The 72,089-nt window shown below is 44.7% G+C and overlaps 1 protein-coding gene across 1 annotated transcript; it reads right to left on the minus strand.

Annotated features, from left to right (window-relative positions):
* Positions 1-48,861: 48,861 nt before the first annotated feature.
* Positions 48,862-58,669, minus strand: LOC109760179 (uncharacterized). The gene is made up of 2 exons (XM_020319009.4): positions 58,145-58,669; positions 48,862-49,816 (listed from the first exon to the last, which is right to left on the minus strand). The coding sequence occupies exons 1-2, from the start codon at positions 58,576-58,578 to the stop codon at positions 49,204-49,206; spliced, it is 1,047 nt and encodes a 348-aa protein (XP_020174598.1). The 5' UTR covers positions 58,579-58,669; the 3' UTR covers positions 48,862-49,203.
* Between the last annotated feature and the right edge of the window lie 13,420 nt (positions 58,670-72,089).

Below are 72,089 nucleotides of genomic sequence, written 5' to 3' on the forward strand. Positions count from 1 at the left end.
TGTGTTACGGAACGAGTAAAGAGACTTGCCGGTAACGAGATTGAACTAGGTATCGAGATACCGACGATCAAATCTCGGGCAAGTAACATACCGGTGACAAAGGGAACAACGTATGTTGTTATGCGGTCTGACCGATAAAGATCTTCATAGAATATGTGGGAGCCAATATGGGCATCCAGGTCCCGCTATTAGTTATTGACCGGAGACGTGTCTCGGTCATGTCTACATAGTTCTCGAACCCGTAGGGTCCGCACGCTTAACGTTACGATGACAGTTTTATTGAGTTTTGATGTACCGAAGGAGTTCGGAGTCCCGGATGAGATCGGGGATGTGACGAGGAGTCTCTAAATGGTCGAGACGTAAACATCGATATATTGGATGACTATATTCGGACTTCGGAAAGGTTCCGAGTGATTCGGGTATTTTTCGGAGTACCGGAGAGTTACGGGAATTCGTATTGGGCCTTAATGGGCCATACGGGAAAGGAGAGAAAGGCCTCAAAAGGTGGCCGCACCCCTCCCCATGGTCTGGTCCGAATTGGACTAGGGAAGGGGGGCGCACCCTTCCTTCTTTCTCCTTCCCCCTTCCCTTCTCCTACTCCCACAAGGAAAGGAGGAGTCCTACTCCCGGTGGGAGTAGGACTCCCCCCTATGGCGCGCCTCTCCCCTTGGCCGGCTGCCTCCCCCTTGCTCCTTTATATACGGGGGCAGGGGGGCACCCCAGAGACACAACAATTGATCCTTGAGATCTCTTAGCCGTGTGCGGTGCCCCCCTCCACCATATTACACCTCTATAATACCGTTGCGGAGCTTAGGCGAAGCCCTGCGTCGGTGGAACATCATCATCGTCACCACGCCGTCGTGCTGACAAAACTCTCCCTCAACACTCGGCTGGATCGGAGTTCGAGGGACGTCATCGAGCTGAACGTGTGTAGAACTTCGGAGGTGCCGTGCGTTCGGTACTTGATCGGTCGGATCGTGAAGACGTACGACTACATCAACCGCGTTGTGATAACGCTTCCGCTGTCGGTCTACGAGGGTACGTGGACAACACTCTCCCCTCTCGTTGCTATGCATCACCATGATCTTGCGTGTGCGTAGGAAAATTTTGAAATTACTACGTTCCCCAACAGTGGTATCAAAGCCTGGTTTTATGCGTTGATGCTATGCACGAGTAGAACACAAGTGAGTTGTGGGCGATATAAGTCATGCTGCTTACCAGCATGTCATACTTTGGTTCAGCGGTATTGTGAGATGAAGCGGCCCGGACCGACATTACGCGTACGCTTACGCGAGACTGGTTTCACCGTTGCGAGCACTCGTTGCTTAAAGGTGACCGGCGGGTGTCTGTCTCTCTCACTTTAGTTGAACCGAGTGTGGCTACGCCCGGTCCTTGCGAAGGTTAAAACAGCACCAACTTGAAAAACTATCGTTGTGGTTTTGATGCGTAGGTAAGAACGGTTCTTGCTAAGCCCGTAGCAGCCACGTAAAATATGCAACAACAAAGTAGAGGACGTCTAACTTGTTTTTGCAGGGCATGTTGTGATGTGATATGGTCAAGACATGATGTGATATAATGTGTTGTATGAGATGGTCATGTTTTGTAACCGAGTTATCGGCAACTGGCAGGAGCCATATGGTTGTCGCTTTATTGTATGAGATGCAATCGCCATGTAATAGTTTTACTTTATCACTAAGCGGTAGCGATAGTCGTAAAAGCAATAAGTTGGCGAGACGACAACGATGCTACGATGGAGATCAAGGTGTCGCGCCGGTGACGATGGTGATCATGATGGTGCTTCGGAGATGGAGATCACAAGCACAGTGCTTCGGAGATGGAGATCACAAGCACAAGATGATGATGGCCATATCATATCACTTATATTGATTGCATGTGATGTTAATCCTTTATGCATCTTATCTTGCTTTGTTTGACGGTAGCATTATAAGATGATCCTTCACTAAATTATCAAAATATAAGTGTTCTCCCTGAGTATGCACCGTTGCGAAAGTTCTTCGTGCTGAGACACCACGTGATGATCGGGTGTGATAGGCTCTACGTTCAAATACAACGGGTGCAAAACAGTTGCACACGCGGAATACTCAGGTTAAACTTGACGAGCCTAGCATATAACAGATATGGCCTCGGAACACGGAGACCGAAAGGTCGAGCGTGAATCATATAGTAGATATGATCAACATAGTGATGTTCACCATTGAAACTACTCCATCTCACGTGATGATCGGACATGGTTTAGTTGATATGGATCACGTGATCACTTAGAGGATTAGAGGGATGTCTATCTAAGTGGGAGTTCTTAAGTAATATGATTAATTGAACTTAAATTTATCATGAACTTAGTCCTGATAGTATTTTGCAAATTATGTTATAGATCAATAGCTCGTGTTGTTGCTTCCCTGTGTTTATTTTTGATATGTTCCTAGAGAAAAATTATGTTGAAAGATGTTATTAGCAAAGATGCGGATTGGATCCGTAATTTGAGGATTATCCTCATTGCTGCACAGAAAAATTATGTCCTTGATGCACCGCTAGGTGACAGACCTATTGCAAGCAGATGCAGACGTTATGAACGTTTGGCTAGCTCAATATGATGACTACTTGATAGTTTAGTGCACCATGCTTAACGGCTTAGAATCGAGACTTCAGAGACGTTTTGAACGTCATGGACCATATGAGATGTTCCAGGAGTTGAAGTTAATATTTCAAGCAAATACCCAAGTTGAGGGATATGAAGTCTCCAACAAGTTCTATAGCTAAAAGATGGAGGAGAATAGCTCAAGCAGTGAGCATGTGCTCAGATTGTCTGGGTACTACAATCGCTTGAATCGAGTGGGAGTTAATCTTCCAGATAAAATAGTGATTGACAAAATTCTCTAGTCACCATCGCCAAGTTAGTAGAACTTCGTGTTGAACAATAGTATGCAAGGGATGACAAAAGTAATTCCCGAGCTCTTCGTGATGCTGAAATCTACGAAGGTAGAAATCAAGAAAAACATCAAGTGTTGATGGTTGACGAGACCACTAGTTTCAAGAAAAGGGCAAAGGGATAGAAGGGGAACTTCAAGAAGAACGGCAAGCAAGTTGCTGCTCAAGTGGAGAAGCCTAAGTCTGGTCCTAAGCCTGAGACTAAGTGCTTCTACTGCAAAGGAACTGGTCACTGGAAGCGGAACTACCCCAACTATTTGGTGGATAAGAAGGATGGCAAAGTGAACAAAGGTATATTGGATATACATGTTATTGATGTGTACTTTACTAGTGTTTATAGCAACCCCTCGGTATTTGATACTGGTTCAGTTGCTAAGAGTAGTAACTCGAAATGGGAGTTGCAGAATAAACAGAGACTAGTAAAAGGCGAGGTGACGATGTGTGTTGGAAGTGGTTCCAAGATTGATATGATCATCATCGCTCACTCCCTGTACTTTCGGGATTAGTGTTGAAACTAAATAAGTGTTATTTGGTGTTTGCGTTGAGCATGAATATGATTTGATCATGTTTATTGCAATACGGTTATTCATTTAAGTTAGAGAACAATTGTTGTTCTGTTTACATGAATAAAAACCTTCTATGGTCATACACACCAACGAAAATGGTTTGTTGGATCTCGATCGTAGTGATACACATATTTATAATATTGAAGCCAAAAGATGCAAAGTTAATAATGATAGTGCAACTTATTTGTGGCACTGCCGTTTAGGTCATATTGGTGTATAGCGCATGAAGAAACTCCATACTGATGGGATTTTGGAATCACTTGATGCTTGCGAACCGTGCCTCATGGGCAAGATGACTAAAACACCGTTCTTCGGTACTATGGAGAGAGCAACAGATTTGTTGGAAATCATACATACAGATGTATGTGGTCCGATGAATATTGAGGCTCGTGGCGGATATCGTTATTTTCTCACCTTCACAGATGATTTGAGCAGATATGGGTATATCTACTTAATGAAACAGAAGTCTGAAACATTTGAAAAGTTCATATAATTTCAGAGTGAAGCGGAAAATCATCGTAACAAGAAAATAAAGTTTCTACGATATGATCGTGGAGAAGAGTATTTGAGTTACGAGTTTGGCCTTCAGTTAAAACAATGTGAAATAGTTTCACTACTCACGCCACCTGGAACACCACAGTGTAATGGTGTGTCCGGACGTCATAACCGTACTTTATTGGATATAGTGCAATCTATGATGTCTCTTACCAATTTACCACTATCGTTTTGGTGTTATGCATTAGAGACAGCTGCATTCACGTTAAATAGGGCACCATCAAAATCCGTTGAGACGACGCCTTATGAACTGAGGTTTAGCAAGAAACCAAAGTTGTCGTTTCTTAAAATTTGGGGTTGCAATGCTTATGTGAAAAAGTTTCATCCTGATAAGATCAAACCCAAATCGGAGAAATGTGTCTTCATAGGATACCCAAAGGAGACAGTTGGGTACACCTTCTATCACAGATCCGAAGGCAAGACATTTGTTGCTTAGTATGGATCCTTTCTAGAGAAGGAGTTTCTCTCAAAAGAAGTGAGTGGGAGGAAAGTAGAACTTGATGAGGTAACTGTACCTGCTCCCTTATTGGAAAGTAGTTCATCACAGAAATCTGTTCCTGTGACTCCTACACCAATTAGTGAGGAAGTTAATGATGATGATCATGTAACTTCAGATCAAGTTACTACCAAACCTCGTAGGTAAACCAGAGTAAGATCCGCACCAGAGTGGTACGGTAATCCTGTTCTGGAGGTTATGTTACTAGACCATAACGAACCTACAAACTATGAAGAAGCGATGGTGAGCCCAGATTCCGCAAAATGGCTTGAGGCCATGAAATCTAAGATGAGATCCATGTATGAGAACAAAGTGTGGACTTTGGTTGACTTGCCCGATGATCGGCAAGCAATTGAGAATAAATGGAACTTCAAGAGGAAGACGGACGCTGATAGTAGTGTTACTATCTACAAAGCTAGAATTGTCGCAAAAAGGTTTTCGACAAGTTCAAAGTGTTGACTACGATGAGAGTTTCTCACTCGTATCTATGCTTAAGTCTGTCCGAATCATGTTAGCAATTGCCGCATTTTATGAAATATAGCAAATGGATAAACAAAACTGCATTCCTTAATGGATTTATTAAAGAAGAGTTGTATATGATGCAACCACAAGGTTTTGTCAATCCTAAAGGTGCTAACAAAATATGCAAGCTCCAGCGATCCATCTATGGACTGGTGCAAGCATCTCAGAGTTGGAATATACACTTTGATAAGTTGATCAAAGGATATAGTTTTATACAGACTTGCGGTGAAGCCTGTATTTACAAGAAAGTGAGTGGGAGCACTACAGCATTTCTGATAAGTATATGTGAATGACATATTGTTGATCAGAAATAATGTAGAATTATTCTGCAAAGCATAAAGGAGTGTTTGAAAGGAGTTTTTCAAAGAAAGACCTCGGTGAAGCTCCTTACATATTGAGCATCAAGATCTATAGAGATAGATCAAGACGCTTGATAAGTTTTTTCAATGAGTACATACCTTAACAAGATTTTGAAGTAGTTCAAAATAGAACAGTCAAAGAAAAGATTTTCTTGCCTGTGTTACATGGTGTGAAATTGAGTAAGACTCAAAGCCCGACCACGGCAGAAGATAGAAAGAGAATGAAAGTCATTCCCTATGCCTTGGCCATAGGTTCTATAAAGTATGCCATGCTGTGTACCAGATCTATTGTATACCCTACACTGATTTTGGCAAGGGAGTACAATATTGATCTAGGAGTAGATCACTAGACAGCGGTCAAAATTATCCTTAGTGGAATAAGGATATGTTTCTCGATTATGGAAGTGACAAAAGGTTCGTCGTAAAGGGTTACGTCAATGCAAGTTTTGACTAAATCTAGATGACTCTAAGTCTCGGTCTAGATACATATTGAAAGTGGGAGCAATTAGCTAGAGTAGCTCCGTGCAGAGCTTTGTAGACATAGAAATTTGCAAAATACTTACGGATCTGAATGTGACAGACCCGTTGACTAAAATTATCTCACAATCAAAACATGATCACACCTTAGTACTCTTTGGGTATTAATCACATAGCGATGTGAACTAGATTATTGACTCTAGTAAACCCTTTGAGTGTTGGTCACATAGAGATGTGAACTATGGGTGTTAATCACATGGTGATGTGAATTATTGATGTTAAATCACATGGCGATGTGAACTAGATTATTGACTCTAGTGCAAGTGGGAGACTGAAGGAAATATGCCCTAGAGGCAATAATAAAGTTATTATTTATTTCCTTATATCATGATAAATGTTTATTATTCATGCTAGAATTGTATTAACCGGAAACATAATACATGTGTGAATACATAGACAAACAGAGTGTCACTAGTATGCCTCTACTTGACTAGCTCGTTAATCAAAGATGGTTATGTTTCCTAGCCATAGACATAAGTTGTCATTTGATTAACGAGATCACCTCATTAGGAGAATGACGTGATTGACTTGACCCATTCCGTTAGCTTAGCACTCGATCGTTTAGTATGTTGCAATTGCTTTCTTCATGACTTATACATGTTCCTATGACTATGAGATTATGCAACTCCCGTTTACCGGAGGAACACTTTGTGTGCTACCAAACGTCACAACGTAAATGGGTGATTATAAAGGTGCTCTACAGGTGTCTCCAAAGGTACTTGTTGGGTTGGCGTATTTCGAGATTAGGATTTGTCACTCCAATTGTCGGAGAGGTATCTCTGGGCCCGCTCGGTAATGCACATCACTATAAGCCTTGCAAGCATTGTGACTAATGAGTTAGTTGCGGGATGATGTGTTACGGAACGAGTAAAGAGACTTGCCGGTAACGAGATTGAACTAGGTATCGAGATACCGACGATCAAATCTCGGGCAAGTAACATACCGGTGACAAAGGGAACAACGTATGTTGTTATGCGGTCTGACCGATAAAGATCTTCGTAGAATATGTGGGAGCCAATATGGGCATCCAGGTCCCACTATTGGTTATTGACCGGAGACGTGTCTCGGTCATGTCTACATAGTTCTCGAACCCGTAGGGTCCGCACGCTTAACGTTACGATGACAGTTTTATTGAGTTTTGATGTACCGAAGGAGTTCGGAGTCCCGGATGAGATCGGGGATATGACGAGGAGTCTCGAAATGGTCGAGACGTAAAGATCGATATATTGGACGACTATATTCGGACTTCGGAAAGGTTCCGAGTGATTCGGGTATTTTTCGGAGTACCGGAGAGTTACGGGAATTCGTATTGGGCCTTAATGGGCCATACGGGAAAGGAGAGAAAGGCCTCAAAAGGTGGCCGCACCCCTCCCCATGGTCTGGTCCGAATTGGACTAGGGAAGGGGGGCGCACCCTTCCTTCTTTCTCCTTCCCCCTTCCCTTCTCCTACTCCCACAAGGAAAGGAGGAGTCCTACTCCCGGTGGGAGTAGGACTCCTCCCTATGGCGCGCCTCTCCCCTTGGCCGGCTGCCTCCCCCTTGCTCCTCTATATACGGGGGCAGGGGGCACCCCAGAGACACAACAATTGATCCTTGAGATCTCTTAGCCGTGTGCGGTGCCCCCCTCCACCATATTACACCTCGATAATACCGTTGCGGAGCTTAGGCGAAGCCCTGCGTCGGTGGAACATCATCATCGTCACCACGCCGTCGTGCTGACGAAACTCTCCCTCAACACTCAGCTGGATCGGAGTTCGAGGGACGTCATCGAGCTGAACGTGTGTAGAACTTCGGAGGTGCCGTGCGTTCGGTACTTGATCGATCGGATCGTGAAGACGTACGACTACATCAACCGCGTTGTGATAACGCTTCCGCTGTCGGTCTACGAGGGTCGTGGACAACACTCTCCCCTCTTGTTGCTATGCATCACCATGATCTTGCGTGTGCGTAGGAAAATTTTGAAATTACTACATTCCCCAACAGCTAGGCAGGTCAACAAGGCGGCCCGGGGTGCGGCCAGCTCGACGTGTGACGACGGCGGCTGACGGGGCAGGGCTCGCAGGCAAGGAAATAGGTGGCTCGCAGGCGAGGCAGCCCACTCGACGGCGGTGGCTCGAAACCGGCATCCAGGGTCGGACACCGGTGGAGGTGACAACAGCCCGAAACTGAGTTCATGTCTAGATTTGTTTCTGGGTCGTGGGCTGCTTCCGATTGGTTCTGTTCCGTCCTTCACCCGGATGTGCGTTGATGAATCTCCTCGGGATTTGAAACGGATACCCAGCACTTTGCAAAATGGCTGCCATCTCGAAGGATTGATCCTACCGCATAAATAGGTGAACAGTACATAAAAACGGCTTAACGATCACCTCGAAATTCTGTTGATATGTGTGTCTTGATAGATCGCAGAAAAGCGACTACAGACGTGGCCCTTTTCCTCTCAATTGTTCCTTTGCTTTGCTGTTGTGCATGCGGTAGGGCATCTTCTGGGCTTCAGCGGATTTCGTCGCCGGATAAACACTGGTGGCCGGTCGACGTTGAAGCTACTTGTTGACTCTGATCCGGTTTAGTGCTGCCGCTGAAACTTTTTCAATCTAGACTGATGAATCCAGAATCTTCTTCATCCAAAAAGTTGCGAATTTCTCGATCCTTGAGAGAAAATCCCTTCAAGAACTCATCACCATCGTGCACAGGCCCCACGGTGGGCGCCAACTATCGTGGAATTGTCACGGCAGATGTCCTTAGTGTCAGGACTTAGTCGCGAGGCCAGTGCATCTATGCGGTAGCTTGAGAGGGGTTGGGCGGAATCGAGAAACGCAACACAAGACAAAGATTTATACAGCTTCGGGCCCCGGGAGACATCATCCGGTAATAACCCTACATGCTGTTTGTGGCTAGGTCTCATTATGATCATGAGAGAGTCACCGGCTTGGCCGGCTCTTTGTGTCTAGCCCTAGAGATTGTTTCTTGTCGCCTCTCCCCCTTTGGGGTGCCCTGCCCCTCCTTATATAAGTTAGAGGGGCGGGTTACATGCGGAGTCCTAGTAGGACTAGGACTAGTCTATCTTCTCTTACAAGTTGATTACAAGTCCGGGTCTTGCTTCCTCGTAAAGGAAATATTGGTGATCCCTTTCCTCTTAATCCGGCGCATCATAACATGAGCCGGCCTTCTGGGCTTTGGGCCTTTTTGTCCTTCTGACCCGCCCGCCGGGTTACTAATGAGTCGCCAAGATCGGGCAGATTATTTGTGAATCGCCAAGCTCCGGGCGGGTCACCAGTGAGTCGCCAATTCCGGTCGGGTCATACCGCGGGGTATATCCCCGACACGCGGGTATCTTGGAATCGTTCCGATGGTTTTGTGACGAGAACATTGTTCTTGGTGCCTCCTGACATTTAGGGGTTGTGGCAGTGTTCCGGGGAGGTGAGCTCCGAGGTGTTGTCGTCACAATTTTATTGTTGCAGTTCTGGAATAGCTGAGTTTCGCCGACATCGAAAATCTCTTTTATGCAGTTGTTGGTGAGATCACCTCGACGCCACCCAGTACTGGGCCGGGAGTTCGGGAGTATTGCCATAACTCGTATAACGGATGCTTTTCGAAGGTTGAGGTACACGATTTCCGAAGGTTTCTTGGTTATGTGTTGACGGATGGATACAGCTAGATCTAGGGATTGCTAGTTTGGGTGATATATTTTGTGTCCCCTGTATCCCCAACACCCGAATAATTAAGCTACAGTAAACCTCTGCTAATAGATGCCACATCACCACGGTTACTTTCCATAAACTCGCGGTGATTCAAACCCCGTTCAAATTCTAATTTAAAATCAAGTCAAACTCAAAAGTTTTCAAATGTCTAAAATAAAATGTTCATCATGTGGCAAATTTTCATTTGTTAATATTCATGGTGAACCAACATTTTTGCAAAGTGGTTTGATGCCCTAATCTAAATAAAACAGAAATATAAAAACTTAAATAAAAATAGATGAAGAAAAGACCTGACCTCCCCCTCACTGGGCCTCGGCCCAGCTGGACCGCCAAGCCAACCCACTAGCCCAGCCGCCCCCCTCACTCCCTTAACCCCCAGCTAGGAACCCTAGCCCACCGACACCCCACTCCCCCCCCACACGATCCCTTTGATCCCCCACCTCTTCATCTCGCCCCCGATCTGGATCGGGGGCGCCCGAGCCCGCCGCCCCATCACGACCCGCCGACCTCGCCTCTGCCCCGACGGCAGCCGGCGCCCCCGTCGTCGCGTCGCAGCTCGCCGTCGCCTGCGCCCCGCCGACCGTCGCCACCTCGCCGGACCACCGTGTCGCCGCCCGTCGTCGCCTCGTCCTCATCACCGCGTCGTCTTCGACCTCCACCTCAATCGTGGCTCCACCAAGCCTCGCCGGTGTTCCCCTGCAATAGGGGTTAGCTGCCGCCCCTCCTTCGCTTTTCCCCCCTGCCCCGCTCGATCCCACGCGCTCTCCGCGCCCTAGCTGCACGCTACGTGTGCGCGCCCGTCGTCCGGTCACCGCGCCGCTGGACCGCACCCCGACACTGGACCGCACCCTGCCTGGCCCGCTCGCGCTCGCGACCCCGCTGCCGCGCTCGCCTCACCCCGCTTGCGCTCGCACACGCATGCCCGGGCGCGTCCTCTGTCGACTGCACCCAGCGCGCCCTAGCCCGCTCCTGGCCACCGCCTGTGACCGCACGCGCCACCCTGATCGGTCCTCGCCTCGCTTCCCCTCGCGCCGCACCGCTGGCTGCCGCTCCGCCGTGCCCTGCCGATGCTACTGCCGCCGGCACCCGCTGACCGTCGCCGCGCACTGGCCAGGGCCTTGCCCCTCCTCCCCAGTCGAGTGTGCGTTTGTGTGGCCTAGATGGGCCACTGCCATATGGCCCCACGCCCCCTGAACAAAAATAATAGAAATAAAAATGAAAATATGGAAATAAATAAGTAGTTAATTAACTTATTAATTCTGTTTAGATAATTAATCAAGCTTAATTAACCTAACCACCTAGTTAAAATATTTAAATAATTAATTAGGATAATGTGTCACTGACAGGTGGGACTCGGCGTCCCCTTGACCAGTCAACGTTGACCCACATGACAGCCCCTTAGTGCATCTTAGTGTGCACTATGCTGGGTGCACTTAGCATTTTATCCATTTATTATCGAATTAAATTAATTCAGAAATTTCAGGAAATGTTTAGAACTTTGAAAAATCGTATAAAATAATTTGTAGCTCAGATGGAAAAGTTTTATATATGAAAGTTGCTTAGAACGACAAGATGAATCCGAATACACCCTCCGTTCGTCTGTCACACGCCCCTAGAATAGCAAACATGCAACCTTCCCCCTTCGTTTCATCTGTCCAAAAATGCCAAACTTCGGGAAAACTTTCCCGGATGTGATCCCCCTTCGCCGGTACCATGTAGCACCGCGTTAGAACACCCCTAGTGTTGCTTATTGCCTTGTCATTCGAGCTTTGAATTAGTCAGTTGTTTCTATAATCTGATATCCTTGCATTATTTCTTCTTCTGGTTGAGTACCGATGCTCACATCAGATCCCATGTGAACCACCAAATCCTTTGTTGAGTTTTATCCGACAGTGTCCTTCATATTCAAAAAAACTTGTGAGCCCTTCCTCGAATACATAATGCCTTTTGTAAATTGTATCCTTTGCTTCCTCAACCATGCTCTACTTCTGAACTTGAGATTTTCACTCCTGAAGTTTGTGGTATATGCTCCTAAGATGCCCCGATGGGTTGAACCTATGTCTTCCCTAAATCCGTGTGAACTCGAAAGTTATGCGGATTATAGTCTACTGGCATTTTGTTAGATAAAATTTTAACGCTACAACTTCTTCGAATGCGAGAAGTGAATGAAAAGTTGTGCATTAGAGAAGTGGCAGTCGACCTTGGACCTTTGTGTTCGTGCCCATGGACCCGACGTGGAACTTATCATGGAAGCTTCTTGTAATAATAATAATCCCCTTGTGATAAGTTCATCTTGTATCTATGTTTGGACCTTTGCAACCGTGGTTCCGACCATAATTGTTCTCCTTTGATTCCATTTCCCGGACTAGTTAAAGTACTTTAGATCATTTCACCTGTCAAACCTCTACTTTGATCTACCTTCGAGTATTACCCCCTGGTATCTCGAGAATATCATGGAACTACGTAACTTCTTATGAGTTCTTCATCAACTATTATTTCTCATCGATTCCAAATTTCCACGGGTTCTGAGTTGTTAGACACTCGAGAACACTGATAACTGATTCGAGTCTACACTTTCCTTTTCATTGTTTTGTTTAACCTTTCTTGTAACCTAACATATCTGAGTAGTGATAATTCCCTGCTCATGTAAACAGCTCGGTGTACAAACTCTGTTAGTAAGACCTTGTTACTAATGTTGATGACATTCCCGTAGCCACCGATGGACGAGAACTTTGCCTATTGGTCCGCCTCGTTTAACGAGCAGGAAAATGGTTCTATTCGTCCCTCACCCTTGGTACCAACGTTGTTGCCAACATAACTAATAGGCTATCCTCTGACATGCCATGCTATCATGACCGTGCAAAATGTTAGCACCCTTCCTGCTTTTAACCCACATGGTGGGCCCTTAACCCACAGTTGGTGGAAACCTGACTCCTGTACACCCCAGTTTCTAAAGTTATTCCTAACGCTTGGCTTTGTATGAACATCACGAGCCACCTTCCGAGAGACGATCTATTCTGGTATCAGACGCAATACTTATTCACATTGCTAGTTTGGTAGGAGTTGGACCTCCTTATAAGAGAGGTTGTTTCCCCACATGTATGAGCATGAGAACAAGAGGGACATTCAGGCGCGCTCCTCCTCCACCGCCCGCCTCGCCACGCCTCATCACGACGCGTCGTGCTGCGGGAATGAGCCGAGCTGATATCTAAATTTTTCCCACACACGACGGGTATACGAATGGTCACACGAACAACGCACCTCTTCGGCTGCAGGCTATTCGCTTCGTCTCCCTCTTTTGCTTCACCACTCGTCGCAGCCTGTTCGCCTCCTTCTCCTGTGCCTATAAAAGAGAGGTCGCTCCTCTCCAGAGAGACACAGCAGAACATCATCTTCCTCTCGCCACCAAGTTCCAACCTCTCTGAGCTACTACAAGGTTCTTCCCCATCCCAGCTTGCAGCGTGCACCACAGGTCGGGACAGTAGGCCTCTGAAACCCCACCTCTTTGAGTCTTGTACGGGAGAAGGGTGATGAGGTTTTTGGGGAGCGCTCTGCGCGACTACTGATCGATTCATCACGGACGCTCCGGGCACTGACGACCACTTCCCCAAGAACGACTTCTTCCCCGACGTCGACAACCTCTTCTACGATATGGCCGGCGAGGACGTCGACCCCAAGACCAATGCTTCTGCCGTTGTTCCGTACATTCTCAAGTTCTTTCTGCTTGATATCCTGCAACAGTTTCTCCTTCTAGTATTTGTTCTACAAATGTTCTATTCTAGTTCACATGTGTAGATGCTATGTGCCTTCTCTTTTTTAGATTACATGACTTGTTTCATCTCTACTATAGTAGTCATGTTTTATCTACTATTTCTGTTAATAAAATCATATGGTAAATTGCTCATGTTTCCAATAGTTGCGAGTTGAGGGTGGACTTGCAACTAGGAGTTGTGAGTTGAGGGTCGACTTGCAACTAAGATGAAAAATAAACTATGGACCTAGTTGCGTGTCGAGGGTGGATTTGGAACTTGGATAACTACACAAAAATATGATAGTAGTTGCGAGTGAGGCTGGACTTGCAACTGGGATGAAAACAAATGGCCCAAGTCAGAGGTTGAACTTGCAGCTGGAACAACAACAAAAATATGGGCCTAGTTGCGATTTGAGGGTGGATATGCACTTGGCAACTACGCAAAACTACGAGACCAGTTGAGATTCGAGAGCGGGCTTGCAACTGAGACAACTACGAGCCTAGTTGTGAGTCAATGATGGACTTGCAACTAGGATGGAAACAAACTACAGTCCAAGTTTTGAGTCAAGGGTGGATTTACATCTAGGATGAAAAAGTAATTATGGGCCTAGTTGTGAGTCAAGAATGGACTTGCAACTAGGAAAACTACACAAAACTACGATACCAGTTGCGAGTCGAGGGTGGACTTGCAACTAGGACAATAACAAACTACCAGCCCAGTTGTGAGTCGAGCGTGGACTTGCAATTGGGATGAGAAACAAAACATATGTCCAGTTTGCGAGTCAAGAGTGGACTTTCCACTATGACAACTATGAAATTACAAGCCCAGTTGCGAGCCAAGGATCGACTTACAACTAGGATGAAACAAACTACGGTACTAGTTCCGAGTCTAGGACGGACTTGCAACTAGAACACCTTCACAAAACTATGATACCATTTGTGAGTCGAGGGTCGACTTGCAATTGGGATAATAACAAACTACAAGCCCAATTATGAGTCGAGCATGGACATGCAACTGGGATGAAAATCAAAACACATGCCCAGTTGCGAATCGAGGGTGCACTTGCAACTCGGACAACGACGAGTCTATTTGCAAGTCAAGGGTGGACTTGCAACTGGGACAATACGAAACTACGACCAAGTTGCTGTGACACCCAAAAAATTTATTTGGCTTTTTCAGACTTTTATTTGATTTGAGGGAGGTTATTTAAAAAATTTCTTCTAAAGAACTCTCCCTCTCAAAAACTTTCTTTTATGACAAGTGTTTTTTTGGATTCACCCAAGACTTGATTTTTGGTCTTCGAGGTTTTTCCATCTTATGTGGACTCAAAACCAAATGCTTTTCATTTGGAAAAATTTCTTTTGAAAAATCTTTTAAATAGCCCTATGGCATTTGGAGTGATCTTTTCCCCTTTTCAAAAACTCCTCTTGCCATGGCATGAGTGGAACTCCCCTCCCAAAAGCCTTTCCCCACCTTTGTGTCAAGATATACCTCAAATCCAGCAAGTTGAACCTCCCCATGTTCTCCCTTCCATTTATTTCTTATCAAAAATAATTTCTGCCCTCTACTTTGGCTCTTGGAGATTTACCAAGGAACTACCATTTCTACTTTGAGTTTGGCCTCCAAACAAATTTCCCTGGCTAGTCCTTAGAGCCCTCAACCAAGATCCATGATGATCCACTGGTCTCCAGTTCAAATATTTCAAATTGTGCTTGCTGCAAGTGTGGACCATATTTGCCAAATTTGATGAAAAATTCAATTGTTTTCTCCTCCTAAAAATCTGAGAAAATTCAGGCAGCCTTTGGATGCATTGAGAGGTCACCTCACCAAGTCCCAGCTCCAGAAAAAAATTTCTTCATGCCAAATCATTTCGTCGAACACCTGCAGAGCACTGTCACTGTCAAGTTCAGATATTCAGAGTTACAGTTTCAGAAGCTGTTGTCGTTTTCTTCAGAACCTTTCGTCGATCTCGCCAGTAGCCACGGTGGCGCCTTGCTCCCTGTTCCCTCCTTCTTATCCCTGCGCCGCACGATCGCCTCGAGGTTTGCGGGCGTCGGCGACGAGCAGGAGGAGGTGCGCCACCCCGTGAGCGACGGTAGCAGCGCACTTTGCGGCTGCCAGAGAGGCGCAACGGTGGACGGCGCCGTCCAGCGCCGCCCAAGCCACATGAGGCCGCCGCGTGGCCATCCACTCACCCGTGCACGCTACGGTCCGTCGTCGTGAACTGGTAGGCGCGGAGCGCGCTCCCTGCCGCCGCCGTGCCCGTACGGCCATCCCGTCGAGGATCGGCGCATTACGCCTAGCCCGACCGAGGTTTAGCGGGGGAACGGCACCAGCGATCCTCCCTGATGGTGCCTAGCCGCCTAAACCCCCTGCCCAACCTCTGCCTCGTCGTAATCGCTCGCCGGAGCTATCCCGTTCACGGCCACCCCCTCGGATCGCCTATAAAAGGAGGCCCCGAGCTCGAACTCGAACCCACACCACCTCTGCACTCCACCAATACCACGCCAAGCCACTGGAAGAGCCCCGAGGGAGCCTTCTTCCCCAACTCCGGCCGCCTCGACCCGCCACGGGATCCAGCTCGATTCACCCCCGTGCGTGCACCCCTACCCCTCAGCTCTTGCCAGTAGCCTCCTAGTGCATCCACTCTTCTGACCCGCGCTTCAATTTGGAGTTTGCAGCACCCACCGGAGTACTCCACCATCGCCCGATCCACCGTCCACCGGAGAAATTGTCGCCGTCGACGTGGTGCTCTCCGACGACCAAGTCCACCACCCACCGACGCGGAAGAACACCCTGAACCTCTTGGTACCCTCCGATCTCTCTGCCTCGCCGTGGTTCAACGCCGGCGACCACCGCAGCCTTCGGGCGCCGGCGAGCTCCATTGGAGTTTTAAACCTGACGGGTGGAACCCCCCCGTCAGCCTCTCTTCTTCCCCCCCCCCCCCCCGAACCGTTTTCTGAAAGCGCCTTCGGGCAAAATGCTTTTTCTTTTTGGGCTGGCGCATTTCCTACCGAACCGTTTCTGGTTTTTCAAACAAGTCCCTGTTTCTTTTCTTTTTCATCACAGATCAGTCCTTGGACTAAAACCCTTATAACTTTTTAATAAAAGATGATTTTTGATTGATTCTTTTTCTGTCAGTCTTATAATTTTGTCTAGTTTTTTATAGTATTTATTTGGAAAAAATTTGGAACAATTTTTATGCACGCGACGATTTTCACGTTAGTGTACGGTTTCATTATACCGTAGGTTCCGGAGGAGGTGACGGAGGCGCGAACTTCGCCGAGCTAGACTCCGACTTCTCCGAACCAGGCAAGCATGTTTGAACCTTTGATATGATAGGTGTTTTGCATGTTTGCTTGAATGGTTTATGCATGGCATGTGAGCATCGGTGAGCATTACGTTGCATGCAAGGCAACTAACCCTGTGTCTCGAAGTTACTATGATTCTTCGATGAGAGATGACCTGATCATGTGGTGACATGAAAGGTAGTAAGATGGTATTGTTGTAGCATGCCAGTCTTACGTCATCCGATAAACTCCGACGTTAACGTGGACTGAGCCACGTTACCGTTCTTCCCCTTTCGTGCTGCCACATGTTTTCTGCAAAGAATACGGTTTAGGAAGTTGTTAACCTCTTTCCTTGTACACACCAAATAGAGGGGCCGGGATGAGGGTTCCATGGCCCTGGATTAAAGCCAGTCATCCGGTCAGGGGGCATGGGTGTTTCCGGTTGGGACCGAGAGGGGGGCACCCCTTAGAGCGCGCGTATATAAATTTGATCCCATGCTACGCGAGGTTGTAGCCTCCCCGTCTCAAAGTTTTTCTTGAACGATGCCGAGGGTGATTCCTGGCATCGGAATGTTGAATGGGTGTGTACTGGTTATTCCTGTGGAGGGACTAACCTTTTATTTATCTCGTACCTGAATATTCCCTTGCAATGATTTAATTACATGAGCTGCTGTAATATCACGTTATGAAATATAAGCCCTTTATGTGATGTCGCTCAGACGTCCGACTGTGGCACTTTTGTTATTTACTTTCAATATAAGCCCTTTATGTGATGTCGCTCAGACGTCCGACTGTGGCACTTTTGTTATTTACTTTCATTATAAGCCCTTTATGTGATGTCGCTCAGACGTCCGACTGTGGCACTTTTGTCATTTACTTTCAATATAAGCCCTTTATGTGATGTCGCTCAGACGTCCGACTGTGGCACGCTCGTTATTTACTTTTGGTATAAGCCCTTTATGTGATGTCGCTCAGACGTCCGACTGTGGCACGCACTGTCATTTATTTTCCACTATAAGCCCTTTATGTGGTGTCGCCTTGACGCCCGACTACGGCATTGCTATTTTAATTGTATCCTTTCGAGGGGTCATTCAGACACTCGATTGGCCTTCAGTATTACCTTGGGTTTTCGGGAGGACTACCGCCCGACTTCCCTCTTATTTCCCATGCATTGCCATCTCATTGTCTGAGTGCGCTTTGTTAATCTGTTCATATGCATCATGTTTACATTTGTTATATCTTATGTCCGAACTGTCTTGCGAGTACTTTCATAGTACTCACCTGGCTTGTTGATTTGGCCAGATGTTGACGAAGGCGATCTCATGGATGAAGAGTTTGATAGTGAGTCCGACGCCTAGAGGAATCCCAGTCAGTCCCGTGCGATCCTGGATATTGGTCACTTGTATTATATACGCTTCCGCCACCCACAATAAGTATCCTCGAGCCTCACTCCGACGCTCGAAGAGCTGTTAGATTCAGGAGTCATGTCACCCACTTCACTATGATATATCCACCACCGCTTTTATTGTGAGTTAGTAGTTATGCCACCCTATCCACCTTTATGTATTATTGGCGTGCTTGTAATAAATTGTTGAGCAGTCTCTGCTCAACCTTGTATTATATTTAGTACTCCTGGTTTTTCTTCTGTGATCAAGAATTTGTCTACCAGTGAGAAGGATTCTTCTCTACTGGTCCGTAAAAGGGATCGGTTTCTCAATAAATATTTTTATTGGAAAACCGGTCGTGACAAGCTTGGTATCAGAGCCAGGCTGACTGTAGGAAGCCACTAGGTACGATCGCTAATTGGTTATTAGCGTCTTCAGTGCTTTTTCAGCTTTTTGCAAATGTAGCTATTTTCTGTTGGTCATCATAAATTTATGATTTGACTACTCAGAATTTTTGCCTACTTTTGTAGATGGCTGGCAGCGACTGCGAGACTCAGGTGTTCACGAATGTGCCCGAGGGGTTTGTCAAACTCCTCGTCTCCATCACGAAGCTCGCGATCGGGCCCGCGACTCGTCCGGAGTTCACGCTTTACCAGCACAAGCTCAGCGACGACGTGTCTATGCACCAGGCCGTGGTGCAATTCAAGGGAGGATGTTCTGCGTCTCGCCACTTCCGTTTCGTGGGGAGGGTCATGCCTACGGAGAGGCATGCCATGCAGATGGCTGCCCGTGAGGCGATAGCTCGCCTTCGGGACATTCTTCCTTCGATGAAGACTCGTTGCTACCGCTACCTCCCATGCCATGTGCCATATACTTGTCACTATGCATTCGCCTGCCATAGGGGAGAGCGAGATGAAGCTATCAAGATGCTTGTTGAGTATCTCAAAGCTCTGGAGGAAGCTTTCGACAACCTCGTGGACGGTCTTGTGGCTGCCCGCATGGACTTAATTCGGGGCTGTTCTGCCAACAGGAGGGAGCTTCTCCATATGGCACCGCCACTGACGTTCGTCTCGTCCTCAGCGTCCTATTCACCTGCCATTTTGGCCACTGCTCGCCGTCTGCCTACCACTGAGGAGTTCGACCGGGTCATTGCTCCTACTCTAGTCGAAGCTGCACCGCCTGCCGCACCCACACTACCGCCTGTCGCACCCGCGCCATCACCTCAGCGCAGTGCTACGCGCCTGGAGCCTATTAGGGAGGAGGTGGAGGTTGAGTCTCCTGCACCGCTGGGTCTTACCCTTGGCAAGGGGAAGGACATCTTCACCATCTCCGACTGAGTGCGCCTAGTCGCCGCGCGATGTGTCTGCATGTATAATATGTTTTATATGTACGTTAGTTTGTAGTACTTGTGTGCGCATCATGTAGGATCCCGGAGAGTGTGCCAGCCTTAATAACATGTCAGGAATGTGTACGCACATCCTGAGTGATGTATCGTATGTTTGCGTATCGCGTGTAAGATATGTGCTAAGCAATCCTTCTCCGTGCGAAATCAATTATGTTCTTGAAAAAAATCTTGAGATCTTTTAAAGTTTTCGTCTCTGCAAAATTTTCCTTGTGCCACACAGTTCTTCTCATGAGTTTTGCAAAATAATACCCCAGAGTGAAAAATGTCTCGTCCGTGGACTCGTTCCATGCCAAACCCACCAGAGGAAGTTTATGGAACACAAACAAGCAACAACTTCACTCAGGGACAGTCTAGTCGACAGGACAGTGAGGCAGCCTTATCTCAAGTATGCCGCCTTTTCGAACAAAGCCAACAGCAACACCAGGAAATGATGAATCACGTCATCAATATGGGAAATCACCGTGAGCCATACCAACCACACTCCAAGTTGTCTGAACTACAGAAGACACGCCCTCCAACGTTTGCTCACACTGATAGGCCACTTGAAGCCGATGATTGGCTTCGTGACATCGAAAGAAAATTGATTATTGCTCAATGTTCTGATCATGAGAAGGTGCTTTATGCACCTCACTACCTCACTGGAGCAGCTGCAGCATGGTGGGAGAACTTCCTACACATGCATCCCAGTGAACATAACATCACCTGGGAAGAGTTTAAGGAAGGTTTTCGTGGGGCACACATCCCCAGGAGCATCATAAAAATCAAGAAAAGAGAATTTGATGACCTCAAGCAGAGAGGCATGACAGTGACGGAATACAACAGTCAGTTTACCCAGCTATCTTGTTATGCCTACGATGAGCATATGACTGAGAACAAAAGGATGGAAAAGTTTTTGGACGGCCTGGCGCCAGCACTAAGATGCCAACTGGTCGTACACACTTTCCCAGATTTCAAAACTCTGGTTGACAAGGCCATTACTTTGGAGAATGAGCGCCGTAGTCTGGAGGATATTCGTAAGCGAAAGAGGGACAAAACGACTCTTGCTCGCAACAACCGAAGCAAGACTGATGTTCAGAGGAATGAAGCGAGAAAATCCACGACTACTGCTCTAAGGCCAACCAGACAGTTTCATTCAAGGGACAAGGACTTTACATACCATCCAGGGGTCACTTGCTATGCTTGTGGTGAAGAAGGGCACTATGCCAAACAGTGCCCAAAACCAAGGAACTCGGCCCCCAAGCCGAACAATGGTGGGAACAATCCAGCGCCCAAGCGTAAGAATTTCAATCCCAACAACAATCACAGGAAAGGTCACCTGAACCATGTGACCAGGGAAGAAGCACAGAATGCCCCAGACATCGTACTCGGTACGTTCCCTGTCAACACAATACCTGCCATGGTTTTGTTTGATTCTGGAGCTTCTCACTCGTTCATTTCGAAGAGTTTTGTTTTGCAACATGGTTTTCCGATACTTCCTTTGGAAAAATCTATGATTATCAAGTCCCCCGGGAATAAGCAGATCACTCAGAGTTACTGCCAAGGAGTGATTATTGAATTCGAAGGACTAAGGTTTCAGGCTAATCTCATCGTGTTGGAAAATAAAGGACTGGATGTCATCCTAGGGATGGACTGGTTGACCACCAACAAAGGATTTATTAACTGTTTCAATCGGACTGTGATTCTCACTCATCATCAAGGCAAGACAATAAAAGTTACAGCTCAAGAGAGACCACGGTCACGCCAACCAAAGTTTAACAAAATAGACATTTCAGAATTGAGAAAAGTTCCAGTGGTGTGCGAGTTTCCTGACGTATTTCCTGAAGAATTACCAGGCATGCCACCAGACCGAGAGATAGAATTCAGCATCGAACTAGCACCTGGCACCACCCCCATCTACAAGAAACCTTATAGAATGGCACCATCCGAGTTGGTAGAATTGAAGAAGCAAATAAAGGAATTACTGGACAAAGGGTTTATTCGAGCCAGCTCCTCACCATGGGGTTCGCCAGTATTATTCGCCAAGAAAAAGGATGGGACACTGAGATTGTGTATAGACTATCGAGCTCTCAATATGGTCACCATCAAAAACAAATATCCGATGCCATGGATAAATGATTTGTTTGATCAGCTCGCGCAAGCCAAAGTGTTCTCAAAAATTTATTTAAGATCGGGATATCACCAATTAAAAGTACGGACAGAAGATATCCCTAAGACAGCATTCACCTCCAGATACGGATTATACGAGTTCACACTAATGCCGTTTGGATTGACAAACGCCCACGCATATTTCGTCCACCTCATGAACAAAGTGTTTATGAAATTTATGGACAAATTTGTTGTGGTGTTCATTGACGATATTCTGGTATACTCAAGAACACCAGAAGAGCATGCCGAACATCTCAGGATTGTTTTGGGAGAATTAAGGAAACATCAACTGTACGCCAAATTTAGCAAGTGTGAATTTTGGCTAAGACAAGTTGGTTTTCTAGGCCATATATTGACCCAAGAAGGCGTGGCCGTAGACCCAGAAAAAGTCAAAGCCATACTTGACTGGAAACCACCAGCCAACGTGACAGATGTACGGAGTTTCCTAGGAATGGATGGATATTACAGAAGATTTATTGAAGGATTCTCCACTGTGGCAAAACCAATGACACAGTTGCTCAAGAAAGACAAGAAGTTTGTATGGACGGAAGCGTGCGAGAAAAGCTTCCAAGAACTCAAGAAGAAACTAACAACAGCACCAGTTTTGATCGTGCCAGACATACACAAGAGTTTTGAAGTGTATTGCGACGCATCCCGGAAGGGCCTCGGGTGCGTGCTGATGCAGGATGGCAAAGTTGTCGCGTATGCTTCCAGGCAACTACGGAAGCATGAGGAAAATTATCCAACTCATGACTTGGAGCTAGCAGCAGTCATCCATGCACTCAAAGAGTGGAGGCACTTTCTGTTGGGAAATCGTTGTGAAATATATACGGACCATAAGAGCCTTAAATATATTTTCACACAGCCAGAGCTAAATTTACGACAACAACGCTGGTTGGAATTGGTCAAGGACTATGATGTCGGCATTCACTACCATCCAGGGAAAGAAAATGTAGTGGCAGATGCTCTTAGTCGGAACCCCAACCCGGGCAACGACAGTCCACAGAACATGAGGCCTGAGTTTCAGCAGGAGTTCGCTAGACTCAACATGGTTTTAGTCTCTGAGGGCAATGTATCGAACCTGGAGATAAAACCCACCCTAATGGAACAAATTAAGAAGGCTCAGCATGGACATCCCAGCATCGAAGGTATAAAGAGGAAGATGAGCCTTGGCAAGGCTTCGGAGTTCGTCACAGACAATGAAGGGATATTATGGTACGGGGACAGACTTTGCGTACCAGACATTGGGGAACTCAAGCAACAGATCCTAACCGAAAGCCACACCGCTCCATATTCGATCCACCCCGGAGGAACCAAAATGTACAAAGACATTCAGGAAAGATTTTGGTGGCACGGTATGAAAAGGGATATAGCCGCATTCATTGCTTGTTGCAATTCTTGTCAGCGCATAAAAGCCGAGCATCAAAAGCCAGCAGGGCTGCTACAACCAAACAGGATACCTGAGTGGAAATGGGATGAGATTGGAATGGACTTCATCATCGGACTACCTCGATCACAACACGGAAATGATGCCATATGGGTCGTCACAGATAGGCTAACCAAGGTAGCACATTTCATTCCCGTGAAGACGACCTACTCCACTCAAAGGCTAGCCAAGCTATATCTCTCCCGTATAGTTTGTTTGCATGGAGTCCCAAAGACTATAATATCCGACCGAGGCACTCAATGTCTCTAAATTTTGGGATCACTTACAACAAGCTCTGGGCACGCAACTAGCATTCAGTACAGCGTACCACCCTCAGACTGATGGACAAACGGAACGCGTGAACCAAATCCTAGAGGACATGCTGAGAGCCTGTGTGCTCACCTATGGATCCAGTTGGGAAGAAAGTTTGCCATATGCCGAGTTTGCTTACAACAACAGTTACCAGGCCAGCCTACAAATGGCACCTTTTGAAGCATTGTACGGGCGGAGATGTCGTACCCCACTAAATTGGTCAGAAACAGGTGACAGTCGTATCTTCGGCCCAGACATGCTCAAGGAAGCCGAGGAGAAAGTTAAACAGATCAGGGACAGACTCAAGACAGCTCAAAGCCGACAAAAGAGCTATTACGATCGAAAACATCATGAGGTCAGCTTTGAACCTGGTGAATACGTATACCTACGAGTGTCTCCTATGCGAGGCCTACAACGGTTCAAAATTAAAGGGAAGCTAGCCCCGAGATTTATTGGACCCTTCTGTATAGTTGCACGGAGAGGCACAGTAGCCTACCAGCTAGACCTCCCCAAAGAGCTGTCAAACGTCCACGACGTGTTCCACGTCTCACAGTTGAGAAAATGTGTAAGCAACCCGGAGAAGCATGTATCTCATGAGAGCATTGATGTACAACCAGATCTCACCTACAGAGAGCGGCCAGTAAAGATATTGGAAGAGTCTGAAAGGAGGACCCGTCAGAAAACGACAAAATTTTTCAAGGTTCAGTGGAGCAATCACACCGAGGATAAAGCTACATGGGAAAGAGAAGATTTCCTTCAGGCAAAGTACCCACATTTATTTGAGGATCAGCTGAAATCTCGGGGACGAGATTTTTCCTAAGGGGGTAGGTGTTGTGACACCGAAAAAATTTATTTGGCTTTTTCAGACTTTTATTTGATTTGAGGGAGGTTATTTTAAAAAATTCTTCTAAAGAACTCTCCCTCTCAAAAACTTTCTTTTATGACAAGTGTTTTTTTGGATTCACCCAAGACTTGATTTTTGGTCTTCGAGGTTTTTCCATCTTATGTGGACTCAAAACCAAATGCTTTTCATTTGGAAAATTTTCTTTTGAAAAATCTTTTAAATAGCCCTATGGCATTTGGAGTGATCTTTTCCCCTTTTCAAAAACTCCTCTTGCCATGGCATGAGTGGAACTCCCCTCCCAAAAGCCTTTCCCCACCTTTGTGTCAAGATATACCTCAAATCCTGCAAGTTGAACCTCCCCATGTTCTCCCTTCCATTTATTTCCTATCAAAAATAATTTATGCCCTCTACTTTGGCTCTTGGAGATTTACCAAGGAACTACCATTTCTACTTTGAGTTTGGCCTCCAAACAAATTTCCCTGGCTAGTCCTTAGAGCCCTCAACCAAGATCCATGATGATCCATTGGTCTCCAGTTCAAATATTTCAAATTGTGCTTGCTGCAAGTTTGGACCATATTTGCCAAATTTGATGAAATTCAATTGTTTTCTCCTCCTAAAAATCTGAGAAAATTCAGGCAGCCTCTGGATGCATTGAGAGGTCACCTCACCAAGTCCCAGCTCCAGAAAATTCTTTCTTCATGCCAAATCATTTCGTCGAACACCTGCAGAGCACTGTCACTGTCAAGTTCAGATATTCAGAGTTACAGTTTCAGAAGCTGCTGTCGTTTTCTTCAGAACCTTTCGTCGATCTCGCCAGTAGCCACGGTGGCGCCTTGCTCCCTGTTCCCTCCTTCTTATCCCTGCGCCGCACGATCGCCTGGAGGTTTGCGGGCGTCGGCGACGAGCAGGAGGAGGTGCGCCACCCCGTGAGCGACGGCAGCAGCGCACTTTGCGGCTGCCAGAGAGGCGCAGCGGTGGACGGCGCCGTCCAGCACCGCCCAAGCCACCTGAGGCCGCCGCGTGGCCATCCACTCACCCGTGCACGCTACGGTCCGTCGTCGTGAACTGGTAGGCGCGGAGCGCGCTCCCTGCCGCCGCCGTGCCCGTACGGCCATCCCATCAAGGATCGGCGCATTACGCCTAGCCCGACCGAGGTTTAGCGGGGGAACGGCACCAGTGATCCTCCCTGATGGTGCCTAGCCGCCTAAACCCCCTGCCCAACCTCTGCCTCGCCGTAATCGCTCGCCGGAGCTATCCCGTTCACGGCCACCCCCTCGGATCGCCTATAAAAGGAGGCCCCAAGCTCGAACTCGAACCCACACCACCTCTGCACTCCACCAATACCACGCCAAGCCACTGGAAGAGCCCCGAGGGAGCCTTCTTCCCCAACTCCGGCCGCCTCGACCCGCCACGGGATCCAGCTCGATTCACCCCCGTGCGTGCACCCCTACCCCTCAGCTCTTGCCAGTAGCCTCCTAGTGCATCCACTCTTCTGACCCGCGCTTCAATTTGGAGTTTGCAGCACCCACCGGAGTACTCCACCATCGCCCGAACCACCGTCCGCCGGAGAAAGTGTCGCCGTCGACGTGGTGCTCTCCGACGACCAAGTCCACCACCCACCGACGCGGAAGAACACCCTGAACCTCTTGGTACCCTCCGATCTCTCTGCCTCGCCGTGGTTCAACACCGGCGACCACCGCAGCCTTCGGGCGCCGGCGAGCTCCATTGGAGTTTTAAACCTGACGGGTGGGACCCCCCCGTCAGCCTCTCTTCTTCCCCCCCCCCCTCGAACCGTTTTCTGAAAGCGCCTTCGGGCAAAATGCGTTTTCTCTTTGGGCTGGCGCATTTCCTACCGAACCGTTTTTGGTTTTTCAAACAAGTCCCTGTTTCTTTTCTGTTTCATCACAGATTAGTCCTTGGACTAAAACCCTTATAACTTTTTAATAAAAGATGATTTTTGATTGATTCTTTTTCTGTCAGTCTTATAATTTTGTCTAGTTTTTATAGTATTTATTTGGAAAAAAATTGGAACAATTTTTATGCACGCGACGATTTTCACGTTAGTGTACGGTTTCGTTATACCGTAGGTTCCGGAGGAGGTGACGGAGCCGCGAACTTCGCCTAGCTAGACTCCGACTTCTCCGAACCAGGCAAGCATGTTTGAACCTTTGATATGATAGGATTTTTGCATGTTTGCTTGAATGGTTTATGCATGGCATGTGAGCATCAGTGAGCATTACGTTGCATGCAAGGCAACTAACCCTGTGTCTCGAAGTTACTATGATCTTCGATGAGAGATGACCTGATCATGTGGTGACATGAAAGGTAGTAAGATGGTATTGTTGTAGCATGCCAGTCTTACGTCATCCGATAAACTCCAACGTTAACGTGGACTGAGCCACGTTACCGTTCTTCCCCTTTCGTGCTGCCACATGTTTTCTGCAACGAATACGGTTTAGTAAGTTGTTAACCTCTTTCCTTGTACACACCAAATAGAGGGGCCGGGATGAGGGTTCCATGGCCCTGGATTAAAGCCAGTCATCCGGTCAGGGGGCATGGGTGTTTCCGGTTGGGACCGAGAGGGGGGCACCCCTTAGAGCGCGCGTATATAAATTTGATCCCATGCTACGCGAGGTTGTAGCCTCCCTGTCTCAAAGTTTTTATTGAACGTTGCCGAGGGTGATTCCTGGCATCGGAATGTTGAATGGGTGTGTACTGGTTAGATGTGTTTCTCCTAAAACACCGTAAACGGAACTAGTCCCTTGTGACTACTGAAATCCGTTGGCTGTGGTTTAATAGTACAAACTCTGCAGAGTCAAATCCTTCCGAGTCATCGTGTCCATGGTCAAGGACCATGGCCAGTATATCCATACCTATGTCAGTTCTCGTGGTAAATCCCCCGGTGAATAATGCTTGAGTGGTAAACCTGGTTGAATCGTTATTCCTGTGGAGGGACTAACCTTTTATTTATCTCGTACCTGAATATTCCCTTGCAATGATTTAATTACATGAGCTGCTGTAATATCACGTTATGAAATATAAGCCCTTTATGTGATGTCGCTCAGACGTCCGACTGTGGCACTTTTGTTATTTACTTTCAATATAAGCCCTTTATGTGATGTTGCTCAGACGTCCGACTGTGGCACTTTTGTTATTTACTTTCATTATAAGCCGTTTATGTGATGTCGCTCAGACGTCCGACTGTGGCACTTTTGTCATTTACTTTCAATATAAGCCCTTTATGTGATGTCGCTCAGACGTCCGACTGTGGCACGCTCGTTATTTACTTTTGGTATAAGCCATTTATGTGATGTCGCTCAGACGTCCGACTGTGGCACGCACTGTCATTTATTTTCCACTATAAGCTCTTTATGTGGTGTCGCCTTGACGCCCGACTGCGGCATTGCTATTTTAATTGTATCCTTTCGAGGGGTCATTCAGACACTCGATTGGCCTTCAGTATTACCTTGGGTTTTCGGGAGGACTACTGCCCGACTTCCCTCTTATTTCCCATGCATTGCCATCTCATTGTCTGAGTGCGCTTTGTTAATCTGTTCATATGCATCATGTTTACATTTGTTATATCTTATGTCCGAACTGTCTTGCGAGTACTTTCATAGTACTCACCTGGCTTGTTGATTTGGCCAGATGTTGACGAAGGCGATCTCATGGATGAAGAGTTTGATAGTGAGTCCGACGCCTAGAGGAATCCCAGTCAGTCCCGTGCGATCCTGGATATTGGTCACTTGTATTATATACGCTTCCGCCACCCACAATAAGTATCCTCGAGCCTCACTCCAACGCTCGAAGAGTTGTTAGATTCAGGAGTCATGTCACCCACTTCACTATGATATATCCACCACTGCTTTTATTGTTAGTTAGTAGTTATGCCACCCTATCCGCCTTTATGTATTGGCGTGCTTGTAATAAATTGTTGAGCAGTCTCCGCTCAACCTTGTATTATATTTAGTACTCCTGGTTTTTCTTCTGTGATCAAGAATTTGTCTACCAGTGAGAAGGATTCTTCTCTACTGGTCCGTAAAAGGGATCGGTTTCTCAATAAATATTTTTATTGGAAAACCGGTCGTGACAGTTGCGACTCAAGGATCGACTTGAAACTTGGATGGGCTAAATTGCGAGTCAAGGGACTTGCAACTGTGATTAAAAGATACAGGCTCCAGTTGCGAGGCGAGTGTGGGCTTCAAACTCGGATAACTACGAGCCTAATTGTGAATCGAGGGTGAACTTACAACTAGGACAATTACAGAACTACAAGAACAGTTATGGTGGGCTTGGAACTTGGATAACTACGAGCCTAGTTGCGAGTTGGGGGTGAACTTGCAACTAGGACAATTATGAAACTACAAGCCCAATTATGAGTCAGGATTTGACTTGCAACTGGGATGAAACAAATTATGAGCCTAATTGCGTGTTAAGGGTGGACCTGCAACTTGTATGAAAAACAAAACGCAAACCGAGTTATGAGTCAAGGGTGGGCTTGAAACTTGGATAAAACAAACTACAAGTTTGTGAGTCGAGGATGAACTTGCAACACGAACAATAACAAACTACGAGCCCAGTTGCAAGTCAAGCGCGGACTTGCAGCTGAGATGAAAAATAAAACATATGACCAATTGCATGTCGAGCTTGTTTTTGCCTACGAGCCCGAATCAATGGTGGACTCTACAAATTCTCCACCAGACCACAAAAAACGAACAACGAAAATGAAAAAAAAAGGTCGCGTCATCAGAATGACGATATATATGGGCCCAAGTGAAAAGAAACGCGAGAGCAGGCCGACACAAAACAAAACGGGGCAATAGGACGCACGGCAAAAAATAACGAGCTACGGGTGCCCATGCTCAAGTTTGTGTGAATATTAAAGCAAACAAACCAGACAGTTATGGACTTAGATGAGACATCACTATATCTCATATAAATGAGATTAGGCAATCCAAAAGAAAAAATATATCAAATTACTCTCTGCTCTAGCTACATAGTCAAACCAAATCAAACAAAAACAAGAAATAAAAAGACAAGTGGCCCTTCACAAAAAGATGTAGCCCACGAAATAAACCCAATACACAAAATATAAAAATGGCACACTAAAATAGTCATTTCATGCCTCACTACTTCATGGGGACGAATAGAAAACAAGACACAACAACAACAAGCACGACTCAAAAGCCGTATATCTAACGGCATGTGAGGTACATGAGATATTATTAACTCTCCTCTAGACGAGAATTAGCAAAACCAATCTGATACGGGACCCTAGGATCACGCCATGAAAATGGCCCAACAAAAGACGCACGCGTGATAGGCCGACAAGTAGATACCAGACGCACAACGCGACACAAGACGTGCGCGACAAAAAACAACCCGCGATCAAGATTTGCATGAAATTTAAACCAAACAGATGTCCAAGTGAAAAAAAATCAAGTAGTTAAAACAAATAAATAAAAGAAGAAAATGGAAAACAGAAGATAAATGAAAGTGTGTTATATCGACTAGAGGGGGGGTGAATCGGCGATTTTTACAAATTCTTCACTGAGGAATTTCGGGGTGAGGAAATTCCTAAGTCACGAACAACTAGCAGCGGAATAAGTACTCAGAAGTAAGCATAACAAAGTAGTAGCACAATCATCATGATGAAATGAAGACAAGCAATGAGTACAGTAAACGTAAACACACGATAAGCAGGCTGAAGACAAACTGACTGAAGAAATTGAACTGAGGAAATTGAGAAAGTCTTCAGTCAAAGTCTTCAAACAGTAATGATCAGGTACAACAACACAGTAATGAGGAAATGAAGGGGTTGAGGAAATGGAACCAGTTAGCTCGGTGAAGACAGTGATTTGGTAGACCAGTTCCAACTGTTGTGACAGTCGTACATCTGGTTGGAGCGGCTAGGTATTTAAACCTGAGGACACACAGTCCCGGACACATAGTCCTCACCGTATTGTCCTTGAGCTAAGGTCACACAGACCTCACCCAATCACTCGTGGTAAGTCTTCAGGTGACTTCCAAACCTTCACAAACTCAGTCACTCGGCGATCCACAATTTCTTCAGTCTTCAAAGGTAACAAGCGTCGGTTCCACACAGGAACAATCTCTTCAGTGCTGCTCAATCACTTTGGGTTTGTAGGTGTTTGGGTTTGGGTTTTCCTCACTTGATGATTTTCGCTCAAAGTCCTCAGAGGATGGGATGCTCTCAATGACAAGTGTCAGTTTCTCTCGGAGCATCCAACCAGCTAGTGGTTGTAGGGGGCGGCTATTTATAGCCTAGGGAGCAGCCCAACATGATAAGACATAAATGCCCTTCAATGATATGACCGTTAGGTGGGTAGATATTTTGGGACAGCTGGCGCGTAGCACAGCAATGGTCGGAAATTTGGCTATCAAATTCCTCATGGCTATCATGTTCCTCACTTGTAGGCAATCCGCACTAGCGGATTCCTAACTCCTCAGTCAGAACAAATTCCTCAGAGACCAGAAGATCTTCGTCTCTGTCACTGAAGAAATTGACTGAACTATATGAGATTTCCAATGGCTTCACTCGAAGGGATTGGTAGGTGTAGAATTTTGAGATAAGCATCACTTGGAAACTTCTCCTTAGTTTTACCTCGACCCCCTTTAACAGTACGGTGTTTCCTATGACTCAAGAAAGAGAAAATGAAACTACGAAAACAAAGTCTTCATGCTTCATATTCCTCGCATGAATATCAAGTCTTCATGGTCACACAAATTTCTTCGCCTTCAAAGTCTTCAGAAAGCCAAAGTCTTCAGTTGAAGACATTCATTTTTAGGGATCGACTTTCTCTATAAAAATCAAACTCCTCATGGACTTATAGACATGTGTACACTCACAAACACATTAGTCCCTTAACCTACAAGTCTTCAATACACCAAAATCACTATGGGGCACTAGATGCACTTACAATCTCCCCCCTTTTGGTGATTGATGACAATATAGGTTAAGTTTTCAACGGGGATAAACATATGAAGTGTAAATACTGATATTGAGGAATTTGATTGCAAGATATAGAAGAAATCCCCTTGAGGATGTGCACATGTGAGGAATTTGCTTTTGAGTAGCAATGCACATCGTAGAGTAGAATCATGGAGATCTCCCCCTATATCTTGTAATTCATACACGCATTTGACATAGGATATGAAGAATTTGAAATGCATGATGAAATATGGTGACTGATGTAATTCAGCATGCGTGCATTAACATATATGAGGAAATAGCATGTAGAACAACTTATCAAAAGTATCAGACCACCATCAGACTTAAGTTTACAACTCGACGCAACAAATCTTCAGAAGAACGAGAGTTGTAACTTAGCAAAAAAGCGCCCATATATATAGACCCACTTGAAGACTAACTCAAATTTCTCCCCCTTTGTCATCGAATGACCAAAAGGGACAGAAATGAGGACTAACGCCCCTGAAGAATATCATCATGATGTCGATGGAGGAGCACCAGCGTTGTTGGGGTCGTTTGTTGATGTAAGGCCTGCCGAAGTGTCGTCCAAGTCTTCATTTTCATCAGTCTTGCGTGATGAAGAATATGAGTTGGCCACCAAGTGAGGAACTTTGACCTTCTTGAATTTCTTCGAAGGTGGTTGAGACCAGTCAAAGTCCTGCTTGAAGCCCATTTGCTTGAGATCTTCTTCACCGTAGAGATGAGACAGAACAGCCCAGGTGCGATCAAAAACTTCATGGAGGTAGTAATGGTTCTTCTTCACTGAATTCTGCGTGATCGTCATGTTCTGAAGAATTGAACCAAACTGACGCTTGACCCATTTGTGGTTGCGATCGACCTTCTGATGAAGACTAAGGAGAAGCTCATGATCACTCATCACCCTTGGAGTTGTGCCTTGAGGATTTGGCTTTGAAGCATTTGCGGCAGTGTCATGAGTGGCAGAGTCATCATTGGTGGAGTAGGATGCAGCTTTGCGAAACTGGCCATCCAATGGACGAATGCCTTCATCAATGACAGCGGCCTTGCCCTTCTCATCAGATGAGGAAATAGTCCGTTTGAGGACTTCAATTGGGGGCAAGTAGTTGCCATGATTGAGAGTGTCAGCCTTGTAGTTGATTGAAGACCTTGATCTGATGAATCTCATGATCCAGGGAGCGTAAGGCTTCAATTCAAAAGGTGAAAGAGCGACATTTGCCAAAGTCCTCATGAATAAATCATGGTAGTTGATAGACACACCATGTATGATGTTGAAAAGCATATTCTTCATGATGCCAACAACCTCTTCTTCATTAGAGTCGTGGCCCTTGATTGGACTGAGGGCCTTGGTCAATATCCTATAAATTGTCCTTGGCACATAGAGCAATTCCTTGATGAGGAATTTTGTCCGAGGAGCTTTGCCAGGCTTCAAAGGCTTCATCAGTACTTGCATGAAATGATCAGATAGTTCAGCATCATGGTAGATGAGCCTTGCACCTTCAAGGGGAGGACTGACTGGAAGGGCATGAAGTAATTCAGATGCCGGTGCTTTGTAGTGAGTGATCTCAGTCATCCAGTCCAACACCCATGAATTCACATCTTCAGCGTTGCCTGTGATGTGCAACATAGCATAGAACTGAAGAATGAGTTCTTCATTCCAGTCGCAGATGTCAGTGCAGAAGTTGAGCAGCCCAGCGTCATGAAGAACACTAAGGACTAGGGTGAAGCAGGGTAGCGACTCCATATCCACATGAGGAATGTGCTCATGGTCAAATATCTTGTCTTTATCGAATAACAGTGAAGAGTAGAAGTTCATCTGACTTGCTGTCCAAAATCGCTTGCGTCAAAGACGAGCAGAGTCATAGGGATTGTAGTCAGTGAAGAAAATGTGCCCATTGAAGAAATCATCAGCTTTGAACTTCTATTTCTTGGAGAAGGGATTCTTAGGCTTGGGCTGAGGAGTGTCAGTCAATGTCTTCACAGCCTCTGGAATCACAGTCTCTGGAGCTGCAGGCTGAGGAATTTCAGTTGCAATGTCATCAGTAGCAGCCTGGGTCTCCATTTCTGCAGCAGCATTTTCATCAGTGCTAGTGGCTGGAACTTCTTCAGGTATAGTGAGGAGAGATGCTTGATGTTCTTCAGAGCCCGTGTGAATTTCTTCAGTTTGGACCGGGGACTGAGGAATCTGTTGCAGAGGTGTGAACAGTAGTGAATTGGGGTGATGACTTTCCTAGTAGTCATCATTCAAAATAGGAGTGGTGCACCCAATGTCCATGTCTTCATCTTCCTCATCAATTTCTTCAACGTCGGCCTCTTTAGCAGTGAACTGAGGCATGGGCGAGGATACCAGTGGGGTTGAAGGGATGTTATCCACTTCAATTTCTTCATCCAACTGCTCTGACAAAGCAGCAGAAGGATCTTCTTCATCAGATTCATTGGGAATCTCATATTCTTCACCAAAGGGTACAATCTCCTTTGATGGCATGCTTGACACAGAACAGCATCGATAGGATTTTCATATGAGCTTGTCAAAGTCTTCATTTTCTTTGGAGCTGAAGACTTTGAGGAAGCAGATGCTTTCCTTTTCTTCACAGCTGCTCGCTCTGTAGCCTTGGTCTTCTTTGCTTCTAATGCAGAAGGAAGGATAGAATTTTTTGTTGGTGCAGGAGGAGCAGGGGAATTTGGTTCATTTTCCTCAGGCGCAACTGATGCAGTTGCCCTGATAGTGTCAATGTCTTCAGGCACAGCAGCAGAAGTTTCAGCTGGCCCGGATTGATCCTCAGGCGCAACACTAGAGGTTGCCCTGGCAGATTCTTCAGAGGCTGGAATACCTTCATCAGCCCTGGTGCTTTCATTTTCTTCAGCAGCCTGATTTTCATAGCAGTGCTGGCATGTTCTTCAGTTTGCTGAGCAGAAGCTTCAGCCTGAGGAGATTCGTGTTGTGTTGGGGCTGCAACATTTGATGTGAATCTTTCAGCCATCTTGATGAATCTGACCTTGGCTCCTAGCCAATCTGCACGGTAGGCGTCAAATTCATCACTGGGGGTTTTGATCTCAGCTTGCATGGTCACAAGTTCATCAGTTGTCATTTTGACAACGTTCTTCTTCAGGAAACGCTCCTTCTTTTACTAAGCTTTCTTCAGTTGTCTGGCATTTTCAAATCTCCATTTTTCCTCGCCTATGAAGGCTGTCAGCATGTGACTTTGGCCAGGTGTGAGCTTGAAGTCAGGCATAGGAGTGTTGGGGTCCTTGTGCCAAAGATCAATAAAATCTAGGATCAACTTGGGATCCAACAAAAGAGGCACATTAGTGCCTTTGGCTCTAGCGGCCCTTTGCTGTCTATCTCTGATGATTTCAGCAAGTTATTCATCATCAGCTTCGTCTTCACTAGACGGCACATGAAAGGCAACCTGCTTCTTGTGAGGACTTGGTCTAGTGCCTCGTCCAGCAATGGCCTTGGTCTTCTTCAAAGTTGGGCATGTTAAGGACTGCGGAGGAGCTGAAGAACTTGCAGATGCTCCTGAAGCAATTGAGATGCCTATGGTCCTTTGGCAAGAGGCGAGATGCACAGGTGATGAGGACTTTGCAGCAGCAGCTGAAGGTTGTGCAACAGGAGGAACTGGACCAGCTTGAGGAACATGCCGTGAGGGCTTTGAAGAGCTTGGCCGTGAGGGCATTGCTGAGGAATTTGGCTTGCGAGCTGGCTTCTTCGATTTAGCCTTCTTAGGTTTGCTAGCAGAGGCCTCAGCAGCGGCAGCAGCAGAGTCTTCGTTGAATTTCCTCACTGCTTCTCTGGCCATTTTGGCCAGTTTAGCTTGCCGCTTGGCCCATTCATCAGGATAGTCCTCACCGCGCTTGAGGCTAGTGGGATCAGCAATTTGGCCTGGTGCCAGTGGAGGTCTTGGGCAAGGAGGGTGTACTGGGAATTTCTTCATGTACTTAGGAGTGACATATCTATACTCCCTCCATTCCCGTGCCCATCTTCTTTCGATTCTCTGCATGCGCACCTTGCGCTCATTCTTCGTCGCCTTGCCATGAATTGATTCATCAGGTGTGCAATATCCAGCATAGATATCCTCAGGGATCTCAAAAGCAGTATTCACTTCCAGTTTCTTCCCTCCCTTCTGAGGTTTCTTGCCATCAGCCATTTTCTTCACCTGAGGATTCTGAACAATGGAATTCTCTGAAGAGGTATGCAACTTGTCTTCGAGGAACGCTGCAAATGAGTTAATTTGATGAGAACCTAGTGATTCAGCAGCGGACATGTGTATCTGTGAACAGAGTATAGGTGCGAAGAATTTGGAGAGGTCATATGCGTTCTCAGAAGTTTTTGCAAAATGAACAAGTTTGAGGAATTTTGACCAGAGGTGTTTTGAGGAATTTCACTAAGCGTTCTTTGACTTAGGTTCCAGAGTTGTATAGATTGTAAAATCCATACAATTGAGGAATCTTGAAGAAAAACGTTGCTTAGAGAAACAGATCAAGATCAGATGCTTGTGAGGTGTTTAAGAGTGTGAAAGTGAAGAATAAACACCTTTTGAAGATTTTGTGGAAATCAAAAGAATCAACAAGGGCGGTAAAAATAAATTTTATTTACCCTTGACGAAGATCACGCCAAACTGAGATTTGTAGATTGGGAGTTCGTCCGTTCAGATCTTCCACGCCCTAACTTGGCAGAGGAAGATAGCTACGATGGCGGCGGAGTGAAGATTTCCGCGGCCGGCGCGAGTACGACGGCGAAGAGGTCGAGGCAGTGAAGCTCTTCCTCACCGGCGACGATAGAAGTAGCGGCGGCGCTAGGTCAGAGAGCTAGAGCGAGGGTAGTGAGGTCGAGCGGGGTAAATGAAGTCTGAGGAGGGTGAGGGGTATTTATAACCGAGGTGAAAAACCGTTTGTCCGAGGAAAATGGACGAACGTGCCCCTGACCCTTCTCATCCTAGCGACATGTGTCACCCACGTATAGTGAGGTGGAGATCGTGTGAGATCGTGGGTGAATAGATAAGTCTTATCATGGGATGCAGAACGATTTGAGCGGCAAAAGCCAAAAATTTGAGATAAGAAAATTTTAAAGTATCGTTCGCAAATTCTTCAGTTGACAAGGACACAGTGAAGATTTTGAACGGGTTTCAAATAGAACGCACATGAAGAATTTGTGAACAGACTGGGTTGACTTTAGCATAGAGGGGGAAGGGTCCAATAGGATTCACTTAGCAAAAAAGTCAACTTGAAGAATTAGCAATAAGTGAATGTTGTAGAGGATTGAAAACTCAAATATATATATAGTCAATGAAGAAAAACGACGGAAAGAGTGAAGACAATGCAAAGTTGAAGAATATGAACAACTGAGGAATTTCAAAAATGAAGAAAAACTCAAATTGAAGATTTTCAACTTTTGTTGGTGGCGTGACCCACCGTATAAGAATGATCATTTCAGACGCCGCGTACAATTGTCATAGGGCTCTGAGAATCAAATTCTTCGTTAATTTCTTCACACTTAGAGGGTTAGTCTTGATTGATTGAAGAAAAACATTACTTCGTGTGTTGCACATCTAAGTCATCAATTTTGCATAAGTGTTAGGATGTATGTCCTTTTCAAAGAACATTCGAAGATTCTAAGATATTTAGCTCACACCACAACTTGCTAAATCTCTTCTCATCCAAGGGCTTAGTGAAGATATCGGCAAGCTGTTCTTCAGTCTTCACGTGCTCGATGGAGATGTCACCCTTCAACACATGATCGCGAAGAAAATGATGACGAATCTGGATGTGCTTTGTCTTCGAGTGTTGAACTAGGTTATGAGCAATCTTGATGGCACTCTCATTGTCACAGTAAAGAGGCACATTCTTCACATTGATGCCGTAGTCCTTGAGGGTTTGCTTCATCCATAGTAGTTGAGCACAGCACGCACCCGCAGCAATGTACTCAGCTTCAGCAGTAGAGAGTGATACGCAATTCTGTTTCTTCGAGGACCAACATAACAAGGATCGTCCGAGGAGATGGCATGTGCCTGATGTTGACTTGCGGTCCACACGATCACCAGCATAGTCAGAGTAAGAATATCCAATGAGATCAAAAGCCGAGCCCTTGGGGTACCATAATCCAAGTGTTGGAGTGTGAGCTAGATATCGAAGAATATGCTTCACAGCCTTATGGTGTGATTCCGTCGGTGTAGCTTGAAAGCGGGCACACATGCAAACACTAAGCATAATATTTGGCCTAGATGCACATAGATACAATAAAGATCCAATCATGGAGCGCTATATCTTTTGATCAAAGTCAATACCATTTTCATCAGTGCATAGATGGCCATTTGTGGGCATAGGGATTTTGACGCCTTTGCAATCTTGCATGCCGAATTTCCTCAACACATCCTTGAGGTATTTCTCCTGGGATATGAAGATGTCGTTGCGTTGTTGACGTATTTGAAGACCTAAGAAGAATTTCAATTCTCCCATCATAGACATTTGATATTCTTCACTCATCATATAGGCAAATTCATCACTGTAACGTTGGTCAGTACAGCCAAAGATGATATCATCAACATATATTTGGCACACGAATAATTCATTATCATAGGTTTTGGTGAAAAGAGTTGGGTCAAGTGAACCGGGTTTGAAGCCTTTCTTCATGAGGAATTCCTTCAAAGTATCATACCACGTCCGAGGGGCCTGCTTGAGGCCATAGAGGGCCTTATTGAGTCTGAAGACTTTGTCAGGATGCTTTGGGTCTTCAAAACCTGGGGGTTGAGCAACATATACTTCTTCCTCGAGCTTACCATTGAGGAATGCACTTTTCACATCCATTTGATATAAGATGATGTTATGATGGTTAGCATAAGCAAGTAATATGCGAATAGCCTCAAGTCTAGCAACAGGTACAAAGTTTCATCGAAATCAATTCCTTCAACCTGTGTGTAGCCTTGAGCTACAAGTCGTGCCTTATTCCTCACCACAAGGCCATTTTTAGCTTGCTTGTTGCGGTAGATCCATTTTGTGCCGATGATATTGTGCTTGCATGGGTCTGGTCGCTTGACAAGTTCCCAGACATTATTGAGTTCGAACTGATGTAATTCATCTTGCATCGCTTGAATCCACTCAGGCTCCAGAAATGCCTCATCAACTTTGGTGGGCTCTGTGATAGAGACAAAAGCAAAGTGCCCACAAAAGTTAGACAAATGTGAAGCCTTTGAGCATGCGAGAGGACCTGGTGCGTTGATGTCGATGATGATTTCTCGATCCGCACTTTATTTGCAACGCGAGGATAAGCGGGTTGACGACGTTGAGTCGGCTCAGCATTTTCTTCAGAGCCATTTTCCTCAGGTGCACCAGCATGATGTTCTTCACATTCTGGAATGACTTCTTCAGCAGATTCTTCGGTAGGAATGACATCCTCGGTATCCTTGAACTTTATGGATTCCTCAGGTGACTTCTCATCTAGCACAGGAGGTAGGTGCTCTCTTTGCGAGCCATTAGTTTCATCGAACTGCACATCTACAGTTTCAACAACCTTGTGATGAACGGTGTTGAAGACTCTGTAGGTGTGCGAGTCCTTTCCGTAACCAAGCATAAAGCCTTCATGTGCTTTCGGTGCAAATTTAGAATTGTGATGAGGATCTCTAATCCAAAATTTAGCACCGAAGACTTTGAAATAACTCACATTGGGTTTCTTGTCAGTGAGGAGTTCATATGAGGTCTTTTTTAAGAATTTGTGAAGATATACCCTGTTGATGATGTGGCACGCAGTATCAATTGCCTCAGGCCAAAAGTGACGAGGCGTCTTGATATTTGTCAAGCATAGTGTGAGCCATCTCAACAAGAATCCTGTTCTTGCACTCCACGACGCCATTCTGCTGAGGAGTATAAGAAGCAGATAACTCGTGAGTAATACCAAGTTCATCAAGATAGTTATCAAGACCAATATTCTTGAACTTGGTCCCATTGTCACTTCTGATGTGCTTGATCTTCACACCAAAGTTGGTTGAAGCCCTCGAGGAAAATCGTTTGAAGACTTCCTGCACTTCATATTTCTAAGTGACGATATACACCCATGTATAACGAGAATAGTCATCAACAATAACAAAGCCATATAATGATGCAGCATTGGTGAATGAGGCATAATGAGTAGGGCCAAAGAGATCCATGCGAAGTAATTCAAATGGATGAGTGGTAGTCATGATGGTATTTGAGGGATGCTTGGCCTTGGTCATCTTTCCAGCTTCAGAAGCTCCACACAGCTGATCCTTGAGGAATTTGACATCCTCGATGCCAATGACATGCTTCATCTTCACGAGAGTGTGCAAGTTCCTCATGCCAGCATGACCAAGTCATCGATGCCATAGCCAGCCTTCTGAAGCTTTTGCAAGTAGACATGTAGCAGATTGTGGTCTTGTAGAGAAATCAATAATATATAAATCTCCTCTCCTAAAGCCTTCGAAGACTTTGGAATGGTCAGCTTCCATGATCACAACACAACGATACTTGCCAAAGACAACAACCATATCAAGATCACAAAGCATTGAGACAGACATGAGGTTGAATCCTAAGGACTCGACAAGCATGACTTTGTCCACGTGTCGATCCTTTGAGATCGCAACCTTACCTAGACCCAATACCTTGCTTTTGCCTTTGTCAGCGTAGGTGATATGCTTCAGATGCGACGGAGTTAAAGCAGTGTCCATCAATAAGTTCCTGTCACCAGTCATGTGATTTGTACATCCACTGTCAAGGACCCACTCAGTAGCTTTTGGTTGATCATCCTGCGGATGAATTAGTGCATCTTACGAACTCATATACTTCATCGGTGAAGAATATGACATCAAATTCATCAGATCAATTTCATCAAGCAATAGAACAGATATAGCAGTATGAGAACGTGAGAAATGAAAATTCATTTCTTCATGATTAGCTTGCGTCCTTTCAAGCATATTCAGGTCTCCAGCAAATTCTTCAGAAGATTAAGCATATCTGGAGACCTGACCTTGCATAAGACATTAGTTCTTTTTCTTCACCACCCACATCTGGAGGGGTGGCAAAGAGTTCATCATTCTGCGAGCTCCATAAGAGAAAGGTGGCATAGACGCCAATCCACTCCGTTTCACATAAGAGGGGTCAGAGTAAGAATATGAATAAGCAGAGAAATTCTTCGAGGACTTATGAACATAATGGTTTGAAGAATAATGCACATATTCATAGCCCTTATATCTTTCCTGCGAAACAGGAGTGTTAGCACGATGATGTTCATATGAGGACTTTGATCCATATGAGGAATTTGATCCACGTGAGGAATATGGTCCATATGAGGACTTGGATCCATATGAAGACTTTGGTCCATATGAAGAATTTGATCTGGGGTTCCTATTCTTCACATGTGGTGTCATGATGACATTCACTTGAAGACTTTCAAGGTACCTTTTGGGAACCCAGATTTTCTTCATAGGGGGGTCGTTCCTGCAGTTAGTGCCAACATATCTAGCAAATACTTTACCATTCTGATTTTTGAACAGTCTATAGTTGGAGTCAAATGACTCATCAGAAGAATATGAAGATTCACATGTAAAGCCAGATAAAGTAGATGGATCTACATGGGGTCCTTTTCAACAACCCATGAGGTTTTGGGGTACTGCTCAGGTTTCCGGTAGGTCCCATCAGCATTGAGTTTCCTCTCAAAGGCAATACCCTCTTTCCTAGGGTTCTTGTTGAGGATCTGCTTTTTAAGCACATCACAAAGTGCATGATGCCCTTTGAGGCTTTTGTACATGTCTGTCACATACAATTCCTTTAGCCTTGCATTGTCAGTGATACTAGCAGTATCCTCATATGAGGAATTTGTGATAGCAGAGACAGTTGAAGAATTTGTATTTGTAGCAATAGAAGCATTTGAACTTTCAGGTGAAGAATTAGTAGATTCATGTTCAATGCATTTTAAACATGGTGGAATGAATTCTTCCTGAGCGGCACTGATCTGTTGAGCAATCAATGAATCATGCTCCTTCTGAAGATCTTCATAATCACCCTTAACTTCTCAAGATCTTGCTTTCTTTGAAGAAATTCATAAGAAACCTTCTCATGATCAGATAAGAGAGTGTTATGATGACTCTGAAGATTATCAAACTTGGACTGAAGTCTCTGAAGATTATCAGTCAAGTTTTGAGTGCGATCCATTTCTTCACCCAACAGGTCATCGCTTTTGTCTAGCATATTTTGAACTTTTTCAAAAGCCTTTTGTTGTTTCACAGCAATGTTAGCAAGTTTAGAGTAGCTATGCTTGAGGTTCTCATCAGATTCATCCTCACTTGATTCAGAGGAGGGATATTTCAGTACCTTTGAACCCTTTGCCATGAAGCAATAGGTGGGAGCGTAGTCATCATCGCCGTCATCAGCCGTGTTGGGGAAGTCATTTTCCTCAGAGTTGAAGATGGACTTGCTGACGAAAGCAATAGCGAGGGCTAGGCTCGCCACACCAGATTCTGACTCCTCAGATGCCTCCTCTTCCTCATTTTCTTCAGATTCAGCTTCAGAGTCCATTTATTTGCCAATGAATGCCCGATGGATCTGCTCTTCTTGTGAGATGAAGACTTCGAGGATTTTGATGATGAAGACTTTGAAGACTATTTCTTCTTCTTCGATTCCTTTTCCCACATAGGACAATCTTGAATGTAGTGACCAGGTTTCTTGCATTTGTGGCAAGTTCTCTTCTTGTAGTCACGGGATGACGAATTTGATCAAATGTCATCACTTCTTGAGGATTTTCCAAAGCGACCACGTCTTGAGAACTTCTGGAATTTTCTCATGAGCATTGCTAGCTCCTGGCTCAGTTCTTCGGATCACCAAGACTGCTACCAGAATCTTCACCTTCAGATTCAGAGACTGCCTTGGCCTTCAAAGCGCATGTTCTGCCATAGCTTGATCCATAGAGATCTCTCTTCTCAGCAAGTTGGAACTCATGAGTGTTTAGCCTCTCGAGGAAATCAGCGGGATCAAGTGCCTTGTAGTCTCCACATTCTTGTATCATCGGTGCAAGAGTGTCAAATGAGGAATCAAGCGATCTCAGCAATTTTTTCACCACCTCATGGTCGGTGAAGTCAGTGGAACCAAGTGCTTGAAACTCATTTGATATGTCAGTGAGGCGATCGAAGGTTTGCTGAACATTTTCATTGTCGAGTCTTTTGAAGCAGTTGAAGAGATTGCGAAGAACGTCAACTCGAGAGTCACTCTGAGTTGAGACTCACTCGTTGACCTTGGACAGCCTATCCCAGATAAGCTTAGTTGTCTCCAAAGCACTCACTCTGTCATACTGCCCTTTGCTTAGGTGGCCACATACGATGTTCTTCGCTTGAGAGTCGAGTTGCTTGTATCTCTTCACATCAGCAGCGTTGATGGTAGGAGTGACAGAGGGAACACCATTTTCCAAAACGTACCAGAGATCGTTGTCAATTGCCTCAACATGCATTCGCATCTTATTCTTCCAGTGGGGGTAGTCCGTCCCATCGAAGGTAGGACACCCAGCAGAGACCTTGATCATACCTGTGGTCGACATAACTAAAACTCCAGTCGATTAAACCAAAATCACACAGAACAAGGGAGTACCTTGCTCTGATACCAATTGAAAGTGCGTTATATCGACTAAAGGGGGTGAATAGGCGATTTTTACAAATTCGTCACTGAGGAATTTCGGGGTGAGGAAATTCCTTAAGTCATAAACAACTAGCAGCGGAATAAGTACTCAGAAGTAAGCATAACAAAGCAGTAGCACAGTCATCATGATGAAATGAAGACAAGCAATGAGTACAGGAAACGTAAACACGGGATAAGCAGGCTGAAGACAAACTGACTGAAGAAATTGAACTGAGGAAATTGAGAAAGTCTTTAGTCAAAGTCTTCAAACAGTAATGATCTAATGAGGAAATGAAGGGGTTGAGGAAATGGAACCAGTTAGCTCGGTGAAGACAGTGATTTGGTAGACCAGTTCCAACTGTTGTGACAGTCGTACATCTGGTTGGAGCGGCTAGGTATTTAAACCTGAGGACACATAGTCCTCACCGTATTCTCCTTGAGCTAAGGTCACACAGACCTCACCCAATCACTTGTGGTAAGTCTTCAGGTGACTTCCAAACCTTCACAAGCTCGGTCACTCGGCAATCCACAATTTCCTCTTGGATGCTCTAGACCATGACGCCTAACCGTCTGGAAGATGCACAGTCTTCAAAGGTAACAAGCGTCGGTTCCACACAGGAACAATCTCTTCAGTGATGCTCAATCACTTTGGGTTTGTAAGTGTTGGGGTTTGGTTTTCCTCACTTGATGATTTTCGCTCAAAGTCCTCGAAGGATGGGATGCCCTCAATGACAAGTGTCAGCTTCTCTCGGAGCAGCCAACAAGCCAGTGGTTGTAGGGGGCGGCTATTTATAGCTTAGGGAGCAGCCCGACATGATAAGACATAAATGCCCTTCAATGATATGACTGTTAGGTGGGTAGATATTTTAGGACAGCTGGCACGTAGCACAGCAACGGTCGAAAATTTAGCTATCATGTTCCTCACTTGTAGGCAATCCGCACTGGCGGATTCCTAACTCCTCAGTCAGAACAAATTCCTCAAAGACCAGAAGATCTTCGTCTCTGTCACTGAAGAAATTGACTGAACTGTATGAGATTTCTAATGGCTTCATTCGAAGGGATTGGTAGGTGTAGGATTTTGTGGTGAGCACCACTTGAAAACTTTTCCTTAGTTTTACCTCGACCCCCTTTAACAATACGGTGTTTTCTATGACTCGAGAAATAGAAAATGAAACTATGAAAATAAAGTCTTCACGCTTCATACTCCTCACATGAATATCAAGTCTTTACGGTCACACCAATTTCTTCGTTTACAAAGTCTTCAGTTGAAGACATTCATTTTTAAGGGTCGACTTTCTTTGTAAATATCAAACTCCTCATAGACTTATAGACCTGTGTACACTCACAAACACATTAGTCACTTAACCTATAAGTCTTCAATACATCAAAATCACTAAAGAAAAAATATAAAATATAAATAAAAGACCAAGAAAATCATGAATTTAAAACAGTTCATAATTTAAAACAAATTAATTAAATGGAAAAAACAAAAAAACATAGCAACTCATATTGAGACAGGAAAGACTACAATCCATGAGAAAGACAACCACACGGAGTGAGACAAAGACGATGCACGAGCGCACTTTGAAAGAACACGAATCTTATGTTTTTATCAAACGGCTTAGAAGTTGGATGTGAGATAACTAATTCACGTCTAAATGTGAATTAACAAATATGAGCTTACATACCCTAGGCATGGTAACTTTTGACCCAAAAAAGATGATCAAAACACACCAATATATGATCTAATTTCGAAGGTCTCCAACAACTATTCCTTTCCCTTGGCCTGCTTCTTTTTTACTCAGAATCCAAGTCTTACGTGGTGGGCTGGACAACGTACATAGTGAGTGTATTGCTACCAATGTGAAGCTTATTCGAAGGACCCTTGCCTTTTGTTTAGCTTGAGACTATCGTCGTGGCTCTAGTAGGAATCTAGTCGCGACAGATAAAATGGTGAAAACGAATTTTGAATCCGGCGAACAGCTTAAGCTACAAATCATTTTGAATTTTTCAAATAGAGAAGAATTTAGAATGACATAAGCATTTATTTTCTAGTGCATGCAATGCATACATGACCACATGAAAACAAGAGGATGAAGTGTTTGCATCTATGCAATACAGTCGCAAGTAAGTGAAGTCCATATATAAATTTGAATATGGAGTGCTAACAATTTAATTGCATAGCTCATGAGGAGAGGTAGGCAATGTATATATAACTAGATGGTGACTCGTGCGCTACTGCAGGAACCTTTCCAAAAGCAATGCATTAAAGCTGCTACAAAATCTAAAACTAATGGGAAGCAAATGTAAGCTTGAAATAAAAATAAAATAGAAAGAGTATAAAAAGAAAGAAAAATGAATGTGTGAAGGATGAATTGTGTAAGTACACTACAATCACCCAACATATACTGTCAATACAAAATCTTATGCAAAAAATAACTTATGACTAATATGTATGGATCAATGACGCGGATAACTTATAACTAACATGTATGAATTGATGATGTGATACGCTTAATGCATAGAGTAATGCAAAAATAATGTAATTTATGACTATGACCTACTCCCTTCGTTCCTAAATATAAGTCTAAAACATTTCAAATGGACTATAACATACGGATATATATAAACATATTTTAGAGTATAGGTTCACTTATTTTGCTTCGTATGTTGTCACTTGTTAGAATCTCTAAAAAGACTTATATTTGAGAGCGGAGGGAGTACTTATGTGACATGGTTGCATGTCTAAAAAAATAAGTAGTGAATTGTAGCTATTTAAAAATGAAGATGCGGTACAACTCAAATCCTATATACTATATATACCTAAAAAGTCCAGCCCCGTTATTTTATTTATCTTACTGCAACCTATCCACCTCATTACATATGTCCCCGCACATGCCACCTCCCATTTAAATATACATGCAAGGTATCCACATCATCAAGCACCCATGCAACCATTCAAACCACTAGGCATCAGACTACTGCAAAAATGCATCCATCAGACTAGTCCTAGGCTGTTGGATATGAAGCAAGATGGACGTCCGATCTGGTAATTAAGCCCTGCGTGATATTGGCTATTCCGTTCGTTGATTGAGTGCTTCCTTGAATAAATTGATACGCTATTAATTGCTCGCTAATTCTGTTTTCCGATTTTTTAGGAAACTAACTTCTGATTTGAGGAACCTAATAAAAACTCTAGGGAAATGAGATTCCACGCCATGTAGTATGCTTCCTTATATTAAGCATTAAATTGTTTCCAAAATGAGCAGTTTTTCTTTCATATGATGAAAAATTTGTTACTGATTGCTGCGAAATTTCATCTTGTGCAACTTATTTTTGCTTCCTACCAAGAACATCTTGCTTGTGATGGAGACTGCTTCAAAGACGAACAAACATTGCTTCCATCTAGTATTTTGTTTCGAAACAAGTAAAGATCTCCTCCGAACAGAGAATTGTTTTGTAGGAGGATTAAATTGCTTCCAAGTGACAACTACATATTTCTACCACATTGCCTCCAAAATATAATAGGGTTATTAGCTTCCAGCGAACCAATTTTTTGTTTCTATCGCCATTGCTTCCAACAGAGAATATAACTTGCTTCTAAAATAAAATAGTATTTACTTGTAATGATAATCAGAATTTGGTTCCATATACAACACAAACATGTTAGGTTGTGCCTATAATGCCACTGTGGTCCACCACAAATAGCATGGCTCATGCACGGGGGGCACCAGCGAGACTATATGAGCGCGCCCACTGGGCTTGATGCATACTTGAACATGAGCAACCATGATGGCCTCGATGAGGAACAAGAGGGGCTTGTTGATGACCTCGGCACCAATGTCCTGCTTATAGGCAATTAACATGTGGTGCTATAAATCATCTGCTGGAAATCTTAACAAGGAAGCTCACGATTGTGCATCCACTGCTCGATTAGATCAAGATGTGAGTACCATTCTGAAATGTAGCAGCTCCAAGTACAGAGATACTCAGTGCTCTATGCTTCAAAAGCTAGCCAATTTTAATGTACAGGATTTTCAAATCCTTCATGTAAACTGTGCTTGATTAATATATGGCGCCTTTGGTGCTCTTTCTTGTTCAAAAAAAATATCATCTCCTAGAAGTAACAAAATAAGACAACTACCTTTCAAGCTTGTATTTAGGTTGCACTGAGAAAGTAAATGTACTACCATGTGTGCAGAATGTAAATGTATGTTTATGAAAAAGTAATGAAGCATATAAAATTAGGATGGAAGCATATCAGGAGATAAGTTGAAGCGATTATTGAGTGGTAATGAAGCATTAAAATTTAAGCAGTGAAGAAGCTAAGGTACCAGAGGTTGAGTGTTGAAGCATCATGTGAGATTATTTGGATGAACACAGCGGATTATTCACAAGTAAATGTATGCTCATAATGTTGAGGTAGAGCAGCCGCGAAACATTACATATTTGGCATTGAAGCATACAATGAACATAGATACTACTAGTCCATGCTCCGACTGAATCGGATGGGTGCATAAATTTTTTATCTATAAATAAATTCATCGAAGCGCACATATGTACACCGGTAAACAACTCAAATGCATACATAAGCCCACCCTGTGCATAAGACAATCCGTGTTCAAATCACCATTTGGCATTTTGAAACAATAAAAGAATAGATTGGAAGCATGGAATTATAAGGAATAGCTAATGGCTTGGCAATCTTGCATTGGTATCTCACTAATTTGTTAGGAAATCTTGGAAGCGTATTGTTACATAAATTAAGAAGCGTGGTTGTACGGCGGCGCTCTACTTATACTCCCTCCGTCCGGAATTACTTGTCGTAGAAATGGATAAAAATGTATCTAGACATATTTTAGTTATAGATACATTAATTTTCATCCATTTCTACGACAAGTAATTCCGGACGGAGGGAGTACATAAGAAGCACATATAGGAGACCGACGAAGCATGGATTCTAAAGCAAAAATTTGTTGCTATCAAAACATAGATGTGATGCATTGGAAGCATCCAGTTATCAAAATAAAATAAAAATAGGATGTCTGCTTCCAAGATTGGTTGCTGAAATTTTTTATGTACGAATCAATATCATCAACCTAATTGGGGTCATGTTGGCTTACATGAACAAAAGCTCTGCACAGACATACAGCACACGTCCATTTGAATAGAAGCAGCGGCGAAGGTACGTGTTAGTCTGTGGGGTTACTGTTCATACTGAAGAAAAAAATCCAAAAAAATACCATTGACCCCACGGATACTTTAGGCTGGCCTCGCCGCGGAATAGAAGTACACTATAATACGAGCATGCTGATTTCTACTTCAACGTTGCAGAGTTAGGTGATGTATTTGTACTTTGAATCTTTGATGGAGCCGTGCATACCTGGTGCCCCCAAGTTGACCGGGTTGATCTGCACAACCTGGTGAGGAAAATAAGACGGTGGACACGACGGGCGTGGCCGCTAATGCTGGTTCGGCGGACCGGCGAGGCTGCACGGGGCCGCGTAAGGGGAACAGATCTGGGCGCTGGTCTGCTCGGAGGCGAGGTTAGTTCGAAGCACGGGGCGTAGGGGATAGAGTTCTGGCGGCGCTGGCCAGGACACGCATGGTGGATGGCGAGCTCAGAGGTGAGGTCCGGCGGAGGGAAGAGAGAGGAGAGGGGGATCCAGGGATCTCGGAGAGATGGATCTTCGGGCGAGGGATTAGCGGGGCAGTTATGGAAAACCTGGCTTAAATCCGGGTGGTTAGCAGCGGGACGAGGGATTATGCTCAGCAGTCGGATTAAACAAACATCGACGGAGCACGAGTGGTCTGAGGATTGCTTGTGCCAGACGTATGATATTAAGTGTTTCCCTTCGATATAAAAAAAAGTGTTTCCCTTCAACTTCTCACTTTCTATCACATGCAAGCCCTCATTATTTTTATTTTTTTTCAACAATAAATAGTTAATAATTGAACTTGAGTGTCACAAGACAATAACATTCAGCCACCCTTCATTTACCTCTAGGTGGAATGTAGTGTGGTACTATTCTCATATATTCAAGTTTATTTTTGATAAGGTCATTGCTAAAATATTCCGCAACAAAGCACAGGCCACTTAACATTCTAAACACTGTTTAAACACATGAGTAGTGCTCTTATATTAGTTTGCGGAGGGAGTACTAGTTTTCTCAAAAAGAAAAGCTAAATAGTACTAGTTTTGAATTGCGTGTTTACAGCCACAATGACAGGACAAGTTATCTTCAAAACATATATAATCAGATAACTAGAGACAAGTTACCAGGCACCAGCCGATGCATCCTCAAGCCTTTTCTCAAGTCGGGTGCACCTATCTTGCCTAGAGTTCAGATCAGATTGCCACCACCGACGCCGTACCCCTTGCAGTCTTACCTAGAGTTTAGATCAAATTCCCCCGATCGCCGCCACTCCTCTTGCATATCAGAGTTTCCATTCTCTGGTTCATTCTCATCATTGAGGAAATCCTCGGATGGATCATCATCATCCCTTTGAGTGTTTTCCCATCCATCTTCAACCTGTTCTTGTGCCATGTCATGACTAGGACCATCATCGCCTTGGGAAGCAGCAGCATTGGCCCTCAAAGGGCCATGACCAATTACCTCAGGGTGTGCTTGAGCTTCCACTCGAGCATGCTCAGCCATGGCCATACGCATCTTAGCTTCAGCAGCCTCGCGGCCTGCTTTCTCCCTAGATTCTATCTCTGCTCTTAGTTCCATCGAAGCCTGCTTCTCCTCCTGTAACAAAGCTTGCTCTAGCATGAGTCGCTCCTCCGATCGAAACTCACCAATGGCCCTTTTCTTGGTCATTATGTTGTATGCCAACACTTGCTTCTCAAAAGTTGTTGTGAACTCAGCAATTTTTACCAGAATGTTATGATCCCATTGCTGAAGACGAGAGGGAATCTGGCCAGTTGCGTCGCTGTCAAGGATCCTGTCATCTTCTTCAGCCTCGTAGTCAGCAACAACATGGTAAGGCAATAACCTGATTTTTGCAGCAATGGAACAGAGTGTATCAGTACCTTTGGATAGGGAAGTTAAGTGGAAAAAACCTTTCAAAAGTGTTACTGATTGACACTGCTCGCCTAACTCTAAACAATGGTTAACACGATTTAAGAGGCGTTACTGACAGGAATGTGGTATGCCTTTTCTAAGTTGACTGACAAATTAAGCAACATGTTGCAATTTTAATATATCAGGCTAGGCAATGCAACACGCCAAATCATTTATTCACATAACTAACATATATTCACATTTTCCAGAAGTCATGCTTTTGTCGAAAAGCAAAAGGAATCTAGAACCCGAAAATTCGTTTCTGAGCCCGAGCTCAGATGAATCTGATATCTAAATTACCCCTCCTCCTCGGGATCTCTGCACTGTTTGTATTTCTCCCTGTACACGTCAGTTGTATCTTCAGCGCATTTCAACCGGACCCCACGCATTAACTGCCGTCCCCAACGTCTCGAACGTCTAGGTACAGCAGTTCTGTGGACGGCCTATTCCGCGTCTGTGACGGCCCCAGCTAATAACAGCCACCTACCCCGTCACTGGATAAGAAACCCGTGAACCCTTCTGCCACTTTCACTCCCACCCTTTTTCACTCAGTCGAAAACAATCTGGCTGCTGCCACCAAATCGCCAGCCATGTCCGCCTCCAGTGCTTCATCCTACTCCGCCGAGCAGCAGGAGCTTCTCCCCCTCATCCCTTGCCTCTTCTGCAGCAAATGTTTGGTGACATCTATGCCCACAAAGGACAGAATCCTTGATCCAGATTCTACAAGTGTGTGAATGACAATGCAAGTCTTCGCACCCTGTAAATCCACAAGCTGTAGTGCCCATTTGATGGTTGGGAACTCACGCACCCATTGCCTTTTGCTTGGTATTTTTGTTTCTAGGATGGCTTGTGCCCCTTATTTGAATTCCAGGACAAGTATGCCCGTCAGCTCGGACAGCTGCCGGTGGCTGCCCTTGCTCCTGCAGCCCTGGTGCCCACACCTAGTTCCAGTGGCTGTGCGTCAGGACCACGGACCGGCTGCCGTCCAACCCACCCCGCGCAATGCAACGGCGAATGCTCCTATGTCCTAATGCACACCAGCAGCGCACGCATGGTGCATCCAGCAGCCAGCCGGCGACACCCAAGGTTGCTGACGCGCACGGCAACTGCGCACTGGCTTGCTCCTCCCAAGTACTGTCAGCTTGCTCATAGCGTGAGCTTTTCCTTAGGGGTTAATAGCTCGTAGTTGAGTCACTCCATGAAACTTATGTGTGCACTAATGGACCTATAAGGACGTTCTAGCAGATTGGTCAGATTAATTTGCCTGCTCGTGTTCGCCCCTGTAATCACTTACCCTTGTAAAATTTCTTTTTAGAACAACTTTACCCTTGTAATGGCACGGTCAGCTTGTCAGCTATGTATTCGAAAGAAAAAAAGATTGTCAACGATGTAATCGTGAGTATCATTTTCTGAGCCACGGTCCTGTTGCAGCCCAAAGTTACTAACACCCCGACTCCAGGGACAGCTATGCGCCTGCAATGTGAGCCACAGCTCGGATTGCCATCATGACTGGATCTCCTCATCCAGTACCAAAACTCACGGCGCTGGCCCACCGAACGTCTATGTACGAGACTGCTCCACCCCGTATTTCCTCCACCTGCCCCATTATCTCGCACAGACAGCTGTCCCGTCGACTGACTTTCACGAATGCCAAGGATTTCAGATTCAGATAGTCCTGAGCACTGAAACGCCATTCTCTGTAGAACCAAATTTTATGTGAAAGGGCTATTCCAGGCCATCCCCTTGGAGCATCTCTAGCAGACCCCTTAAAACGGGGCGCCCCGTAAAAATCCGGCGACTATACGGGTTTGGCCCATTTTTTGGGCAAGGCCAGAGCTCCTCCGCCACGGGCTGTCCTCCGGCTCTTCTGCCACGGGCAGCTCCTCTGCCGGTGCCTCGAGCTCGCGGACGCCACTCATGCCGGTCAAAAGAGAGCCGTAGGAGCTCCCGCCGCTCCGCGCGGTGAAGAGGGAGCCAGAGGCAGAGCCGGAGCGGCGGGGCGTCATCGGGCCGGAGGATTACCTCCCCCCGGCAGAGGCGAACGTCATGGAGGCCGCCATCGTCGCACGCTCTGCGCGGGAGGAGAAGGCGGAGCGGCTCCGCCGACGGGACGTTGACATCGACAGAATCTTCCTCGAGCAGGGGATGGCGGCAGCGCAGGAGTTTGCGGCCAACATGGAAGAGTGGCGCCTCTTAAAAAAGAAGCAGGGCGAGGTCTACGTCGACCTCGTCTCCAACGACGAGGACTGAGCTCCTCCACCGCCGCAGCGTCGCCGCCGCAATCCCCCCGGCTCCGGTGAGCGCAATTTTGTAATTAGGGTTACGGTGGCGCCTGCTCCTCCAAATATTAGTTGTAAAATTCTACTTTGTATGACTTTTTAAGATGATCAAGTGCTAGTAGTTCTACTGAACTGGTTCATTTTCTGCGCGAATGTGTGATTTCAAATTTTGCTGGTTCATATTCGGTTGCTATTCTGCCGCGGCTGTTTTCGGCCCGTATCCGAAGACAACCGCGAACTGTAAACGCGCTATAAGGGTCCGTGATATAAAGGGTCTGCTAGAGATGCTCTTACATCCTATCCACTTTTACAACTGAAAATGCCCACAGTAGCCCCTGAACTACCCTGAGAGTGAAATGAACAACTAAAAGTTAACCCTTGGCACAATGCCAACCTGGTTTGTTGTTAACTGTGGCCATCTACTTGGGCAGTTAATGCTGAGTCAGAAGATTAATTAGCCCAAACAGGTTATTCATGGCACAGTGACCATGTAGACAAGGAGCACGATGGGATAACTTGGCAAAGGGTCCGAGCAGTGGGGATAGGGCACTCACCCTCAACAACCAGCAAGAGGGCTCATCTCTGTCAGGACTAGTGGCTCCAAAGCTTACAAAACTTAGTCACGTAACAGACTTGGTCACCAAGAAACATATCTCCTTCCTAACAAACCGGGTCTCTATTTATTCAAATTGGACTAGTATCTTTGCCTGATATGATAGTTCTCTCCCTAACACAATTATACTATCAACTAACACTATTTGGTTCCTAGTTGCCCATATCTGTCTAGACGGCGCCTTCTGGATTGGCTGGCTGACACTATCGAGTCATAACACTCCAGCCCGCTTTACCAGATGGCATGTCATTGTGCCATCGACTGGCATCTAAGAATGCATGCCCATTAGAACCAAATACCAATGTTGATGAGCGACTGAGAAGGACTGTCATAGATCTTCAATCGTTCTCTGTCAAAGTCAGCCCATCACAGGTGTCGGAACTTGAACGGGTCCATATAACGATGAACTTGATAGTCGCTAGGTATACATAGATGTCCATTCCAGGATGACTCTCCACATGAAGTGAGTGCTGATGTTGGGGTAGTGAAGGTAGACACTAAACACCCATCAACATGTAGTCCTAGAAAGAATGATGGCTGACCTGCAGGTGGTCATGGTCTGACGAAGAAACGAATGAAGGTAGCAGTGGTGTGTGGAAACTACTTGATCACGCTCTCATTAGTGTTCATTAGTGTATGATGGTAGTCGTCCATGTTCATGACGAGATCATAGGTGGCCTACCATGAGATGTTAAGGTAGTGAAGGTAAACACTAAACACCGATCAACATGTAGTCCAAGAAAGAATGATGGCTGACTTGCAGGCGGTTATGGCCTGACTAAGAAACGAATATGGTAGCAGTGGTGTACAGAACTACTTGATCACGCTGACTTCAGTGTATGATGTTAGTCGTCCATGACGAGATCATAGGTGGCCTACCACACGAGCATGTGGAAGGAGACTGAAAGTGCATCTCCATTATACCCTAGTTGGTTTTGATAATTTATGACAGAATCATTGAGAGGACTAATGTTGTATGAGCTTATTTCAGGTATAACATGTGATCTTATTGTGTATCAGGTTTGGCTACAAGTGGAAGATCATTGGCGACAAACCCCCCCCCCCCCCCCACCCCACCCACCCACACAAAATCCTTTCTAGGGATCCAATTCTTATCAAGTCTGACTCATAATGATCATTTCTCTTTAGCAAAGAATGACCTTGGTCATCAAAGGACAGAACAATTACTTATGATACCTAATTGGCATCCATAGCAAGGATCTAATGAATTATGAGTTTAATGGATTCTCTTTAGCAGTTATTGTCCTCGTCAAGCTCTTAGTATGTATTTTCTAGGCTTTTAGTGAATCCAAGATTCACATTGAGTATAGGACAACCATATTATGAAGAGGGGCACAAGCAAGTCTATGGTTTGAATTCCAGGAGCAGATCCTAAGCCTATCCAAAATCCACTCCCTAGACATTCCTTTGTATGAGTTTCTCTAAGCCCTGGTACTTCTGAAGATTTTCTTCTAGTACTATCAAGCTATTTGGGGTTATTCATACTAAGAGAACAAAGCCAGTTCAAACAGTTCAGAACTGTGGTTTCCTTTGTTCAGGAACTGCCGAGTAAAATTCCCATTTGGCACACCCTCTATTTGCATCGGCATTTCCGAGCATAAAATTTTCATCGGCACTTCCGTCTATTTCTCTATTGGTTCATTTCACTTCGGTCCATCCGTCTACCACCTAGAGAAAGAGAGATGCAAAAAGCCCAGTGCATGTAGCTCCCGCTTGCGCAGGGTCCGGGGAAGGGTCCGACCACTTTGGGTCTATTGATGGGTGATCTGATTCCGTGTTCACTTCTTGATTCTTAGACAGCCAAGAACTTCCCTTTCCTGAATCCCTACACTTCAAGTTCAACTCTTTCACCGCAATCATATTCTTATGAGTGATCCTACGAATTCTCGAGAAAAGCTTTGGTTGAAGATCTTTCATGTCTTATCAAGTGATTTTGCTATGCTTATTACTCTTGGATGATGAGCTCACCCTAGACGGTTAGGGGTCACTTGTGATCCTATCAATCACAAGAGTTTGTACGGGCCTAGAGATCGCCCACTTGGTGAGGATCTACCCCTACTGAGGCTTCTAAGTGCAAGCCATGACAGAATAGGTTGATTGAGCTTTGTGGGCCGTTTGTTAGCGTCACAACCGGAATTCTTAAATCCTAGAACCATTTGGTTTATAAAGCCTAAATCAATGTGGATGTAAGATAGCGCCAACTATCTGAACCACAGGAAACATCCTTGTGTCAACCAATGTTTGCAGTCTCTACCCTACTCCCTTACTTTCATGCAAGTTGTTATATTTCCACTACTCTACTCACTTGCTTGATTGATGCTTGATTGCTTAAGTACTAACTAGTCTCTTTGTGCTCAAAACTATCAAACCCTAAAATTACATACTCCCTCCATCCAAAGTTAAGTGTCGCTGATTTAGTACAAAGTTGTACTAACTTTGTACTCAATCAGCAACACTTATTTTGGGACAGAGGGAGTAGATTTTTTGTGTATGGTCTATTCACACGCCCCGCCCTCTAGACCATAGGCTAGATCCTCCACAGAGATCATATCGAGCAACATATGTCTTGATGTGAACAATTGGTGGGGTTGCGAACAATCCCAGACGAATAGGCTAGAACGGTGGAGGGAAGGCTACAGTGATAGACAGAACTTCCAGTGGTAGAGGCTAGTGCAAAGGAAGGCCCGGAACTTGGTAGCTTAATGACAGGAACGGTGAAGGCCAGTGCAAGGGAGGAGGTCCAACGGCGGGGGCGGCCGTGTGGATCGAGCGGCAAAGAAGGGCCTCCCAGACCCATCGACGGTGGTGAGTGAGAATACCACAAAACTAGGGGATGGTGATAAGGGCGGAGCAGCCGGTGTTGAAGGCCAAAGCAGAGCATTCTCCAATCTCGTCTCCTGTGGTCAGTGAAGGTACGGTGACTGAAGCATAGTGCAGTTTACAGCGGCAAATGACGGACAGGTGCTAGGGAGTTGCACTGGGCAATGGTTGGTGCAGGCTACAGCTACAATGTTACCGTTGAAGGTTTTAGGCCCATTAACCATCAGCTATTTCTACTTGGACCCTGACATATAGAGCTAACTCACATCTTATAGTTACTTCATTATGGCCCAACATGAGTACATGGAAATACAAGATGATGATACCGGTATTTCAATATTGTTATTGTAGCAGAGAATCTAAGACCGGCCTACCAAACGCCAAACAAGATGACCTGTATGCACAAAGATACTCTGAGAAAGAAAAAAACAGCGAAATTATCCTGCACCGCCCAGGTATAAATATCTACCATCCCAAGAAGTTCCATTCTAGTTGAATTTCAATGGGGGTAAAGAACATAGCCTAAGTAGAAACACAAACAATGATAAGGCAAGACCAGATACCAGTTATGCATAATTATTTATCTTCATCCCAACTCAGACATGTTGGTCCAGGTGTCACACAACTGCAACTATAAAAGAAAATAGAAAACTGCCTGTTCGCTAGGCACGAGGTTGAGCCCAAGACAGCCAGGAAGAAAACGCCAACTTTAGCAACTACGCTATACAGTTGTGTTCATAGGACAGCTCTTGCCAGTTATATATGTTCAGCAAACAATAAAAGGTTTCTAAAGAGATTGTCCATAAGGTACATAGGGACCTGTAAAACAAAATCATTTTTTCTGACAGGGGTCTAAAGTTTTTCTTAGTTCAGAGAAGGTTTTCCAGCAAAAAAAGGAACATCGCAAAATCAATAGACTATCATATAGGGTAGTCCAGATGAACAGATGTCACAACTAGAAGAATAGAACTAAGGAGTCTTCAACAACGTACCCGGCAATTAGTAAAAATGAAGAAATCACTTGACTACAAAAGTATGCTTAAACAGATAATGGTTTCCATAGTGGACGCCAACACAGCAGAACAAGACATGGGATGTTACTGTCGGCTTTCATTTGGTTTGTGGCCAAAGACGAACTAAAATTCCCATTCCATTGGCAATGTTGTTGATTTTTTGGTAATACCCAATTAATAGCAACCAATTTGATCACCAAAGTTTGGTAATACCAGTTGTTATCAAGCTTTGGTTTCCACAGAAATAAAAAAAATGAAAACTGGTGTAAGTGAGTTACTAAGGAGGCCTTCATTGCGCAAGTTAGGCCAAAGAAAAGCCTTACCACAATTTTGGCACCAAGCAAAATCTTGTCAAAGTTTAGTAAGACAAACTTTGGTTCTCGTGCATTAAACCAACCAGGCCCATGTCACCACTAAACACAAGGAAAGAACCCATTTATCGAATTGGTGAGCGAAAGTGCCCTACTGATGTATCTATCATCAAGCTGGTTGCAGGTCTATTCAAATTGCTCATTCTCAATATGCCGACTAGCATTGCCCATGCACTCACAGCACATGAAAACAAACTACAGGATAAAAATATAGCCATACAAGTAACTGAATGTTTAACAAATAGAAGTTAAGAAAATAGCAAAAAACAATTTTTTTATCAAGATTGAGCGCGTGGTAGGCCAAATGTGTTTCTAGGCTGAAGATCAGTGGCGGATCCAGGAATTGAAGTTAGCCGGGGCAAATATTTATGGTCCAAAAAGTTTTAGTTACAAATGCAAGTCTATTAACCAAAACTTGTGGGCATTAAACAACTAAAACATTGGAATGCTCACGTGATCATATGCATGTGGTTTCTGTGACGGACAGATCGACAAGCCAATTCTAAACAATGGATGGTCATCGGCAAGCTAGTTATCAAATCAGTGAAATTCCAGTGCAAAAAGTACAAACGTTCAATCACTACTTAACATATACACCATCAAACTAAAAGTAATTGTCAACTTAGAGATCAAATCTGCATCATCAAATTGGAAATTTGAAACTAATCAGAGTCTCCAATGACCTTTAAGATTATTATAACTTGTACACCACAACGAAGGTTGCAACTGGTGGACAAAAACCGTGTGGTGCCTGGATCCTAAAAGATCCATCATAAATTCAAATTCTACATCACATCAAAGGTTAGTGAACCTGGTTTCGCAAAGAATACAGACCTCTACCAGAAGGTAGACACCAGTGCTGGTTGTTTTCCATGAAGCCAGTTTTTCTTTTCGGCTATTATGAGATCTCGTTTCATTACTTGCCCATGGTTTCCCCTAAGTGACATAAAAAGAAGTCTGACATAAACGATTTTTCAGCATATACAAGGGCGCCCCAAGACCCTTATTCTGAAGGGGCTCGGCAAAAATCCATCAGTAACCTCCGTTGGCCATAAACTCGCGTGCCACGCAAAATAGTCTAGATCTATGTCACACAGCAAATCAAGGAAATAAAAAGTGAGAGTTGGTATGTGAAAGGCGCACCTGCTAACGGCGTCCTCGAGAGAATGGAAAGGCGTCTTGATGTCCGGGTTGCAGACCCGCATGGCGTCCTGAAGCGCCATCTCCACCTCGGGGCTCCGGACCCTAGCCTGCGCCGCTTGCTGCGGGGACGGCTGGGGGTGCGGCTGCCCCTGCGAGTGCGGCTGGGGTGGGGTTTGGAGCTGCGACGGCGCCGGCTGCTGGAAGCGGTGCGGTCCGAGGGGGCGGAGGTGGGCGTCGATGTTGGACGGGAAGCGGGACATGGCCTGCTGCGACAGCTGCTGCGCCTGCGGGTGGGGCTGGGCCTGCGCCTGAGCCTGAGCCTGCTGCATGAGAAAGAGCTGGCGCTGGAGCTGCTGGTGCTGGGCCGCCGCGGCTACGGCGGCCACCGACGAGGTGGTGGAGGTGGTCTGGGTGGCGTTCGCGGCGTCCTCCATGGCGATGGCGGAAGAACGGGAGTAGCACCTGGGGTGAGATTTGGGGGAAACGATGTGTCTCTTGCTCGTTGGGGAACGAGAAAGAGCTTGACACACGACGGTACTGAGTTTTTTTTCTCTTTTTTAAATTTTTTTTGAAACTTTTCACTTTAAATTTTTTTAGACAACCTCGCAAAGCTTTTAGTTAACTGGTCATAATATTTAGAAGGACGAAAGTAAGATCACCCAGGTTAGCTAACCAAATATGACCACTAATCCCAAGTGAGAGAATATACTTCGCTAAAATTGTGAGACTCGATATCGACCTCCTATACTCATAACTAAACAAACAAGAAGTAAAAAGATTAGAATGATCTATGATTTCTCGAATAATCGCGTTGTAAACTGTCGCACTCTTCTGCTTGATATTGTCGATGACAATCTTGCAATCTGAGACAATATAAATTCTTCTCATAGAGATCATGTGTCGGACACCGCTTTCAAAACTGCTAGGGCTTTAAGTGTGATGATAAAAAATTGGGATAATTGATTTTATGCCCCTAGTTGTGTCACACTCGGTAGGTTTACCCCTAGTTTCCGAAAACACTTGTTCTTGCCCAAACCACTTTGCTCCTCTTATGCTTTTGCCCTTTGACTGTGTGATCATCACTTTGAAAACTTCATAAAAAATTCATACTAACTCAGAAAAATTCAAATAAGATATCAAAATGCTCCGAAAAGCATCACCTATATGGCATGTCATTTACATTCATGAAAAAAGTGTTGGTCAGTCCCCATCTTAGTTTTAGCTCATATGATCTTAGCGTGAACAGTAAAATCTAAAAAATTCTAAAAATTCTAAAAATAATTTGATGGCAAACTTTGACCAATGTTTTGAGTGCTTGCCAAGTTCCATATGGGAATGACATTCGTGGAAGTCATGGCAAAAAAACAAAAATCAATGGTCCGAAATTTCAAAAAAAAAATTACCACGACTTCCACGAATGCCATTCCCTTATGAAACTTGGCAAGCACTCAAAACATTGGTGAAAGTTTGCCACCAATTTGTTTTAGAATTTTTATAATTTTTTTAGATTTTACTGTTCATGCTAAGATCATATGAGCTAAAACTTAGATGGGGACTAGCCAACACTTTTTTCATGAATGCAAATGACATGCACATATAGGTGATGCTTTTCTGAACATTTTGATATCTTATTTGAATTTTTCTGAGTTGGTATGAATTTTTTACGAAGTTTTCAAAGTGATGGTCAAACGGTCAAAGGGCAAAAGCATAAGAGGGGCAAAGTGGTTTGGGCAGGAACAAGTGTTTTCGAAAACTAGGGGTAAACCTGCCGAGTGGGACACAACTAAGGGCACCAAATTAATTATCCCTAAAAAATTCCACAAAAATGATCGTCGAGACTCCAATATACTCTGGATGTCCCTACACATGGCGGCAACAACTCCTACCGCGAAGTTCTTGGATAGAATGGCAAACGTTGATTTTGCTCATATTCTCTGGTAGTGCAATCAAACAGTTTGGTCTAATTGGGGCATTCGAGCATGTCTCAGCTCATGGTTTGTCCAATGCCTGCAGGTCAGCTATGAAGAAATTAACAAAAGCATTGTTCGCATAGGGCATCTGGTATGTCTCATCGTGTAACACCTTTCTCCTCGAGCTCCAGATTGCCCATAGTGTGACTCCCAACTGAGTGAAGTCTGATGCGGAGCATCCTGTGGTCATCCCCATGGACCTACCTACGTCCCCCACGACACCACTTGGACCAATGACAAGAGCTCGAGCAAAGGTTATCGAAGATAAGGTGAACTCACTCCTCTCCGAACTACCACTTCCTACATGTGAGACATGGCTACTATCTCAAGCGGAGACACTATGTGTGATCAGGTACCTAGAGGACAGCCACGGAGCAGCTACACCCAATGGACAAGACGGTGTGGACACCAAGTACAAGGACCAAGAGAGGAAGCTCCCTGAAGTTGACAGCCACCGGATGACCGGTCCCCATCGAACGTCCGACGCCTGGGGCGTCCACCGGTCAGCCCAAGTTCCTCCCAGCGAAGACTTCAGCGCCGGACGTCTGACGCCCTCCAGCCATCGGTCGACCGACGCCCTCCAAAAATCCGACACCTGGGGGGCGAGCCAAAACGCCAGAAGTCCGAGACACACCGGACGACCGACGCCTCAGACGTCCGACCCCGACCGAAAATCCGACGGATGCCCGACCGAGCCAAAACGTCGGAAGTCCGACCCTTACCGGACGTCCGAGCGCCTACGAGACACCAGACGACCGGTAACTGTCGGACGTCCGACACCTGTGAGTGCACCGCGTGTTGGGCCTAAGCCCATGTACCCCTTCGTCCACTTAGACTATATATACTCCTCCTCCACCCTTTTTCTAGGGTTAGCAAAGGATTAGCTCATTTGAGAGATAGAGCTTTTCTCATCCACTTGGTTACTTCTCCATTAGAGTCCACAACCTCTTCGGAGAAGATCCCCCAAGCGGATTCAAGACCCCTCATGAAGAAGAACTTGCTACTTGTATCGTCCCTTGCTGAACGTGGATCGTGTATCTCTTTGTGTTTTGAGGATCTAGCACATGTGTAATTGAATCTTGTTGGTTCGAGTGATTCTTCTTGTGTTTTCCCTCGTGTTCCTCGTGTTCTTGTAGGATCACCTCCAAATCGTGAAAGATCAGCCCTAGGGTTTCCACCCTACATCATCTTGGATCAGAGCAAGGTTGATCACGAATTTGGAGCCCCTACCCCCCGTTTTTCTAGCCTTGTTTTGTTGTGTTCTTCCCCAAATTCAAAAATCCACACAAAAATAGCCCTCCCAATTTTTTTTGTGATTTGCTGGTGTGATGAAGTTTTGTTGGATTTGATCCGTGGATTTCGTGTGTAGCAGGTAGATCTAGCTTTCCCCCATCTTTTTCCTCCTTTCCATCCACAAATTCGTCCGAATTCTACCCCAATTTTTCTTCAATCCTCGAGTTCATACCCTCTTTCCTGAGCCCGAAATCGCCCAGCCACACTGGAAATCCGGTGACCCAAAACAGAGAGAAAATCTCGGACTTCCGACCCCGACCGGACGTCCGACGACCGGTCGTCCGACACTTACCGGACATCCGACAAAACCTGACGAAACTGAATTTCGTTCCGTCCATCTGGTCAATTTCCACTTCCGCACTCGTACACTCCAATTCCAAATACCACTTCCACATTGCCACTCCAATACCCACCTTTTCTGTGCACACTAGCATCACTACACCACCACCGCGTGCCACACCCACCATAACTTACCGTCGCCAACCCCGACAATTTTGACACGCTTTGTTTTGAGAATTTGAGTTGTGGTTCCCGTGTCCTATTGTGTTTCGGCTATATAGGTACGGTTCGGCTTCGACATCACCGCCACTCATCTTCGCCTCAGACTCGTCATCGACATCGACAACTTCACTAATTTTGACACCACCATAAGCAAGAAGCGGTAACTTCTATACCATCTTGGTATCGTGGTATCCCTTAGTACATTCATTCTTGCCATTGCATTGATAACCACCATAGCCCATTTTTGCGTTACCTTCCTATCGAGACTAGCCTTTGAGTATTGCCGGCAACGTAACTTCTGCACATTAGTGATCATACTTCCCATAGCATACATACCATATCATCTTGGTACAATTATCTTGATATCCTCTCTTGTGTCACAGAGTTGTCATAGCATATACACAATTGCTATCTTTGTTCGTGAAGTTTTGCATGAGAAAGAGATCAAAAGAGAAAGAGCCAAACAAGTTGTTAAGCAAAAGGAAAAGATAAGCCAAGAGCTCTTAAGCAAGAACCATAGCATCACACTACATTAAGATTGTCATACTCGATCATCTTGGATCATATCATAGGAACACCATACATATAGCATACTTGGGATAGAAGTCGTTGCATTTTTGCTTAATAGGTTGTGCACAAGTCTCGTATCCTCCTATTGTGCAATCGTGCTAGCATCTCTCTAGAGTTGTGCAAAAAGAGCATTTTCCGTGGATTCCACATTTTCCGCTCATTTTTGGTTTGTACAACCCATTTATCTATTTGCGTGTGTGTTTCCGTGCACCATATCTTGCTATCGGTCTACTTGTTGCATTTGCGAATTTGCGAATCTTTTTCAACATTATTGAGTCTCACTAACAATTGCATAAATTTTGTGCCACCATCCTAACCGAGCTCCACCAAAGGCTTTTACTTGTGTAGGTGTGAGAACCGACAAGAATTGGTACCAATTGTGCTATTCCCATGTTACACATTTGAGTGATCATTGATCCATCTTCAACATCGGTCAAGGTACATTTGGTATAGTTCTTTTCTTCTTCCACTCACACATTTACTTGCAATGATGGATAGGCCAAGTTCTTCTACCAACCCACTCTTCATCGAGCAAGATGACGACTCGACCTCCTACGTCACCAAGAGCCACCTCTTCAGTGCACAACGAGCTTTGCATCAAGAACAACAAGCATTGAGCGACCGCATCGACCATCTCGCCACCGACTTGCGACTTTCCGAGCAACGTACAAGAGACTACTTTGACAACAAGCTCGTCGAACAAAAACAAGAGAATAATGCAAGAATGGACAAGATTCATGCCTTGTTGATCAACCGCTCTTCTACCAGTTCGTCATATTCAAGACGGAGCCACTCAAGTCGACACTCCTCTGACAACTCAAGTACACCGATGTCGAACACTCTTCGCCAAGCCGCGTGACAAGACCGTCAAGCAAACCGCAATCCTCTACACGACAATCCTACACAAGAGCAACTTGACGAGCAAGCACATCGACATCGCCAAAACCAAGCTACCTTGGCGCAAGCACAAGAACGGCAACGTCTACGCCAACAAGAGGAAGAACGAGCGCGCCTACACCAAGACTAACAAGATGCCGAGGCACAACGTCAAGAACAACTACGGCGAGAAGCTCAAGCACTTGAGGCCCAACATGCCCTCCACGACACAAGTCGCGATGTTGCCGCATGCAACCGCCATAGGCACGAGCAAGAAGAAGCACTTCCCGATGAAGTTCAAGAGAGGATTTATCAATCATGGTTGCACCGACAAGTTCCTCAAGCTCCTCCACAAGCTAGACAAGCTCCTCCACAAGCTCGACGAGAGCCTCAGTTCACCAAGAGAAATAAGACAATGGAAATCATCCACGCCAAGAGCAAGTTGAGGGAGACAATCCTCCTCGTCAAGGGCGTCATCACCCTCGACCCCAACACAATGAAGAGCAACGCTATGGCAAACTCAAGTTCACCATGCCCAAGTTTTGCGGAAGCAATGATCCCGAAGAGTACAGTTCATGGGCATTGAAGGTTGACAAGGTCTTCTGTTTGCACAAGTATGAGGAAGAGAAAAAGATTGCCATGGCATCCCTTGAGTTCCAAGTCTACGTCCTCATTTGGTGGGAGCAAGTCCTTAAGCGCCATGAGGCAAGAGGTGAACCACCCATCACAACTTGGGCGCAAATGAAGGATGTCATGAGAGCATGTTTTGTGCCAGCCTACTACAACCGCGAACTCTTCAAGAAGTTACAACTCCTCAGGCAAGGAACGAAGAGCGTTGAAGAGTACTACAAGGAAATGGAGATTGCCATGATACGAGCCAATGTCATGGAAGATGATGAGCAAACTACGGCACATTTCTTGAATGGACTCAATCATCCTATCAAGAAGATAGCCAACTTCCAACCTTACTCAAATCTCATTGAGCTAGTGCACCAAGCCACCAAGGCGGAGCGACAAGTGCAAGATGACTTCAAGTATGCCAAATTCTCTTCCAAGTCCTATGGCTTCTCCAACACCCAAGCTTCAACGAATCCAACACCGTCTACTTCAACCAAGCCTCCTACAAGCAACGGTGACAAGTCAAGTTCCAAGAAAACTTCGACAACCTCAAGTCGTCCTCCTACTACAAGCAACTTCAAGCCGAGAGCTTCATCATTTACAACTCCACCGGATGAGACCATCAAGACAAGTTCCATCAAATGCTTCACATGCGGCGGTCGAGGCCACAAGTCCTTCGAATGTACCAACAAGCGCACCATGATTCTCAACGACGATGGTACATACGACTACATGAGTGAAGGAGAAATGGAAGCCCTTGAGAATGTGGCTATGCACCGACAAGTGAATGAGGATGAAGATGATCAAGTGTTTTGTGACGAAGATTCGAGCCCCGCTCTCGTTGTCTCCAAGGTCTTGACACTTCAACATCAACAAGACGAAGACCAAAGATGACATATCTTCCACACTAAGGCCGACATCAATGGAAGGTCCGTGAAGGTCATCATCAACGGAGGAAGTTGTCATAACTAGGCAAGTGAATAACTATGCTCTAAGCTCCAATTGGTCAAGTTGAAGCACCCTCATCCCTACAAGGTCCAATGGTTAAGCGACTCCGGCATGATAACCCACAAGTATAGGGGATCAATTGTAGCCTCTTTCGATAAGTAAGACTGTGGAACCCAACGAGGAGCTAAAGGTAGAACAAATATTCCCTCAAGTTCTATCAACCACCGATACAACTCTACGCACGCTTAACGTTCGCTTTACCTAGAACAAGTATGAAACTAGAAGAACTTTGTAGGTGTTTTTGGATAGGTTTGCAAGAATATAAAGAGTAGATAAATAAAAACTAGGGGATGTTTAAGTAAAGAAGCAATAAAGTTAGTATAGCGAGTGTGGAAAAGTGGTGGTAGGAGTTGCGAAATTGTCCCTAAGCAATTGACTACTTTACTAGACCGATAGCAAGTTTTATGTGGGAGAGGCCACTGCTAGCATGTCATCCCTGACTTGGAATTCTATGCACTTATGATTGGAACTATTAGCAAGCATCCGCAACTACTAACATTCATTAAGGTAAAACCTGACCATAGCATTAAGATATATTGGTCCCCCTTCAATCCCGTATGCATCAATTTCTATGCTAGGTTTAAGCTTCTGTCACTCTTGCCCTCCAATACATAGTCCTATCAACATACAACTAACCCTATGGTGTGATCCACGCGCGCGCTCATATGCTGGGCACCAAAGGACAGCAACATAACCACAAGCAAAGTAAACCAATCATAGCAATTCACCATTTACCGATAGGACAACGAAAATCTACTCAGACATCATAGGATGGCAACACATCATTGGATAATAATATGAAGCATAAAGCACCATGTTCAAGTAGAGGGTACAGCGGGTTGCGGGAGAGTGGACTGCTATAGACAGATGGGGGAAGGTGATGGAGATGTTGGTGAAGATGGCGGAGGTGTTGGTGTAGATTGCGGTGATGATGATGGCCCCCGGTGGCACTCCGGCGCCACCGGAAGCGAGGGGGAGAGAGCCCCCCTTCTTCTTCTTCTTCCTTGACCTTCTCCCTAGATGGGAGAAGGGTTTCCCCTCTGGTCCTTGGTCTCCATGGCGTGGGAGGGGCGAGAGCCCCTCCGAGATTGGATCTGTCTCTCTGTCTCTCTCTGTTTCTCCGTTATGGATTCTGCCCTTTCACCGTTTATTTTATAACCGAAGATCCATAACTCCGATTGGATTGAAACGTTCGCCACGATTTTTTTTCTTCCGAAAATTAGCTTTCTTGCGGCAAAAGAATAGCAGCAACCACCTTACGGGGTGCCCACGAGGGTCAGGGGCCCGCCTGCCCCCTGCCTCGTGGCCCCCTCGGGCACCGTCCCGCATTGATTCTTCTTCCCAGATATCACAAATATTCCAAAAATATTCTCCGTCCATTTTTATCCCGTTTGGACTCCGTTTGATATGGGGTTTCTGCGAAACATAAAACATGCAACAAACAGGAACTGGCACTAGGCACTGGATCAATATGTTAGTCCCAAAAATAGTATAAAAAGTTGCCAAAAGTATATGAAAGTTGTATAATATTGGCATGGAACAATAAAAAATTATAGATACGACAGAGACGTATCAGCATCACCAAGCTTAATTCCTGCTCGTCCTCGAGTAGGTAAATGATAAAAAAATAATTTTTGATGTGGAATGCTACCTAGAATAATCTTGATCACATAATCTAATCATGGCATGAATATTAAGACACGAGTGATTCAAAGCAATAGTCTATCTTTTGACATTAAGACAATAATACTTCAACCATACTAATAAAGCAATCATGTCTTTTCAAAATAACATGGACAAAGAAAGTTATCCCTACAAAATCATATGGTCTGGCTATGCTCCATCTTCACCACACAAAATATTCACATCATGCACAACCCCGATGACAAGCCAAGCAATTGTTTCATACTTTTGACGTTCTCAAACCTTTTCAACTTTCACGCAATACATGAGCGTGAGCCATGGACATAGCACTATAGGTGGAATAGAATATGATGACGGGGGTTGTGTGGAGAAGACAAAAAAGGAGAAAGTCTCACACCGACGCGGCTAATCAATGGGCTATGGAGATGCCCATCAATTGATGTCAATGTGAGGAGTAGGGATTGCCATGCAACGGATGCACTAAGAGCTATAAGTGTATGAAAGCTCAAACTGGAAACTAAGTGGGTGTGCATCCAACTTGCTTGCTCATGAAGACCTCGGGCATTTGAGGAAGCCCATCATCGGAATATACAAGCCAAGGTCTATAATGAAAATTCCCACTAGTATATGAAAGTGATAACTCAAGAGACTCTCTATATGAAGAACATGGTGCTACTCTGAAGCACAAGTGTGGTAAAAGGATAGTAACATTGTCCCTTCTCTCTTTTCTCTCATTTTTTTATTTTTTCTCTCTTTTTTTTGGTGGGCTTCTTTGGCCTCTTTTTTTTATTTAGGCTTCTTTGGCCTCTTTTATTTTGATAACCTCACCTGGGACAATGTTCTAATAATGATGATCATCACACTTTTATTTACTTACAACTCAATACTAGAACAAAGATATGACTCTATATGAACGCCTCCAGCGGTGTACCGGGATGTGCAATGATCTAGCGTAGCAAAGATATCAAAAAACGGACAAGCCATGAAAATATCATGCTAGCTGTCTTACGATCATGCAAAGCAATATGACAATGAATGCTCAAGTCATGTATATGATGATGATGGAAGTTGCATGGCAATATATCTCGGAATGGCTATGAAAATGCCATGATAGGTAGGTATGGTGGTTGTTTTGAGGGGGATATAAGGAGGCTTATGTGTGATAGAGCGTATCATATCGCGGGGTTTGGATGCACCGGCGAGGTTTGCACCAACTCTCGAGGTGAGAAAGGGCAATGCACGGTACCGAAGAGGCTAGCAATGATGGAAGGGTGAGAGTGCGTATAATCCATGGACTCAACATTAGTCATAAAGAACTCACATACTTATTGCAAAAGTCTATTAGCTATCAAAACAAAGTACTACGCGCATGCTCCTAGGGGGATAGATTGGTAGGAAAAGACCATCGCTCGTCCCCGACCGCCACTCATAAGGAAGACAATCAATAAATAAATCATGCTCCGACTTCATCACATAACGGTTCACCATACATGCATACGGGAATCACAAACTTCAACACAAGTATTTCTACAATCCACAACTACCCACTAGCATGACTCTAATATCACCATCTTTATATCGCAAAACTATTTCAAGGAATCAAACATACCATATTCAGTGATCTACAAGTTTTATGTAGGATTTTATGACTAACCATCTGAATGACCAGTTCCTGTCATCTCTCTAAATAGATATAAGTGAAGCAAGAGAGTTTAATTCTTTCTACAAAAGATATGCCCACACTCTAACAAATATAAGTGAAGCAAAAGAGCATTCTACAAATGGCGGTTTTCTATGTGAAGAGAAACAGGCAATCCAAACTTCAAATGATATAAGTGAAGCACATGAAGCATTCTATAAAGCCATACTCAAAAGATTTAAGTGAAGTGCAATGCATTCTATAAATCAACCAAGGACTATCTCATACCAGCATGGTGCATAAAAGAAAAAGTGAAAACTAAATGCAAAAGACGCTCCAAGATTTGCACATATCGCATGAACGAAACGAATCCAAAAACATACCGATATTTGTTGAAGAAAGATGGGATGCCTTCCGGGGCATCCCCAAGCTTAGACGCTTGAGTCTCCTTGAATATTTACTTGGGGTGCCTTGGGCATCCCCAAGATTGAGCTCTTGTCTCTCCTCCTTATCCTCATATCGAGACATCCTCGATCTTCGAACACTTCATCCACACAAAACTCAACAGAAAACTCGATAAGATCCGTTAGTATAATAAAGCAAATCACTACTCTAGGTACTGTTGCAAACCAATTCATATTTTGTTTTTGCATTGTAGCTACTGTAATATAACTTTTCCATGGCTTAATCCACTGATAGAAATCGATAGTTTCATCAAAACAAGCAAACTATGCATCAAAAACAGAATCTGTCTTAAACAGGACAGTCTGTAGTAATCTGAACATTCACCATACTTATGGTACTCCAAAAATTCTGCCAAAATTAGGAAAAATAAACAATTTGTACAGAAAGACGGTGCAAAAAGTTTCAGAACCAGTTGACGTTCCAGTAAAAAAAATGTAAAATCGCGCACTACAGACAAAGTTTCTGTCCTGCACCGCACAAACCAACAAGCATTGTATACATCCTAAAGGCAAACCTTGGCACATTATTTTTATAATACAATGGAATTGTACAAGGGGATAATTATTTTTGTTGAAAAGTTTCTGTAATAAAGATTCACAAAGTTTCCGTGAGCATGAACAAAGTTCAAGGAGCTCCCCCACTTCAACAATGCTCGTCTCTCTCACTTTCACTTTCCTTTTTGAAAAGTTTTGGGTCCCCCTCTTTATTTTTTTGTTTTTAAACTATATGAAAGCACTCAACAGAAATAAATGACTCTCTAAAACTTCCGGGTTGTCTCCCTGGCAGCGCTTTTTTTAAAGCCATTAAGCTAGGCATATAGTGCTCAAGTAATGGATCCACCCGGATCCCAAGGTATATCAAAGCCAATTTTAATTAACAATGATTTGTAATTTAGTAGTGAGCACAAAGTAACATATATCATGCAACAACGAAGTCTAACTCTCTTCCTATGCATCGGCATGTCATAAAAGAACAATTCATGCACACAAAGTAAAGGCCAATGCATAGTATAAACAGTTTCTTGCAATTTTTTCGTGTTGGAAACATAAAGAGGCAGAGATGTAGTTCCTCTCTCATAATAATTGCAAGTAGGAGCAGCAAGCACATGCATATTATATCTATCAAAATCATCATGTGTAATAGTAAAACGTAACCCATCAATATAATCCTTAATAAGGGTAAACTTCTCCGATATAGTGTAGTCGGGAGAATTCAAAAAGATAATAGGACTATCATGCGTGGGTGCAATAGCAACAATTTCATGTTTAACATAAGGAACTATAGCAAGTTCACCTCCATAAGCATAATTCATATTGGCATCTTGGCCACAAGCATAGCAAGCATCATCAAAAAGGAATATTTCAAAAGAATCAACGGGATCATAACAATCATCATAGCAATCATCCTTCGATAAGCACGAAGGGAATTTAAATAATGTATGAGTTGGAGAGTTACTCTCATTAGAAGGTGGGCACGGGTGATCAATCCGCTCTTCCTCCTTTTGTTCTTTGCTCTCCTCCTCATCTTTTTCATCCAATGAGCTCACAATATCATTAATTTCTTCTTCCATAGACTCCTGCAAAATATTAGTCTCTTCTTGGACAGCGGAGGAGTCCTAAATATATGGTTTAACATAGGCATTAGAAGCATAATTATCATAACAATATTCAAGTATGGCAAATTTTTCAGATTTGTAAAGAGTAGCATCATACTTTTCAATCAAAGAAGCAATTTCATAAGCACCCTTGAAAGCAACAAATTCTTCAATTTGTTGAACATCATAGTAATTATAAACACCCTTAGCATATGAAGATACGATTCCATTATCACTAAACTCACATTGGTAGGGAAGATGTTTCTTAGGGTTTTCAAAACAACAAGTAACATCATATATTTCACATAAATTCCAAGCATAGCACTGCAAACGATGAATTTGATCCAGTAAAAGTTTCCCTTTTTGAGATAAGCGGTGTCGCACATAACAAGCATGCTCATCTAAAGATTTGCCCTCAACTAAGCTACTTGGGGTTTCAGCACGAGCACATAGGGATCGAAGCTGATCCATGTAAATAAGCTTCAGGAGTGTGATAGATTTTGAGTGGTTCTTCAACCATTGGTTCAGTAGGCACAACTATTTTTTTGGTATTTTGCGTTTCCTACCCATAACTAAAGATAGAAAACAACTTAGAACAACAAATAAAAATTACTTAGTGATAAAGCAAACAAGCCCACACGAGAATATTCACCCCACGCTATGACTCCCCGGCAACGGCGCCAGAAAAAGGTCTTGATAACCCACAAGTATAGGGGATCAATTGTAGCCTCTTTATATAAGTAAGAGTGTCGAACCCAACGAGGATCTAAAGGTAGAACAAATATTCCCTCAAGTTCTATCGACCACCGATACAACTCTATGCATGCTTAACGTTCGCTTTACCTAGAACAAGTATGAAACTAGAAGAACTTTGTAGGTGTTTTTGGATAGGTTTGCAAGAATATAAAGAGCACATAAATAAAAACTAGGGGCTGTTTAAGTAAATAAGCAATACAGTTAGTATAGCGAGTGTGGAAAAGTGGTGGTAGGAGTTGCGAAATTGTCCCTAAGCAATTGCCTACTTTACTAGACCGATAGCAAGTTTTATGTGGGAGAGGCCACTGCTAGCATGTCATCCCTGACTTGGAATTCTATGCACTTATGATTGGAATATTAGCAAGCATCCGCAATTACTAATGTTCATTAAGGTAAAACCCAACCATAGCACTAAGATATATTGGCCCCCCTTCAATCCTGTATGCATCAATTTCCATGCTAGGTTGAAGCTTCTGTCACTCTTGCCCTCCAATACATAGTCCTATCAACATACAACTAACCCTATGGTGTGATCCACGCGCGTGCTCATATGATGGGCACCAAAGGACAGCAACATAACCACAAGCAAATTAAACCAATCATAGCAATTCACCAATTACCGATAGGACAACGAAAATCTACTCAGACATCATAGGATGGCAACACATCATTGGATAATAATATGAAGCATAAAGCACCATGTTCAAGTAGAGGGTACAGCGGGTTGCGGGAGAGTGGACCGCTATAGATAGATGGGGGAAGGTGATGGAGATGTTGGTGAAGATGGCGGAGGTGTTGGTGTAGATTGCGGTGATGATGATGGCCCCAGGTGGCACTCCGGCGCCACCGGAAGCGAGGGGGGGAGAGCCCCCCTTCTTCTTCTTCCTTGACCTTCTCCCTAGATGGGAGAAGGGTTTCCCCTCTGGTCCTTGGTCTCCATGGCGTGGGAGGGGCGAGAGCCCCTCCGAGATTGGATCTGTCTCTCTGTCTCTCTCTGTTTCTGCGTTCTGG

This window comes from Aegilops tauschii, chromosome 5 (genome assembly GCF_002575655.3).
Source record: "Aegilops tauschii subsp. strangulata cultivar AL8/78 chromosome 5, Aet v6.0, whole genome shotgun sequence".
Classification (NCBI taxonomy): domain Eukaryota; kingdom Viridiplantae; phylum Streptophyta; class Magnoliopsida; order Poales; family Poaceae; genus Aegilops; species Aegilops tauschii.

Bases quoted from the DNA above. Each gene is read 5' to 3' on its own strand.
- LOC109760179 (XM_020319009.4), bottom strand. From the start codon at position 58,578: ATGGAGGACGCCGCGAACGCCACCCAGACCACCTCCACCACCTCGTCG. The intron at 49,817-58,144 runs GTGCGCCTTTCA...TGCAAAAATCAG, and splicing joins CTCGAGGACGCCGTTAGCAG to GTTATTGCCTTACCATGTTG.